Source organism: Myotis myotis, unplaced genomic scaffold (genome assembly GCF_014108235.1).
Source record: "Myotis myotis isolate mMyoMyo1 unplaced genomic scaffold, mMyoMyo1.p scaffold_m19_p_1, whole genome shotgun sequence".
NCBI lineage: Eukaryota > Metazoa > Chordata > Mammalia > Chiroptera > Vespertilionidae > Myotis > Myotis myotis.
This window is the reverse complement of record NW_023416313.1, coordinates 117,536,081-117,606,736: the sequence shown is the minus strand read 5'-3', so window position 1 is coordinate 117,606,736 and position 70,656 is coordinate 117,536,081. Positions and strand designations below refer to the sequence as shown.

The window sequence follows — 70,656 nt, the reverse complement described above, 5'->3', positions numbered from 1 at the left end:
CATTACACTTCTATTTATTTTTCCTGCTTGGGAAAACCATCAACAAGTATCTTTTATGGGGGAGGGAAGACAATTCTGGAAAAGTTCTCAGGATCGCTATGCTGAATTTTCAAGTAGGAACCTAGAAAGCCAGAGATCCAGGAGGTCAGGCCTCCAGGGTCCTGAAGAGAAGTTCGAGGGCAACAACTTCACTCGGGTAGGGCAGCTCCATGTGGGCCACCAACAATCTTCTCCTCAGCCCAGGGAGCTCATCAGGGTCTGGGCCTGCTTCAGTTCTGCCAGCGAAGAGGTAAGCAGTGGGCAGCTGTCAGGTGGGATCTGAGAGGGCCCTAACCTCTCCAGGTATAGCTGAGCCTTACCTGCCAGAAGGACCTGGAACTTGTCTGCTGAGAGGGATAGGGCAACAAGTTGGGCTGGGGCCTCTGGGGCAGCTGCCACCTCCAGCCGCAGGTGTACCATTGGCTCTTCCACGGACTGTAGCAGGCTGGAGCTCATGATGTAGTCTACCCGCCAGCCCGTGCCTGCCAGCCTATTTACTGAGAGACAGGGTAGGGCTCTCAGGCTCATGGCAGGTGAGCCACACAGTCCTCAGCCCTTCAGGCTGTATGGCTTTGGGGAAGCTCTTCTTCCTTTGACCTCTGACCCACAGCATGTGCTCAATAACTGGGAGCTCAGGTCACAGTGGCTTCTCAGATCCACAGATCTCAGAAGAAAGAAACCTGGCTAGAGTCAGAAGCCCTGGCTCTGTGATTGTGACATGTGACCATGAGTAAACCTTCTGAGAACAAGCACATCCCATGCTACATGTACCTTCTAGAATAGACCCCAAACCGCACCTTGACTGACTCCACACTCACCACGCAAACTGCAGGCCCGCAAGTACTCCTGCAGGGGGCTTTGCTTCTCCTCATAACAGCGACACAGGCTGGCTGCGTGCTCTGGAGGCAGAATGGAGGTCCCCTGAGGTAAGCAAGTGGCTGCTAGGGCTGCTCAGAGGGCAGTATCAGGCTCCTGGCCCAGAAAGGGCAGGGTGCATCTCATGGTCACATGGTCTGGCCAGGGTGCATCTCACGGCAGCCCTTGGCCTGCCCAGGTCCCCATACCTTTAGGCAACCCCAGCTGCTGCAATTCACTGGACAAGGACTCGCCATCCACGCTATGCTTGGCCGCACTGGAGAGGATGAAACTCAGTACTGCCACAGTGGCTTTCACATCGCCCAACTCTGGGGAGACCAATGGGGGGTAGGAGGTGTCACTATAGCCCCAGCTACCTCCTTGTTGCCCTAGTATCTTCAGCTCAGAGCCCCCAGGCCTCCTGGAGCCATGAGCATTGCTACTGCTGGCAGAGGACACTGGGGGTAGATTGTCAATGTCTTCTCCTCAGGTTCCTCTGCTGAGGCAGGTGGGTCAAGGTGAGCTGCTGGATAAAGGGGTCTCTGTACCAGGTCCCAGGCCGAGTAGCCAGAGTTGCCCAAAGTCCATGGACTCAGTGGGGTACTCACCAAACCTGGCATCAGCAGTGAGCTTCTGGACCTTCTCGTACTGTGGGGAAAGGAGGCCTGTAAGGGTGCCAGACCCCTGCTTGCCACCCCTTTACCCCCAATCGCCTGGATCCTGTGGTAACGATGGGCAGGAGGCTGATCACCCACTTCCCTGGGTTTGGTGCACTCTTAGGGTTGTGGGACAAGGGGTGCTGGACCAGGCACTCACATCCATCCCCTGCCCCAGAAGCTCCTGCAGCACCTGACCGCACAGCAGCCTCAGCTTCACGGAGGACTGGAGGGAAGGCCCAACATCAGCCCGATGGCCCTCATCCCTCCATGCTGGGGGCTGCTCACAAGGTTATCCATGTGAGCAGTCACACAGCATGCTAGGATGGGCTGAGAGCACTGAGGCCCAGACCCTCGACTCCCAGGGTCCCCATCCCCAATCCCTCTGTCCCCCAGGCCCCCAAGATGACCCTGTGCACTCAACAATCTTGGCAAGTGTGCTGATCTCCGCCAGGACCCAGTCAGGACAGTCCAGATCACCACAGAACCGGAACCTCTGCAAGGGAGTGAAACAAGTGGTCAGGCTGGAAGGAGGGGTGAGGTGTGGTCAGGTGTCTCCCACACTACTGTTTCTCAGGGAGCCACTTGATCTCCCTGATTATCAGGCTGTTGAGAGAAGCCCCTCCCTGACCCACCCTACCACCAAACTTTGTTCTGATGCCTGTCCCAGGCATTCATCTGTTCAGCAAACATTGACTGGGTGCCTCCTCTGTGGTAGATCCCACAGAACAAAATAAAGTCCCTGGCCTCACAGCCAGTGACCTCTCTCATTTCCTTTTCCTCCCTGGCTCCAGCCACACTGGCCTCCCTACTGTTCCTGTTACACCAGGCACTCTCCCACCTTTGTCCTTATGGTTTGCTTGCTCTCTTACTTCATTCAGATCTCTGCTCAAATGACACCTCTTCTGATGGCCCTTTTCTGATCATACTTTCTAAAATAGCCTCTAACAGAGGAGAACCAAGATGGCGGCATAAGGTATAAACCTGTGTGTGCTGCTCCCCACAACAACATCGAAACTACAACTATAAAACAAAACAGCTATCATCCAGAACCACGGGAAAGCTGGCCGAGTGGAAGTTCTACAACCAGAAGGAAAGAAAGAAGCGCACTGAGACAGGGTAGGAGGTGCAGAGGCGCCAAGAACAGAGGTACAGAAGCGCGCACGAGGCGGCTGCACCTGGGTGCGCGGTTTTTTTCAATTGGAAGGGGATACAAGCTCTCGAACGCACTGAGCTCCTTTAAGGCAAAGAGTCTGGGGTCCCAGACTCCTACGGGGAGAAACTGGACTGTCTTGCAGCGGTTTGGAAAGTGAGGGGGGCTTTCTCGCAGAGCTGCTTGCAGGGATCATTGTTGCTGTGGGGGTGCTGGACTGCAGAGACGCGAAGTCGCAAGGAGTTGCGGAGACGACAGCCATTGCTGCTTGCTCCGCCCTGGTGATTCTCTGAGACCCTGTCCCACTCAAATTACATCCCCTCCCAAGCTGTGCTCAGCGGCACAAAGGAATCACCTCGGCTTTTGCAGCCTAATCTAACTGCAGTTGGGTCAGAAAGCTCCAAAACTTCCAAATTCCAAACAAAGAGGAGAAATCTGCTGGTATTGCTGTAGCTCCTGCTGTGTGGACTCACACAGTGGTTAACTTGGAGATCCAGGAGCCAGGGTACCCCTGGTCAGATACCAGATTTCAACTCCTCACATCCATAAGGGACACACACAAGAGGCAGACTCAGTGAGCACCAAAGCCCCACTAAAGCAAGTCCTGCCCCATAAGGGTGTCTCCAGCACAGCAGTTCTTATAGACACAGTGGATCCTCGCAGTCAGCCAAAAATGCGAAGACAAAGAAACATGTCACAAATGAAAGAAAGGGAGGAAAGCAAACTAATGGAGGACATAGAGTTCAAAATCACAGTTATAAGATTACTCAAGAATCTTCCACGAACCTCCGAAGAACTTAGTGAGATGTTCAAGGATCTTAATGAGAATGCCAAAAAAATGGAAAAGGACCAGTCAGAAATTAAACATACACTGCCTGAAATAAAGAATAATATACAGAGATCCAACAGCAGACGAGAGGATCCCAAGAATCAAGTCAAAGATTTGAAGTATGAAGAAGCAAAAAACACCCAACTGGAAAAGCAAAACGAAAAAAGAATCCAAAAATATGAAGCTAGTGTAAGGAGCCTCTGGGACAACTTCAAACATACCAACATCGGAATTATCGGGGTGCCAGAAGAAGAGAGAGAGCAAGATACTGAAAGCCTATTAGAAGAAATCATGACAGAAAACTTCCCCTACCTGATGAAAGAAATAGACTTACAAGTCCAGGAAGCAAAGAGAACCCCAAACAAGAGGAATCCAAAGAGGACCACACCAAGACACATCATAATTAAAATGCCAAGAGCAAAAGACAAAGAGAGAATCTTAAAAGCAGCAAGAGAAAAACAGTCAGTTACCTACAAGGGAGTATCCATACAACTGTCAGCTGATTTCTCAACAGAAACCATGCAGGCCAGAAGGGAGTGGCAAGAAATATTCAAAGTGATGAATAGCAAGAACCTATAACCAAGATTACTCTACCCAGCAAAGCTATCATTTAGAATTGAAAGTCAGATAAAGAGCTTCACAGACAAGAAAAAGCTAAAGAAGTTCATCACCACCAAACCAGTATTATATGAAATGCTGGAGGATATTCTTTAAGAAGAGGAAGAAGAAGAAAAAGGTAAAGATAAAATCTATGAACAATAAAGTGACAACAAATAAATACCTATCAACAAATGAACCTAAAAATTAAGTCTGAATAAACTGGTGAATATAATAGAAGCAGGGGCATAGTAAGGGAGTGAACTGACAATTCTTGGGGGGAAGGGGGTGTGGGGGGTGCGGGAAGAGATTGGACAAAAATCTTACACCTATGGATGAGGACAGTGTTGGGGGGTAAGGGCATGGGGTGGGGTGGGAACCAGGTGGAGGGGAGCTATGGGGGGAAAAAAGAGGAACATCTGTAATAATCTGAACAATAAAGATTAATTAATTAAAAAAATAAAATAGCCCCTTACACAAGGAAATTTCAGGGGCCAGTGGGTGTGTTCATTAGCTTGATCCTGATAACATTTTCATGAGCCATACATGTCAAAATATATTGAACTGTATATTTACACATGTGTGGTTCTCAATAAAGCTGTTAAAAAATAAAAATCACTCTTTACTATACTGCTTATGTTTCTTGCTTAATCTCCACAGCACATATCATGTTTTGTTATTTACCCGTTCCTCTGTTAGAATGCAAATCCACTCTGTCAATCATGTCTTGCCAGTATCCTCCATTCCCCTGATCAGTTGTCCTTATTGCCTGGCAGAGTTCTAACCCACAGCAATACACATGTCCATCTTTCCACATCTCTACTGGGCTGGGAACAAACCCCACACTGTAATGCTCTTCCCACTGAAACCTGCTTCCCCTACTGAGTTTCCAACTCCACTGAGCACAACCACGTGGGAACCAAACCCAAACACCTCCCTCTCCTTTTTCCTCATGCACTTAATCCCTGAGCCCTGCTAACTCCCCGCCACTTCTATCTCCACTCTTTCCACCCTAATTCAGGTCACCACCATCTCCTGGGGGTCTTGCTGCCCCAGCCTGGGCTCTCTGCTCCCTTCCTGCTCCCTCCACAAACTGACCAAAAGGATCTTCCTAACTTGCCAGTGCCCTCTTCTTAAAGTCCAAATGTGGCTCTTAAGACCCAGCAAGCTCTCTGGTCTTTGCTTACCTGTCCAGCCTCATCTTTCACTAACCTCCGGTTTATACCCTTCCAGTTGGGGTCATGCATTCATTCCTAGGGAGCCCCGCTCTCTAACCCCTGAGGTCTGTGAGTGTGCTGGTCCCTGTCCCCCACCCCCCTGCCCCCTAAGCCCTAGTACACAAACTGCACTGCAAGGAGCCAGCTTTCTTCCCGGCCCCAGGCCTCAGATTGCTTTCCTATCACTCTGCTCAGGGTGCAGTTGGGTCTCTTCCCCTCGGTCCCAACCCAAACTCCTTGCTGGCTCTGGAAAGAGAGATGGAGCTTAACAGCGAAGAATCAGACTGAGCCTGATTTCTTTTGTTGTTGTTATTCCTCACCTAAGATATTTTCCATTCATTTTTAGAGAGAATGGAGGGGAGGGAGGGAGAGAGAAACATCCATGTGAGAGGGACACATCCCTGGTCGCCTGCCCAGACCAGGCCGATGGAGCCTGCAGCTCAGGTCCATTCCCTTGACCAGAACGGAACCTGGGATCCAGGCCCACACGCTCTGTCCACTGAGCCAAACCGGTCAGGGAGAGGCTGAGCGTGATTCTCGGCCAGTTCTTGCTCAAGCCCTGGGACAGGAAGGCTGCAGCGAGCAACGGTGGCACTACCACTCCGAACCGGCCCCAGCCCCGCCCGGCCCTCAGGCCTGCCTCCTTCTCGCCGAAGAAGCGCCCGGGACTCCCACCCGGCTGCGGAGTCGGCGGCCCGCACGACTGCACCCAAGGGTTTGCCGAGGTGCCAGCGCGGCTTCCCCATCTCCTCGCACCCGCGCCTCACCCTTCCGAAGGGGCAGCCACGAGATCTGGGGGACCCTGCCCTGCCCTGCCCGCCCAGCATCCGCGGCCTCGCACCCCCTTTCCCTCACCATAGCGCCAGGAAGCCCGGCCGGACTTTCTCCTTCCTGTAGCTCCGAGTCGGAGGATGTGGAGATCACGTGGCGCGGGCGGGGCGGGGCGGGGCGGGGCCTCCTCGGACGGGACGGGGCGGGGCGGGGTGGGGCGGGGCGGGGCCTCCTCGGACCGGACAGGGCAGGTCGCCCCACCGGGAGCTGCCGCCGGGCTGAAGGCCAGGGTCTTTCCAGAAACCCTCCCGGCAAATGGCCGGCACCTTCTCCGGTTAACCGAGGCACTCAAAACAGCAGAAAATAGGGAGCGGAAGCCATTTAATTTGTTCGAGTTAAGGGATCAGGCGCCCGGGAGCCGGGTCTGGAACTTAATGTAATTCCCTTGGGAGGGGCCTCAGGTCATTTCCACGATCTCCACGGCAAGCACAGCCCTAGGTGTGGGCTGTGGCGAAAGCCATATTTTAAAAACGTGATTACAATATGATACACATTCAGAAAATTGTACGTAAGTACAAAGCTTAATGAATTTTCATAAACTGTGCACCCCATGTCACTGGCACCCATATAAGAAAACATTATCAGTACCCTGGGCATCTCCTTAAATGCCTGCGTATTTTCTTTCATTTTGATGAACCCCCTAGTTGCCTAGGAAAGAGGGCGGTAACAAATAACAAGTTCAGTGTTAGGGTCACCGAAAGAGGAATGCTCGAGGCCAAAAGGGGTAAAGAATTATGAATTTATTAGGTCATCTGGAAACCCAGATGGGCTGAGCCCCCAAATGGCGCCAGCCCCGGAAGACAGAGAGTCAGAGGTTTTTAAAGGACTCTAGGTGGGCTTTCTCTGGGCAGAGAATTCTCTGGGCAGGTCCAGATTCTGGGAAACGCTGGAGGGGAGAGATAATGGTCTTAGCAAGTGGAATGTGGTCTAAGCAAGTGGACTGTCCATTGTGAAGTGGCCTAAAGGTCAGTTCCCAGGGGAGGGGGCATTGATTCAATTCTTTGATCAGACCTAACATTCAGGAGCGCTCTTTCCCTAGGGCTTCACTAATGTTAGATGTTTTATCTTAAATTTTCCCGATAAATGGGAGAAAAAAATGTTTGTTTTAAATTGCATTAGTTAGATGGTCTAGGAAAACAAGTTTCCAATATTCACTTGAAGAGTTAAAACAACACTACCTCCCCTCCCCCCAAAACAACAACAACAACAAAAACCCAGCAGCAACAACAAAAATACATAAGAGAATAGACCAAAGACTAGTCCTGAGAATAAGCCCAGGTGTGATATCTTCCCCCACCTCTTTTCCAGACATTTTAAGTGTTAACAAGGATAGGGAATAGTGTCCTTATATAAACTACAAAAGCTATAGGGAGGGTGGGGGACTTCTCCCCTTGTAAAAGAAAAAAGAAAAAGGAAGATGCTTTTAAACTAAAGCCTCTAAAATGCCCAAGTCAAGTATTTTATTTTATATAAAAATTCTTTTTTTAAAATATATACTTTTAGCCCTAGCAGGTTTTGCTCAGTGGATGTAGCATCGGCCTGTGGACTGAAGGGTCCTGGGTTCAATTCCTGTCAAGGGCACATGCCCAGGTTGTGGGCTTGATCCCCAGTTGAGGGCATGCAGGAAGCAGCTGATCAATGATTCTCTCTTATTGATCAGCTATCTCCCTCTCCCTTCCTTCTCTGAAATCAATAAAAATACATTTAAAAAAATATATATTTTTTATTGATTTCAGAGAGGAAAGGAGAGGGAAAGAGAGATAGAAACATCAATAATGAGAGAGAATCATTGATTGGCAACCTCCCCCCCCACCCCCACTGAGGATGGAGCCTGCAAACCAGGCATGTGCCCTTGACCAGAATTAAACTCAGGACCCTACAGTCCGCAGACCGACGCTGTGCCCACTGAGCCAAACCAGCTAGGGCCAAGTCAAGTTTAAAAAGAAACAAACCAAGAGGGGCTATGAAAGTTGCAAAGGATTTGTATGTCACAAAAAGTCCATATAAGTCACAGAAGGTCTGTACAAGTTAAAAAGGGGAACAAATAAAAAGGCCAAAAAGCTCTCTTTATTTTTTTTCAAAACCAATTGTTATTTTCCCACAAAAGCCCCAGATATTATGGCCCTTTACAAAGAAAAACTTGGTTGGATTTCTGAGTACTAGCAAATTCACACAGGGGTTTTAGTCACTTGACACTGACTTATAACTTAATTTAGAGTAATTTACAAATTGTTCTCTTCCACTACTACACTATAGATAAAGAACAACACATAATAAAAGTTTTAAGGATTTATACTAATAAATTAACAGGTCATCAGAGTCAACATCACATATACATACCAGGGGAAGATACAACCCCAAATCAGAACCCTAATTAGGTATATCAAACTAAAACAAATAAGGACAAAAGGAAAGGAACCGCTGGACACATATAGCTAAGGAAAAGGGATTCTACCCAACTTATGCCAAAAACCTCAAAGTCCTAGGTGTCTATGTTACCCATAGGTCTTATGACAATAAGAACTACACCTAAAGGAAAAGTTACAAGGGTACTTCTCTCAAATTAAACCTATCTCTATATATAAAAGCCTAAGTGACGAATGACCTGTCAACCAGTTGCTATGACACACACCGACCACCAGGGGGCAGATGCTCAATGCAGGAGCTGCTCCTTGGTGGTAGGTACGCTCCCACAGCCAACCTCCCACAGCTGGCCAACCTCCCATGGCCCCTCCCCCTGGCTGGGCAACCTCCCACAGCCCTCTACCCCTGCTGCTGGCCAACCTCCTGTGGCCCTGGTTGGTCCCAATCCAGGCCGAGGGACCCTACCCGTGCACGAATTTGTGCACCGGGCCTCTAGTTTCTTATAAATCCCCACAGAAGCCTCAACCCGATATCTACTCTTATGAACCCAACAAGGACCTCAAATTCCTCTTCAAGAAACAGAAACCTGTTATAGATAAGTAATGTAATGAGTGGGAATTAATATAATTGTCCTCCACTCCATTAACCTTCTTGTCAATTTTGTCACTTCTAGGAAACAACAACTCCATGTCAAAGTTATGAGGCTTCAGGGATTCCAGTCCATCCCTTCTTTAGAAGAATCAACCAAAGGCCTCTGTTCCAGTCTCAGATCCTATCCCCTTGTCTCCTTTAGATCAGACAGGAAGAGGCTTCCATACCCTAACAACAGCAGGTTTGACACCCCTTAAGAGCACAAAGTAATTACAGAAGATGGGCCTTTCTCTCTCATCAACCCTAAAAGATTTTAGGTATGGAAGTCTCTGACGGAGGATATATTATAGGATTCCAGGGCAGGAGGAATAGGGAAACTGAGACTGGAAAGTTAAAACAAGGCCAAACAGTGTGGGTCATTTACAGCCAGCTGGTTAATAACAAGCCATTATCTTCCACAGTCAAGGACACTTGAGAGAAATGGTTAAAAACCTCCCTAACGAGAGAATGCAGAAAGGGAGGGAGGAAAGGGAAAGGACAAAAGAGCAGTTTTATTCCCTAAGCCGAGAAGCCAGCAGTCTCAAAGCTTGGCAAGATAAAGTTGCCAGGTGCTTCTCATGAATTCTGGGAAGGCCATAACAAAGTAAAAAGGGAGCTTGAGAATTAATCTGTACCAAAATATTCAGCATAGGAATATTGAGACCTATAGACAGGAGGGTATATAATGCCTTGGACCCCCACCCAACTCCCCTTCAGATTAGCTGAGAACCCATCTGAGCTTCATAAGCAAGATGTATAGGTTTGCTTGCTTTGCTTCTTTAATAAAGATGCACGCTTTAATTGCTTTATGAAATTGGCTTTTCACAACGTAGTCAAGGTCTCTCATATAAATGCATTTATTTGAGAATTCAAAGATTGAGGTTGGGGATAGCCCTTTCCCAGGAACTCGGAGCTGTCTGATACTTCTCTGGTGTCTGTGAGAGCTGCCTCTACCAAGAGGCTTCAGTGTATAGGGAAGTAGAATTTTTCCTTTTAGCCACCATATATATATATAAATTTATAAAATGCTATCCTACACTATATTCTGTGTTAGAACCTAAATTTTTCACTCAGTAGCAACGAGGGGCAGACTGGAAATCGTGTGGGGTCTACCTTGGGTCCCAGCAGGGGTGAGAGCACTGGAAGAGGAGTCTAACCATGTTGCTGGGTTACCTCGGGCAGGTCTCTACCCTCCTCAGAGCCTCCATTTTCTTGGTCAAATTAAGGGCCAGAAGTGGTATGCGTAGGACTAGATCACCGTTTCTCCAGGAGGAGGGCTATTCTTGTCATAATCTGTGTGAATGGAGCCCCTAGAGCTGGGCAACCAGCAGGCCCTGCCCAGAATGTGGTGTGTGAACCTGGAAGTGCACACATGACTTTAGGTGATATGCAGATGCATTTATTTTCACTGTTACTGTCGTTTCTATGATTTTCCACCTTTGTTATGAGGGCATCATAACAAAGAATCCCCTGAAGGGCTTGTTAAACAGATTACTGAGCCCCACTCCCCAGAGTTTCTGATTCAGTAGGTCTGTAGTGAAGCCTGAAAATTTGGATTTCTGAAATTCATTAATCAAGTTGCCTTTTAAAATACATTTGTTTAGCCCTAGCCCCATCCAATGTACAGCCCCACCCAAGCTGTTTGCAGCAGCTTTTCCATATGAATGGCCTGTCCTGGTTCAGGCTTCAGATTTATTTTTTATTTTTTTAATTTTTAATTTTTTTCTTTATTGATTAAGGTATTACATATGTGTCCTTACCCCCACTCCCCCCCCCCACCCACTCATGCCCTCACCCCCCCTGGTGTCTGTGTCCATTGGTTAGGCTTATCTGCATGCATACAAGTCCTTTGGTTGATCTCTCCCCCTTACCCCCACCCTCCCCTACCTTCCCTCTGAGATTTGATGGTCTGATCATTGCTTCTCTGTCTGTTTTTTTTTTATTTAAATCTTTATTGTTCAGATTATTACAGTTGTTCCTCTTTTTTCCCCCATACCTCCCCTCCACCTGGTTCCCATCCCATCCTCCGCCCTCCCCCATACCCCCACTGTCCTCATTCATAGGTGCACGATTTTTGTTCAGTCTCTTTCCGCATGCCCCACACCCCTTTCCCCCCCAAGAATAGTCAGTCCACTCCCTTTTTATGCCCCTGATTCTATTATAATCACCAGTTTATTCTCTTCATCAGATTATTTATTCACTTGATTTTTAGATTCACTTGTTGATAGATGTGTATTTGTTGTTCATAATTTGTATCTTTACCTTTTTCTTCTTCTTCCTCTTCTTAAAGGATACCTTTCAGCATTTCATATAATACTGGTTTAGTGGTGATGAACCCCTTTAGCTTTTCCTTATCTGTGAAGCTCTTTATCTGACCTTCAATTCTGAATGATAGCTTTGCTGGATAAAGTAATCTTGGTTGTAGGTTCTTGGTATTCATCACTTTGAATATTTCTTGCCACTCCCTTCTGGCCTGCATAGTTTCTGTTGAGAAATCAGCTGACGGTCGTATGGGTACTCCCTTGTAGGTAATTGCCTGTCTTTCTCTTGCTGCTTTTAAGATTCTCTCTTTGTCTTTTGCTCTTGGCATTTTAATTATGATGTGCCTTGGTGTGGTCCTCTTTGGATTCCTTTTGTTTGGGGTTCTCTGCACTTCCAGGACTTGTAAGTCTATTTCTTTCACCAGGTAGGGGAAGTTTTCTGTCATTATTTCTTCAAATAGGTTTTCAATATCTTGCTCTCTCTCTTCTTCTGGCACCCCTATAATTCGGATGTTGGTACGCTTGAAGTTGTCCCAGAGGCTCCTTACACTATCTTCGTATTTTTTAATTCTTTTTCCATTTTGCTTTTCTGGTTGGGTGTTTTTTGCTTCTTCATATTTCAAATCTTTGACTTGATTCTTGTGATCCTCTGGTCTGCTATTGGAACTCTGCATAATATCCTTTATTTCAGTCAGTGTATGCTTAATTTCTAGTTGGTCCTTTATCACAACCTCGAGGGTCTCAGTAGATTTCTTGAGGGTCTCACTAAGTTTATTAGCGGTTTCTAGAAAATTCTTGAAAAACCTTTAAGTGTGGTTTTGAACTCTATATCTAATAGTTTGCTTTCCTCCATTTCTGTCATTTGTGTCCTGTTTCTTTGTCTCGGCATTTTTTATGCTTCACTGTGTCGATAGAGTGGCTTTCTGTGCTAAGTGTCCTATAGGGCCCAGTGGCTCAGCCTCCCCAATTACCTGAGGTAGACACTCTTAGTGCCCACCCCTTTGTGGACTTTGTGCAAAGTCTTGCTGTAGTTAAGCCTTGATTTTTGTTGGTAACACTGGGAGGGATTGACCTCCAGGCCAATTGGCTGTGAGAATCAGCTGTTTCTGCAGTGGGAGAACTTCTGTGCTAGAGACACCCCTCCGGGACAAGACTTGCTTCAGTGGGGCTTTGGTGCTCACTGAGTCTGCCCCCTGAGTGTGTCCTTTATGGATCCGAGGAGCTGCAATCTGGATGGTCCCACTCTGACCCCCGGGCTCCTGGATCTCTAAGGAGGTGCTAATCTGGCCTCTGCCTGAGGCTACCCAGCAGAAGCCAGCTGTGAAGCAATGCAAGTTGCCATGGGGCCTTGGGCCAGCTGCAGTTTTTTAAGTAATTTTCAGATTGCAAAGGGCTGGGACTTTCATATGCAAAAGCCTCTGTGCAAGGCTTGGGCGGGATGGGGTCCCAGGGGATCAACAGGGCAGAGTGAGCAGTTATGGCTGCTCTCAGTCCTGCCCTCAGAGGCCCCGCTTCTCAGTGTCCCGGCAATCGCTGCGAGCACCTCAGAGAGAAAGCTGCCCTTGTGTTCCAACGGATGCCAGACAGTCCCTTTTCTCCTGTATGAGTGTGGGTCCCCAGAGACTCACCTGGAACTGGAGCTCAGCGCTCGAGACTCCCTCCTGATTGAAAAAGACAACCATGTCCTCAGCCACCAGCCCTCTCCGCATGCGCCTCTGTGCCTCTGTATTTTACTTCCGCACCGCACCTCCTCTGAGTCTCGGTATGCTTTTCTCTTTCCTTCTAGTTGTAGAATTTCCACTCAGCCAGCCTTCCTGTGGTTCTAGATGATGTCCGTTCCGTCTTTTAGTTGTATTTTTGAAGTGGTTGTGTGAGGCAGCAATCTCCGGTGTTTACCTATGCCGCCATCTTGATTTTCCTCAGGCTTCAGATTTGCTAAAATCTCTCAAACAAGCTGCAGCTGGTGTCAGCATGCCCCAAACCTATCAATAAAAAGCCCCAAGACCTAGTACCAGAACTAGCCTGCCTTGCTCACAGCTAGGCCTCACCTAGGCACTTCCAAACCTAATACAAATAGGAGGAATCTGTAGATCTCTCTGTAGCTCCTGCCAGGTGGCCCCAGGCAGTGGCTGACTTTACATCTCTCTGGAGATCCAAGAGCCAGTGCACCTGGTGGACAGCTTCAGACCATACCAGATTACAACTCTACACATCCAAAAGCAACACACTCAATGGACAGACTCAGTGAGCACCAAAACCCTACTGAAGCAAGTCCTGCTCCACAGGGATCTCCTGCACAGCAGCTCTCCCACTGTAGCTGTAGCTGGTCCTCACAGCCAATTGGCCTGAAGGTAAATTCCTCCCAGAGACACCAACAGCAATCAAAGCTCAATTACATCAAGACTGTGCACACTGCCCACACAGGGGTGCACCTAGAGTGCCCACTCAGGTGACTGGGAGGCTGAGCCACTGAGACCTATTATAGGACACCTACTACACAAAGCCATTCTACCAACTCCAGAAGACATAGCAGCTCTATCCAATACATAGAAACAAACACAGGGAAGCAGCCAAAATGCAGAAACAAAGAAACATGTCACAAAATAAAGAAACAGAAGACAGAAAACTACTGGATACAGAGTTCAAAACCATGGTTATAAGGTTACTCAAGGATCTTCAAGAGACTTAGTGAGGCTTTCAAGTATCTTAGTGAGAATGTCTAAGACATGGAAAAGGACAAGAAAGAAATTAAGCATACACTAACTGAAATAAAGAATCATTTATAGGGATTCAACAGTACAGTAGAGGATTCTAAGAATCAAATAATTGATTTGGAATATGAAGAAGCAAGGAACACCCAATCAGAAGAGCAAAAAGAAAAAAGAATCTAAAAATATGAAGATAGAGAGAGCAAGATATTGAAAACCTATTTGAAGGAATAATGACAGAAAACTTCTATCTGGTAAAAGAAGTAGACTTACAAGTCCAGGAAGCACAGAGAGTCCCAAACAAGAGGAACCCAAAGAGGCCCACACCAAGACACATCATAATTAAAATGCCAAGGGCTAAAGACAAAGAGAGAATATTAAAAGCAGCAAGAGAAAAGCAGTTAGTTATATACAAGGGAGTGCTCATATGACTATCAGCTGATTTCTCCATAGAAACTATGCAGGCCAGAAGGGAGTGGCAAGAAATATTCAAAGTGATGAGTAAGGGTTGCGTTGGTGGTATAGTGGTGAGCATAGCTGTCTTCCAAAGTGATGAGTAACAAAGACCTACAACCAAGATTACTCTACCCATCAAAGCTATCATTTAGAATTGAAGGTCAGATAAAGAGCTTTCCAGACAAGGAAAAGCTAAAGGTGTTCATCACCACCAAACCAGTATTACAGGAAATGTTGAAGAGTTTTCTTTAAGAAGAGGGAGAAGAAAAAGAAAAAGATCACAAATATGAATAATAAAATGGCAATAAATAATAACTATCAACAATTGAGTCTAAAAATAAAAAAAATAATAAATGAATAAGAAATCTAATGGCCCTAACTGGTTTGGCTCAGTGGATAGAGTGTCAGCCTGCAGACTCAGGGGTCTCAGGTTCGATTCCGGTCAAGGGCATGTACCTTGGTTGCGGGCACATCCTCAGTGGGGAGTGTGCAGGAGGCAGCTGATCGATGTCTCTCTCTCTCTCATCGATGTTTCTAACTCTCTGTCCCTCTCCCTTCCTCTCTGTAAAAAATCAATAAAATATATTTTTTAAAAAAAGAAATCTAATGAACAAAATAAACTGTTGAATAAAATAGAATCAGAAGAATGGAAATGGAACAGATTGATGATTCTTAGAGGGAGGGGGGTTATGGGCAGGAAGAGATTAAACAAAGATCTTATATGCATATATGTATTACCTATGGACACAGACAATAAGGTGGTGAAGGCCTGGGGTAGGGTGGGAACCAAATGGAGGGGGCAATGGGGGAACATCTGTAATACTCTCAACAATAAAGATTAAAAGAAAAAAAAGTTGGTTTTGCAAAAAAAAGAATTTCATGTGAGTCCCTTCTCTCAGAGACTAACCTTGCACTGTATATTGCTCAGTGCCTAAAGACAGTTACTTCATACGTTTTGTTCAGTATTACCTCAAAACGCATCACTAGTTACTTTCCATTTTACTATTATACTAGTGGCCCAGTGCATGAAATTCATGCATGGAATGGGGTTTCCCTCAGCCCAGCCTGCACCCTCTCCAACTGGGGACCCCTTGGGGGATGTCAGATATCCCTCTTGCAATCTGGGATCACTGGCTCCTAACCACTCACCTGCCTGCCTGATTGCCCCCAACTGCCTCTGCCTGCCTGATTACCCCTAGCTGCCCTCCCCTGATGGCCTGGTTGCCCCCAACTGCCCCTGTTGACCTGCTCTCGCCCCCAACTACCCTTCCCTGCCGGCCTGATCTTGCCCCCAACTGCCCTCCCCTGCTGGCCTGATCTCGCCCCCAACAACCCTCCCTTGCCAACTTGATCTCGCTTCCAACTGCCCTCCCCTGCCGGCCTGATCTCGCCCCAAAGTGCCCTCCCCTGCCGGCTTGGTTGCCCCCAACTGCCCTCCCCTGCTGGCCTGATCTTGCCCCCATCTGCCCTCCCCTGCCAGCCTGATCTCGCCCCCACTGCTCTCCCCTGCCAACCTGATCTCCCCTCAAACTGCCCTTCCCTGCTGGCCAATTTGGTTCTGATTGGTCGGTTTCTATGCCAGTCAGCGTCAAAAGCTCTGCCTCCTAGGCAGCCATTGGCTCCTCACAGTTGACCCAGATTTGGTTCTGATTGGTTGGTTTCTATACCAGTCAGCGTCAAAAGCTCTGCCTCCTCCACCCTAACCGGTTTGGCTCAGTGGATAAAGCGTTGGCCTGCAGACTCAAGGGTTCTGGGTTCGATTCTGGTCAAGGGCAGGTACCTGGGTTGCAGGCACATACCCAGTAGGAGTGTGCAGAAGGCAGCTGATTGATGTTTTCTCTCATCGATGTTTCTAACTCTCTATCCCTCTCCCTTCCTCTCTGTAAAAAATCAATAAAATATATATATATATAAAAAAGAAGCTCCACCTCCAAGGCAGCCATTGGCTCCTCACAGTTGACCCAGATTTGGTTCTGATTGGTTGGTTTCTATGCCAGTCAGCATCTCTGGGCCTATCTCCGGGTCTGATCAGAGAGGCGGGGCTGATCAGCAGCCCCCGCAGAGGCCTGGAGAGAAACAGAGGCAGTAGCTGCTGGTGAAGCCCAGAGAGAAAGAGAGGCAATGGCTGATCAACAGCTGCCATGGAGGCTGCAGATAAGACCCTGCCTCTCTTTTCAGGCCTCTCTCCGGGTCTGATCTGCAGCCCCCTCGGCAGTCAGTGCTGGGTTGCTGAGCCTGTATTGGCGGCAGTCGGTGCTGGGTCACCACGACAACCCAGCATTGACTGCAGGACTGACTTCTGGTGTTCGGTCAAACCTTCGGTTGGTCATTATGGACCCTGGGTTTTTATATATTATGTTGTACTCATATCTGTCTATAAAATATTCTATATAGTGATATTCTATATAATGGCATGCTCTTCCCAACTATGCATTCACAGGAAATCAATAACCACCACAAATCTGAGCTTTCTGAAGAAGCCCTTTCAGTTAAATATTAACCAGCACACTTCTGATTATAATTATTAAAAATTACACAATAAATTCAGCTGTGAGCTCAATGAGATTGAATTACTATGCATGTAGAGATGTCTAACAATCTACTAGATACAAAGATATAGCCCATACATATTTAGGCAACGATCTATATATATAAAAGGCTAATATACTAAGTGTCCCTCCAACTGGTCGCTATGATGTGCACTGACCACCAGGGGACAGACGCTCAATGCAGGAGCTGCTGTGACGTGCACTGGCCATTTATAGAGAAATGGCACCATGGACCTGGCACCCACAAAGCAACACTCGGCTTCCCCCAAGTGGGACACAGGCCCCGCCAACGCCCTGGAGCAACAGCCCACCAAATTGCAGCCAATACTGCTGAGACCCCATGGTGCAAAATGCAGCCCACAGCCCACAGCCCAGCCCAGCCCAGCCCAGAAATAGTCGCTGTGGGCGCCCGGCTTCCTCTCCCTAACGACTAAAGATCTGGAAGTTCACCACAAATATCCTGCTATGATATTTGAAGTTAGGGGAAAGGAGTGGAATGATAGAAACATTCCTCTCCCTAGCGACTAGCATCCTTGCAGTTTCTTCAGCCCAGGAACACAACTTGCTTTATAGCCAGGTGCAAACATTTTGTACTTTAACCAAATGTCTGTGAAGTGTTTTCTCGTGCCTCATCTCATTTGATCCTCACAGAAGTCCTGGAGTAGGTTGATAGGAGACTCAGTGGAATTGCATTTTCTTTTCATTAGCCAGAAAACAGAGATTTAGAAAGCTTAGAAATTGAACCGACTGAAAAGAAGTAAGAAATGGTGGACCTTGAAAATGACTTCAGGTTTTCTCACTGCGTAGAATATAGTCAAACACTGCTGCAGTTAAATATTTCACCCTTTGTTCTCCCTGTGTGACCTACAATAATAATCTGCTTCATGTTGATATTTACTGCTGTGTTGCTGACAAGTACCTAAAAGAGAAGTTGGGGTGCTTCATTGAGCTGGAAACAGTTTAGCTACATCAGAAAGCAGTTCTAATTAAGCAAGATACACACACACACACACACACATATATATATGGCTAAGTTGACTCATGCATGTACAATACATATAAAGCTCTTGCTGGCACCAATTGCATGCGTTGTCATTGTCGATCGTGAATTTGGTTGACACTTCTATTATAGAGAAAGGGCGAATAGTGATGTTAAAATATTTCTTCTAATTAATTTCCTTTCAATGTGCACGAGTTTGAGCACTAGGCCACTAGTAGTATATAAATAGTATATATAAATAGTATATAAATAGTATATATAAATAGTTGATATAAAAAACACAGACAAAATTGAGCAAAAGCAGTCTTTAGAGAAGAGATCAGAAACTGAGCATATATGGAAAAAATTTATTTTTTGAACAAAATGTCAGAAGGACTTTGGAGTTTATAAATACAGCCAACCATTGCTGACAGCTCAGTTTAACTACTTCCACTTACCATTATCCTAATTCTCAGTTTTAACCCCTAGAATGCTTTTAGCAACAACAATTATATAAATAGATGCAGTGAGAGAATTACATTAGTCTGCAATTTAAATCCAGCACCAAATATTGATCAGCATGGGTAATGGTTTTTCAGGCCATCTATTTAAACAGAGCTAAGAAGTTGATTCAAACCTTGAACTTGCTACCTAAAGTACATATTACCCTTTGAATACTAAAGAAAAATGAGTCATATAGGGATAATAACATATTTAAGCCATCAATGACACTGAGTATATTTCAAACTTTACTTTCAAAGAATCATAGGACCAAAGTAGAGTTTAAACACTATTCTGATATCTTCATTTATTATTGCTTTACTCTCCATAAGAAAGTTATTTGCTAAGTTAAATGTCTAGGAAAATATTTTAAATTAATTTTTCCTTTTAGTTATCCAAACATTTGTTTATCTAAAATTAACATGGAGTTCCCAAAGGAATGGATTTTCCTTTTCCCATCCTCATGATGTTCATAAGTGGGTATTCAAAATTTAGGTAATTCTTACTGGTTGGGTTGCTCAGTGGTTAAGCATCGACCCATGAACCAAGAGGTCACAGGTTCAATTTCCAGTCAGGGCACATGCCTGGGTTGTGGGCTCAGTCCTCAGGAGGGGGTGTGCAGGAGGCAGCCAATCAAAGATTCTCTCTCATCATTGATGTTTCTATCTCTCCCTCTCCCTTCCTCTCTAAACTCAATAAAAATAGATATATTTTAAAAAAGAGCAAAATTAGAGGCATACATATAACTAGAGAAATTACAAATTCACAAAGACTAATACTAGTAAATAAAAAGGCATAAAACCAGGGATTTTATGCCCTATCTGTTTTGGCTCAGTGGATAGAGCATCGACCTGCGGACTGAAAAGTCCCAGGTTTGATTCTGGTCAAGGGCATGTACCTTGGTTGTGGGCACAATCCTAGTAGGAGGTGTGCAGGAGGCAGCTGATCGATGTTTCTCTCTCATTGATGTTTCTAAACTCTCTATCCCTCTCCCTTCCTCTCTGTAAAAAATCAATAAAATTTATTTAAAAAGAAAAGAAAAGAATCCTTTATGCCCTAGCCAGTTTGGCTCACTGGATAAAGTGTCAGCCTGCAGACTGAAGGGTCCCGGGTTCGATTCCATTCAAGGGCACATGCCCAGGTTGCAGGCTCAATCCCCAGTGTGGGGCGTGCAGAAGGCAGCTGATCCATGGTTTCTCTCACCATTGATGTTTCTGTCTCTCTCTCCCTCTCCCTTCCTCTCTGAAATCAATCATATATGTATATTCTTAAAAAAGAATATCCTTTATGCAAAATGCCATGTAAAATTATAAAACCACTAGAGGCCTGGTGCACAAAATTTGTACATGGGTAGGGTCCCTAGGCCTGCCCTGGCCAGCGATCAGGTACAATCTGCGGGGCGACCAGTGGGGCAATTGGGGGGGGGCCCCCACTGGCACCTGCCTTGGTTGGCCTGGGGCCTGTGGGCAGCTTCTGCATTCTGTAGATTTGCATATTAGGCTTTTATTATATAGGATTCCTAAAATTACTCTGAATGACAGGTATTGCAAAAATAAGTTACTGTACTAAGTCACAAAGATATGTCAAAGAAATGTGAGGCATTATGGTAAGTTTACAAATTATTCTCAGGTAAGAAAACAGCATGTGCCATTCCATGTAAAGTGCAACATTTAAAAAATCTTAAAGAAATCTATGCTAATTTATAGCTCCTTAAACAGGGCAAGGAGTATAGCATGACTATATACAGTAAACTCTATTTCCACTTACTCATTATCACTTTGCCTTGACAACTAACCTCCATATTTACCACACCTCCTAAAGCTGCTTTTAAAATATATCATTCCACTCCTTTCCCTTAACAATGGGGTTTTCCTCAAGATTCTTAACTTGGATAAATTTTCTTCCCTTTCTTTGTTGACTCATCCTCCCACCTAACTTCAAATATCATAGCAGGATATTTGTGGCGAAGTTCCAGATCTCTAGTTGGAATCCTCTCTACTAGTAGTTGTCTGTTAAATAATTATACCTAGTTTCAGTCAGTAAACAATTTTTACTGCATAGCTAATGTGTGCCAGGTGCGAGTGTTAGACATGTATTCAGAATCTAATGTGAAAGTCCCTGTCATCAAGGAACAGATAATCTAAATGGCAGACCAAAAAGTCCAACTCAAAAGATCCAAAATTGATTATTCATGTGTCCTTTTCCAATGGATTCAATATATATATCAATAGATTGCACATTCTCATTACTGCCAAGGCGATGTGACTCCTTTCTCAATCCCACATTGAATTAGTTACCACGTAAATCCTGTTCTTTATCTGCAATATTCTATTCCTATTGCTTGAGCCTCGTTCAGGCCATTAAATATTTCCACCCAAACTGCAACAACCACTTTCTGAAGTATTCTCTAATTTCTCATCTAATTCATCCTTCACTCAATTGACAGATTAATTTTCGTAAGGCACAGGTGTGACCCATCACCTCACTACATAAAAATGTTTAATAATCCCTCAAAAAACAAGTTAAACCCCAAAAGTTCATAAGCTTGGCATTTATGGTCCTCTATTAACTGATCTCTATCTATTAATACTTCTTCATCTTTGCCACCCACTATTTCCTTACCTTTTGCTCCAGCCAAACATGGCTATTTAATCATATCTGGAAAGTCCTTGAATATTCCCTATCTCTCTATTTTCATTTATGTTATATCTCTCTTCCCACTCCCAACCTGATTAACAATATCCATTCATTTGCACCTTTCAGGAGCTTACCCAACCTTTGTTTCAAATAACATAATTTTCCTAAAATCTTCCCTCCCCTGACTCTATAATATATGTAAAGGCGCCCTAATCGGTTTGGCTCAGTGGATAGAGCATCGGCCTGTGGACTCAAGGGTCCCAGGTTCGATTCCGGTCAAGGGCATGTACCTTGGTTGCAGGCACATCCCCAGTGGGATGTCTCTTTCTCATTGATGTTTCTAACTCTCTATCCCTCTCCCTTCCTGTCTGTAATAAGTCAATAAAATATATTTTAAAAATATATATGCAAAAGCTATTTTTATATCACTGATACTTTATTTGTACTATTGTTACCTATAAATGTAATATCCTTCTTGTTAAGATTGTAAACAACTTGAACTATGACTGTCTTATTCATCTTTGTCTTGCCACAGTGCATTGCACATGGCTGACATTCAATAAGTATTTTCTTCCCCCACTGGTTGTCAAATGATCTTTAATTGAAACATTTTCCTTTGTAGTTCTTTATATATATATATATATATATATATATATATATATATATATATATATATATATTTTATTGATTAAGATATTACATATGTGTCCTTATCCCCACGTTACCCCCCACACTCCCCTGCTCATGTCCTCACCACCCCCCGTTGTCCGTGTCCATTGGTTAGGCCTATATGCTTGCATATAAGTCCTTTGGTTGATCTTTCCCCCTTACCCCCACCCTCCCCTACCTTCCCTCCAAGGCCTGACAGTCCAATCAATGTCTCTCTGTCTCTGGATCAGTCCTTGTTCATCAGTTGATGTTGTTCATTATATTCCACAAATGAGTGAGATCATGTGGTGTTTATCCTTCTCTGACTGGCTTATTTCACTTAGCATAATGCTCTCCAGTTCCATCCATGCTGTGGTAAATGGTAAGAGTTCCTTTTTCTTCTTCCTCTTCTTAAAGAATACCTTTCAGCATTTCATATAATACTGGTTTGGTGGTGATGAACTCCTTTAGCTTTTTCTTATCTGTGAAGCTCTTTATCTGACCTTCAATTCTGAATGATAGCTTTGCTGGATAAAGAAATCTTGGTTGTAGGTTCTTGCTGTTCATCACTTTGAATATTTCTTGCCACTCTCTTCTGGCCTGCATGGTTTCTGTTGAGAAATCAGCTGACAGTTGTATGGGTACTCCCTTGTAGGTAACTGACTGTCTTTCTCTTGCTGCTTTTAAGATTCTCTCTTTATCTTTTACTCTTGGCATTTTAATTATGATGTGTCTTGGTGTGGTCTTCTTTGGATTCCTTTTGTTTGGGGTTCTCTGCACTTCCAGGACTTGTAAGTCTATTTCTTTCACCAGGTAGGGGAAGTTTTCTGTCATTATTTCTTCAAAGAGGTTTTCAATACCTTGCCCTCTCTCTTCTTCTGGTACCCCTATAATTCTGATGTTGGTACGCTTGAAGTTGTCCCAGAGGCTCCTTACACTATCTTCATATTTTTGGATTTTTTCTTTTTTCTTTTTCGGTTGGGTATTTTTTGTTTCTTCATATTTCAAATCTTTGACTTGATTCTTGGGATCCTCTTGTCTGCTGTTGGATCTCTGTATATTATTCTTTATTTCAGTCAGTGTGTGCTTAATTTCTAGTTGGTCTTTTTTCATATCCTCCAGGGTCTCACTAAATTTATCGGCAGTTTCCATAAAATTCTTGAAAAACCTTAAAAATGTGGTCTTGAACTCTATATCCAGTCATTTGCTTTCCTCCATTTCTGTCATTTGTGACCTGTTTCTTTGTCTCCACATTTTTTATGCTTCCCTGTGTTGGTAGAGTGGTTTTGTGTGCTGGGTGTCCTGTAGGGCCCAGTGGCTCAGCCTCCCCAGTTACCTGAGGTGGACACTCTTGGTGCACCCCCTTGGGGGCTTTGTGCACAGTCTTGTTGTAGTTATGCCTTGATTGTTGTAGGATCACTGGGAGGAATTGACCTCCAGGCCAACTGGCAGTGAGAATCAGCTGTGTCTGCAGTGGGAGAACTTCTGTGCTGAAGACACCCTTCTGGGGCAAGACTTGCTTCAGTGGGGCTTTGGTGCTCACTGAGTCTGCACCCTGAGTGTGTCCCTTATGGATCTAAGGAGGTGTAATCTGGATGGTCCCCCTCTGACCACTGGGTACACTGCTCTTGGATCTAAGGAGGTGCTAATTTAGCCTCTGCCTGAGGTTACCCAGCAGGAGCTACGAAGAGAACTGCAGATTCCCCTTCCTTTTTTGGAGTTTGGAGGTGCCCAGATGAGGCCCAGCTGTGAAGCAATGCAAGCTGCTGTGGGGCCTTGGGCCTTCTCTTGAAAGTTCTGGGTCTGTCTGGCCCAGCTGCAATTTGTTAGGTAATTTTCAGGTTGCAAAGGGCCAGGGCATTCATATGCAAAAGCCTCTGCCGCAGCCTGGGTGGGGCGGGGTCTCAGGGAACCAAAGGGCGGAGCAAGCAGCTATGGCGGATCCTCAGCCCTGCCCTATGGGGCCCCGAGTCTCAGTGTCCCGGTAATTGCTGCAAGCACCTCTGAGGGAAAGCCGCCCTCAAGTTCCGAGTTCTGCCCGATGCCAGACAGTCCAGTTTCTCCCTGTATGTGTACTGGGTCCCCAGAGACTTCCCGGAACCAGAGTTCAGAGCAGTCAGGAACTTGTCACTCCCTCCCGATTCAAAAAGACAGCCGCATCCTCAGGTGCCAGCCCCTTTCCGCGCGCGCTCAAGCCTCCGTACGTCTGCACTTTACTTCCGCACCTCCTCTGAGTCTCCGTGTGCTTTTCTTTTTCCTTCTAGTTGTAGAATTTCCACTCAGCCAGCCTTCCTGTAGTTCTGGATGATGCCTGTTTTGTCTGTTTGTTGTATTTTTGAAGTTGTTGTGGGAGGCAGCAATTTCCGGTGTTTACCTATGCCACCATCTTGGTTTCTCCTACTTTGTAGATCTTAACTAGCCAGGCATTCCACTGCAACACTGTTGATGTTATCTATGATGTCATGAGGGTGGTGGCCATCAACATTGAAGCCCACAGACTGGGCAGTCCCCAGGATCTCTTTAATGATTCCAGAGAGTTCTCTAGCTAAAGATCAGTGCTGCATCTGTTGGGCAATGTTGATTATCTCATTAAAAGTGATATTTCCACTGTGCTTAATTTTTTTTTGCTTCTTTCTAACTCTCCATAGTTCTTTGAGAGCTTTGATGAGCAGGGCAGAAGCAGGAGGCACTAACTCAATCTGGGCCTGTCTGTTCTGATGTCAGTTTCACTGTAATTCTCAGACTCTTCCAATCGCTGGTTGCTTTGGCCATGCCATCACCAGCCCTTTCTGGAGACAGGCCCAGGGGGCCGATCTTGGGGCCCAAGGCAAACGTGGCACTCACTCCCCCACGAGTGCACCTGGTGTCAGATGAACCCACATTCGGGAGGACCAAAGAAAGTTGCACCTGAGCCTTCTCCAAGCTGAAAGCCAAAATCTCAATAAGTATTAAATACATGTTGAATTTATAATAGAATATATACGTAAAATAATAACATGGTCCATAAAATCATACAGGATTTTCCTTCACTTTCTTATGGAGAAAAATTACTGCAATGAGAATATCTTTTTTAAAAGTCACCTTCCTACCCTAGCTGGTTTTGCTCAGTGGATAGAGCATCAGCCCATGGACTGAAGGGTCCTGGGTTCAATTCCGGTCAAGGGCACGTACCTCAGTTGCAGACCCCATCCCCGGTCCAGGCATGTGTGTGAGGCAAACAAATATTTTTCTGTCTTGCCCTAGCCAGTTTGGCACAGTGGATAGAGCGTTGGCCTGCGGACTGAAAGGTCCCAGGTTCGATTCCGGCCAAGGGCACATGCCCAGGCTACGGGCTTGGTCCCCAATGGGGGCCGTGCAGAAGTCAGCCAATCAATGACTCTCTCATCATTGATGTTTCTATCTCTTCCTCCTTCTCCCTTCCTCTCTTAAATCAATAAAGAAATATATTTTAAGAAAAAAATAAAAAATAAATATTTTTCTGTCTTTTCCCTTCCCTTCCACTCTCTCTAAAAAAAAAAAATCAATGGAAAAATGTCCTCAGGTGAGGATTAACAACAACAAAAAGTCACCTTCATTATTTTTTGTAAAGATAGATTAAAACGTGATTTTCGCCCTAACATTAATCAATATGCCTTCCACCTCTTAAGTGTACATGAATAGTTATAAAACTTCCTTGGCTCAGAATATAAAATTGCTTTCCACGGTTTCACATTATTATAGGTATCTACTGATCATACACTCAATCACCTTACCATTGAAAACAGTAGTGTAGAAAGAAACCCATACTGCTGAGATAATACAACTATTTTTAGAGAGGAGCAGTCATAGTATAATTATACTTCTCTGTTTCACTTCCTCCATATCTCCATAACATCTATCAACCAAAATGTTTGTTTAGAGCCCATACTTCCTGGTTCACAAGTTAAAAATAATAGATAGGTTTTAAGTTAAATAATTCACCAAAGATTTACAGAATACCTATTATGTAGAAAGCACTGTTGGGGACACAAAAATTAAGACATAATTTTCATTTTCTGGAACTCATGATTAAATGCACAACACATACCTAAACAGCTCCATTACAAGGCTGATTGTGTGAGTGCTAAAAAACTTCCAGCAAGGTTTAAGCAGAGCTCTATAGAGAGAGAGAGATGAATTTAATCAAAGAGTTATCTAAGAAGCTTCAAACGAGAGATGGGTTTCTATTTGGTCTTTTTAAAATCAAGCAATAACATTCAAGATTTTCAATAATAATTATTTTTGAGTAAATAATTTAATTTGTCTTAAATATTTTATTCAGTAGTATTGCAACAGAATTGGATTTTTCCCATTGAAAAGGTATTGTTCAACATGGGAGGATGGGAAGAGATCAACCAAAGAATATATATGCATATATGCATAGCCCATGGACATAGATAATAATGTCTAGGAGGGCCGTAGCCGGTTTTGCTCAGTGGATAGAGCGTCGGCCTGCAGACTGAAGGGTCCCAGGTTCAATTCCTGTCAAAGGCACATGCCCAGGTTATGGACTCGATCCCCAGTAGGGGGCGTGCAGGAGGCAGCTGATCAATGATTCTCATCATTTCTATCTCTCTCTCCCTCTCCCTTCCTCTCTGAAATCAATAAAATATATATTTTAAAAAGTATAACAGTTACAAAGAAAGTGAAGGCTTTATATGAAGAAAACCACAAAATTTTATCAAGAGATATAAATGATCTTAAAAAAAGATGTAGAAAAAGACCACGGTCCTGGATGAAACACCTCAACACTGTAAAAATGTCAATGCTTTACAAAATCATTTATAGATTTAACAAGTTCCAATCAAAATCTCAATTTTTTTAAAAATGTTTTTATTGATTTCAGACAGGAAGGGAGAGGGAGAGATAGAAATATCAATAATGAGAGAGAATCATTGATCGGCTGCCTCCTGCATGCTCTAGCCCTCTACCATGGCATGTGCCCTGACCGGGAATTGAACCATGACCTTCTGGTTTATGCGTCGATGCTCAATCACTGAGCCATGCCAGTCGGACATCAATAAGTTATATTGGAACTTGGAAAACAATTCTAAAGCTCATCTGAAAAAAAAATCTACTAATGGGAATAGTCAAGATATTTGTTTGCAGTAATTTCTCATAAGTATTAAGATATTTTTAAAAACAAAAAAATCTTTTTAGTTAAATGGATTTTTTTTTAACTCACCTTGAAACACAGGGAAATGTGTTTTCCAGACAAAACTTGTGGCCTATAATTGAGAAGAAAAATTTTGTATGTTCAAGGGAAAGATACAATATGTCCAATAATCTATATTTACTTACAATTATACTCCCAGAGAAAGGCTAGGTACATATAAATGGGTTACCCAATTTTTACAGAAATTTGTTTAGCATACTTATAGTACATTAAAAGGGAAAATACTGAACCAAAAATAAAATTCAGGGCCCTAGATGAATTTTTCTTCCATACCACCTCCTCTTGCAATACTGGCTTCTTCCAGGTATATGGTGAAAGGTCTAAATCAGATCTTGAAACATTTGCTTTTCAAGTAAACTCTATCAACATTTCTATATTTAGATACTTCTGTTACTGTCTTAACTAGTTAATATTAAAATAGGGAAAAAGCAAAGGGAAGGCCAGGCATTATAAGCATGGTCATCTGGGCAGCTTCACTAGAAAGCTGCAGTTTCACGCTCCCCACTGGTCCATTCCCTGCAAATCACTGGGGAAGGGTTCCAACAAAGGGGAAATGGACGCATGTGCAGTGAAGTTGGAATGATCTAGGGAAGGTGCTTGCCTGCCAGTCTAACCTGGAAACAAAGATCACTGACTAGGAGGGTGGTCCCTATGCAAGCCCCTGAAAATATGGGAATACATAATCCCCAGACAGAGGATCCTCTCTCTTGTTCCTCTTGCTTCGCTCCTGCTTCCTTGCACTTGTTTGTGCCCTCTCCATAGCTGTGTGGTCTAGAAGTCACACCCCACATGCAATGGACTGCAGCTGGGAACACAAGGTAAGCTAGCTGGGCTGGACTGTGCTTTCATATGGAATGGAGGCTCTGGCCAGTGGCTTTAATCCTAGATCTACTGGAGAAGAAATGGGACTTTTTCCTTGGTGGGATGGAAATAGTACCTTGGAAACTCAGGGGTTTAATTCAATAGAAATAAAACTTTCCACAATACCTTATCCTCCCGCGGGGGCATCCGGAAATTCTTATTCCAGCGGCATCCCAAGAAGCACACTTCCACAGGTAACCAGTGGGGACATGGAGGACCCCCTACTGGTGACACTTCCTTGAAGATTCTGGGCTGCCATGACCTAACACTGGATATGCTGAACACTGTAGGACAGATGAAAGGACCACATTCATTTCAGCTTAAAATAACTTGCATAGAGGGGTGGGAAAAGTCTGAAATGACAGATGCCAATGAAGTACATTTTAAAAAGAGAAAATTATGATAAGACAGGAGTGAAAGCAAATGGGGAACATGCAGAAAGAAGTATGGCATTACAAACTGCTACTATTTAAAAAAAACTTCCTCTTTTAATGTATTACAGAAATCATCAGTTTTGTAATTACTGAACTTAACAGTTAAGCAACAAATTATGGGGGAAAATTAAATAATATTTTTATTTAATTAATTGATTAATTGATTTAATTAATTAATTGATTTAATCAATTTAATTAATTGATTTCAGAGAGGAAGGGAGAGGGAGAGGAAGAGATAGAAACATCAATGATGAGAATCATTAATCAGCTGCCTTCTGCATGCTCCACACTGGGGATCGAGCTCGCAACCTGGGCATCTGTCCTGACCAGGAATCGAGCCATGACCTCTTGGTTCATAGGTCAACACTCCACCATTGAGCCATGCTGGCTGGGCTATATGTACTTTTACAAAACATATTTGTATTTAAATATTTCATGGGAAACCCACTTGGGTACACTCACTGCTGAACTTTGCTTTTGCTTAAAAAATTTTTTTTTCATTAAAACCAACCTCTTGAGCCTGGCTGGTGTGGCTCAGTGGTTGAGTGTCAAACTAAGAACCAATATGTCATTGGTTCATTCCCAGTTTGGGCACATTGCCTGGGTTGAGGGCGTGATCCTCAGTTGAGGGTGTGCAGGAGACAGCCAATCGATGTTTCTATCTCTCTATCCCTCTTTCTTCCTCACTCTCTAAAATAAAAAAAAAAATATGGAGAAACCAAGATGGCAGCATAGATAAACACCGGAAATTGCTGCCTTGCACAGCCATTTCAAAAATACAACGAAAAGACAAAACAGACATCATCCAGAAACACAGGAAGGCTGGCTGAGTGGAAATTCTACAATTAGAAGGAAAAAGAAAAGCACACTGAGACTCAGAGGAGGCGCGGAAGTAAAGTGCAGAGGTATGGAGGCGCACAGGGAAAGGGCTGGCAGCTGAGGACACAGTTGTCTTTTTCAGTCCGGAGGGAGTCTCAAGCTCCCGACTGCTCTGAACTCCAGTTCCGGGTGAGTCTCTGGGGACCCAGACTCATACGGGAGAAACTGGACTGTCTGGCATCGGTCAGAACTCGAGGGCGGCTTTCTCTCAGAGGTGCTTGCAGCGATTACCGGGACACTGAGAAGCAGGGCCTCTTAGGGCAGGACTGAGGAGCAGCCATAGCTGCTTGCTCCACCCTGTCGATCCCCTGAGACCCCGCCCCACCCAAGCTGTGCACAGAGGCTTTTGCACATGAAAGGCCTGGCCCCTTGGCAATCTGAAAATTACCTAACAAACTGCAGCTGGGTCAGAGAAAGCCAGAACATCCAAAAGAAGGCCCAAGACCCCACAACAGCTTGCATTGCTTCACAGCTGGGCTCCTGCTGGGTAGCCTCAGGCAGAGGCTAAATTAGCACTTCCTTAGAGATCCAAGAGCCAGTGTACCCAGTGGTCAGAGTGGGACCATCCAGATTACAACTCCTCAGATCCATTAGGGACACACTCAGGGGGCAGACTCAGTGAGCACCAAAGCCCCACTGTAGCAAGTCTTGCCTCAGAAGGGTGTCTCCAGCACAGAAGTTCTCCCACTGCAGACACAGCTGATTCTCACAGCCAATTGGCCTGGAGGTCAATTCCTCCCAGTGATACCTACAACAATCAAGGCTTAACTACAACAAGACTGTGCACAAAGCCCACAAAGGGGTGCACCAAGAGTGTCCACCTCTGGTAATTGGGGAGGCTGAACCACTGAGCCCTATAGGACACCTAGCACAGAAAGCCACTCAATCAACACAGGGAAGCATAAAAAATGTGGACACAAAGAAACAGGTCACAGATGACAGAAATGGAGGAAAGCAAACTACTGGATATAGAGTTCAAAATCACACTTATAAGATTTTTCAAGAATTTAGTAAGACCCTCAATAAGTCTGGTGAAACCACCAATAAACTTAGTGAGACCCTCAAGAAATCTAGTGAGACCCTCGAGGTTATGAAAAAGGACCAACTAGAAATTAAGCATACACTGACTGAAATAAAGGATATTATGCAGAGTTCCAACAGCAGACTAGATGATTGCAAGAATTAAGTCAAAGATTTGAAATACGAAGAAGCAAAAAACACCCAACCGGAAAAGCAAAAAGAAAAAAGATTCCAAAAATATGAAGATAGTGTAAGGAGCCTCTGGGACAACTTCAAGCGTACCAACATCCGAATTATAGGGGTGCCAGAAGAAGAGAGAGAGCAAGATATTGAAAACCTACTTGAAGAAATAATGACAGAAAACTTCCCCTACCTGGTGAAAGAAATAGACTTACAAGTCCTGGAAGTGCAGAGAACCCCAAACAAAAGGAATCCAAAGAAGACCACACCAAGACACATCATAATTAAAATGCCAAGAGCAAAAGACAAAGAAAGAATCTTAAAAGCAGCAAGAGAAAAACAGTCAGTTACCTACAGGGGCGTACCCATACAACGGTCAGCTGATTTCTCAACAGAAACTTTGCAGGCCAGAAGGGAGTGGCAAGAAATATTCAAAGTGGCCCAAACCGGTTTGGCTCAGTGGATAGAGCGTCGGCCTGCGGACTCAAGGGTCCCAGGTTCGATTCCGGTCGGGGGCATGTACCTTGGTTCCAGGCATATCCCCAGCAGGGAGTGTGCAGGAGGCAGCTGATCGATGTTTCTCTCTCATCAATGTTTCTAACTCTCTCTCTTCCTTCCTCTCTGTAAAAAAATCAATAAAATATATTTAAAAAAAAACAAAGAAATATTCAAAGTGATGAATAGCAAGAACCTATAACCAAGATTACTTTACCCAGCAAAGCTATCATTCAGAATTGAAGGTCAGATAAAGAGCTTCACAGATAAGGAAAAGCTAAAGGAGTTCATCACCACCAAACCGGTATTATATGAAATGTTGAAGTGTATCCTTTAAGAAGAGGAAGAAGAAGAAAAAGGTAAAGATAGAAATTATGAACAATAAATACACATCTATCAACAAGTGAATCTAAAAGTCAAGTGAATAAATAATCTGATGAACAGAATAAACTGGTGAATATAATAGAATCAGAGGCATAGAAAGGGAGTGGACTGAGTATTCTCGGGGGGGAAAGGGGTGTGGGGGATGCTGGAAGAGACTGGACAAAAATCGTACACCTATGGATGAGGACAGTGGGGAGGGGGGTAAGGGCAGAGGGTGGGATGGGAACCGGGTGGAGGGGAGCTACGGGGGGAAAAAAGAGGAACAACTGTAATAATCTGAACAATAAAGATTTAATTAAAAAATAAAAATAAAAGAAAATAAAAAATATATTAAAAATAATAAAAAATGACCAGTCTCTTGAGATTATACAAAGGAACTAAAATCAGATTATGCAGATTTAGGCAGGGGAAGCTGGGAATGAATAACTAATGTAAGTTTGGTAACATGCTACACGGTGCAGTTTCCTGCTACAGTAGAGAGGCCAAGAAACCCAATAAATGGGTTGAGCACTGGAATATTTGCACATGGTAGTCATCCAACATTAATTCAACAGCTAATGGCTCTATGCAACCTTCCTCACATTCCTCCAGGCCTCTGACAAGTCATCCTTTCAACCTATGAGACCCTCCGCTCTCCCCCAAATAAATTGTGTGGGTGGTAAAATCACCCTCACAAAGTACATGGCTCACACTTCCGCACCTTGGAATGAGCTGTTCCCAAGATGGGGAAAGGTGCCCTGCCAGGGAAGTCACATGAAGTGGTCTTTCTTGAGGCCCAACTTGAGCTTGCAGCTCCGATGACAAAGATGCAGTGGATAGGACACAGGCAGCCTCTGGAGAACAGCTGATGAGGCAGAGGATGGAGCCCTTGAAGCAAGCTTCGCTGTGCCCTGCCCCCTGAGGGAGGCCTGGTAATCATAAGAGCGGCTACTTAAGGTTTTTCCAAGGGACTCAAGGGCTCAACACCCCCTTCCCAGGAGCTTACCTATCCCCGTCTCACTGCCCAGAGATTTTGGGGCTTGAGAACTGAGTCCCTCTAGGATAGAGGCAGGGGTCCTGCAGGCACAGTGACCAGACTAGGCTAACGCTGGGGTGTCAGATGGGGTGGATACCTCCACTGAGGCAGGAGCCTTCGAGGGAACAGTAGTCAGAATACTCAGGGCTGGTGTCCCTACAGAGATGGCAGTGTACCCGTTGAGCTCCCCATCTGCCAGCCGCCCTAATCCAGTCCAGGACTGCTTCCAGACAAGGAGAAAACAGGAGGAGCTCTGCAACGACTTTCTCTGCTCTGGGGCCCGAGGTTGGGCTGGATGCTCCCCTTTAGGGTGGGGACTGAGGGAACTGCTACAGACATGGCCTGGAGAATAAAGGGCAGAAGCAGGGCGCAGGCCACAGGCTGTAGTGTGCCCACAGCTTCCCTCATACCCACACTTACTGAAGAAGTACCCAGTTGAGGAAGCCCAGGCCTCAGGGGCATTAGACTAGGCTGGAAGGCTGCCCCATGGGCTAGAGGCACCACTTGTCTTATCAGGGGGCTGTGGGGTCAGAAGAGGCACACTCAGTGAGGTCAGAGTTGGGCCTTGCTCGATTCCTGAGGGAGTTGAGGGACACCCAGCCCATTCACCTCAACCCCTCAATGAGAACAAGGCAGGACAGGAAGCACCCGGAGGTTATCAAAGGTGCTGATAATCACCCGCAGACATAGCCCTGCTCTCCTCTTCCTTCTAGAGCTGTCTTCTCACTTACCTTTCAGGCCTAACTCCTGGCACAAAGCTAGCTGGTTGGGCCCCTCAACCTTTTTACTGAGCCATGGTGCCAAGTGGGACAGCCAGGAGGCAGAGCCTCACTCAAGCTGGAGCCTTGAGCACCACCCTCCTGATTAAATCAGGGCAAGAGACTCATGAGTTGCTTAGCAAGGTCACCTGAGGCAGAGAGCAAGCCCAGCCAGGGCAGGTCTGGGTGAGGCAATAGAGGTAGAGCTGAGCCAGGTGCAGACATTTCAGGTCCTGGCCTCCCACTGGCACAGGGCCCTCAGGACTGGCTCAGGTCTTGACACAGCCCCTTACTTGATGTGACCATCAGCAAGTTCCTGGGCCTCTGCTTCCCCATCTGTAACCTAGTGGGGATGGTCCGTGTTGCTCAAAATATGGTCCCTAAACATCTCAGGATCACTTAAGCAGTTTGATTACAACCCAGACTCCTGGGCTCTGCCTAAGCTAGTTCTCGATGGGGCCCTGGAAACCATTTCCCAGGTTATTTTGTTTGAGAAATCCTGCTTGGGTGCAACCCTGCCCTGAAGCTTTGGACGATTACAGGGGGAACTATGGGGCCAGAAAGCCACAGTCAACCAAGGCTGAGTGGGCCCTATTCCTTTACTTGAGGGGTGGGGTTACCAGCACACCTCGCTCCCTACACACACACCTTCCTTGCCATCAACACTCTTACCGAAGAATGGAACAGGCTTGGTGAAAACTGTGCGGGCTGGTAGCACCGCCTCCCTCACACAGAAGTCTTAGGCAGCTCTGTTCCTGCCCGACCTCGCGCTGGGGCTCCTCGGACACTGTCATCTCTCCTGCAGACTGGGGCTCCCAGGACAGTTTGCCATGGGGAGCAGCCACCTCTCCCCACCATATGCAGCTCTACACGACTCTCACCCAGGTTCTGCACCATTATGGTTCTCTAGGGCACAGTGAACAGATGGGTGTGGGTGCTGAGCAGCCCTGCTATGTAGAGGCCTCAGACCCTGCCTGTAACCACGGCAATATTAGCATTAAGTATGCCTGTCATGGAGCAGGGGCACAATAGGTGTGCAAAGGAGTGTGAGGGAGAAAGGGAGGGAAAAGGAAGGAAAAGAGCTAGGAAATAGCCAAGTCCAGCAAGGCCCTGGCAGTGAGTGAGGTGGGTGAGGCTGTCCTTAGCCTGGGGATTCAGAGCAATTCCACGTGTCACAATCCCTTTTCCTCCTATGTAAGTAGCCACAATTCTCTCTACACTTGAGTTTTCTGTAGACATGGTCTCCTCCGCCCCCACCCCACTCTCCACGTTCCAGGAGTGAATGAGTTGATGTGCAACAAGCTGGAACCATGTTTTCTGGCCCCAACCCTCCTGTTGAGTTTCCTGTACCCGACTTACAATATTTTCCTTTCCCAAACACTCCTCTAAGCCTTTGTACATGCTGTTCAACTCACACTGCACTTTACACGTTTTACCCACCTTGTCCTGCTGGTCTTCAAGGCCCAATTTAGGGAGCAACTCTTCTGGGGCCCATGATAACTTCTCATCCCCAGACTAGCACACGGCCCTCCTGCGCTTCCACAGCATCCTTCCCCCAGGTTGTCACTGTGGTGACCAGTGTTGGAGTTGCCTATTTCCAGCCCGTCCATTACTGCTGGTGAGTGCTGCCACTCCAAACCTCGTCCAGTACAAGACCAGCCTCTAGCTGTAGGAGCCACAATATAGTTTGTGTACAGGAAGGATGGTATAACAGCTCAGTGAAACCCACAAAATGAGGGTCAATCCTGGGCAGGTCTGACCTGCCCTAGTGGCCTGGTCCTGGAGCAGCTAGAGTGGAAACCACACCCAGGAAGCCACCTCAGCAACTCTGAGAACCTCTGTGGAAATAGAGCCCGCTAGGGTGAGAGGGGCCCTGGCTGGTGTGCTCAGTGGTTAGACCATCAACCTGCACACTGGAGGGTAGAGGGTTCAATTACCAGTCAAGGCCACATGGCTGGGTTGCAGGTTCGATCCCCACCCCCCACCAGGCCCATGCGGGAAGCAACCAATGGACGTGCCTCTCATGTGGACGTTCTCTTCCCCTTCTGCTCTAAAAAATCAATGGAAAAAATATCCTCTGTGAGGAAAGAAAAGCGTGGGAGGGGCTGTCCCTCAACAGGCTAAATCACCAGCATGGAGAGTGGAGAACAGTTCTGTTCTTAGACCTTGGTGGGTACATCCTTGGTCCTGAGGGATGTGTGCTGGGGTCTGGTGACCATTTCTCACAGGACAGTGGACTATAGACCAGCAACCACCAGAACCCAGAAGGGTCTCAGGGGCCTTTCCTGAGCAGGGAAGTGGCTGCCCAGTGAGTTTGTGACAAGGGCCCCCACGGCCAGAGCTAGCTGGGACAAGGTTACTGGAGAGCCTTCTGGGCTGGGAGCAGGGACAGCTGCAGCCCTTCAGTGAAGGGCTAAGCACCTGGTGATGACATACTAAACCTACAACCCCCAAACACACAGCCAGCCAGGTCCCAGATCCAAAACCCAAATGCTTTAATGTTTATGGCCTGCCTCCAGGGACCACAGCCTTATTACAAACCCTAACTAGGCCAAGGGTCCAGCTTGCCAGCCTCTGGGCTCAAGGCAGTAACCCACAGTAGGCCTGGCTGATGGGGCTCCAGGTCGTTGGTCCACATCTTCAGAGATCTTCCAGGACTGAGCTGTCTGTCATCCAGCCTGCCCTTTCTAGTCCCTGCAGCTGCCTGGCTTCTAGCAAACACACAATTTCCTTGGGATAATGCACTGGGAGAGGCTGGTAGCTCAGGGAAGTCACTGGTGTCAATTTAGGACAGGCTTGGGACCTCCCAGGGGTAAGAGCAGCAGGCCCAGAACAAAGATGCCAGCCCCAGGCTCCCTCAGGGAGCTACAGGCTGTGTTTTAGGGCCACACCCCAAATACTGGGGCCAAGTGTTCCTGGGGGATGACTCTAGAAACTCTGGGCGTATTGTACACTGTTTCACTCCAAGATAACCAAGTTCTGTGACACAGTAAGACTTTCTGGAGGAAGGCTCTGTTTGCCTCAGCCTCAAACTCCAGGCACTGGCTGGGATCTGGGCCCCTGTCCTGTGGAGGGAGCAGAGCAAACCGTAAATGGTGTGTCAGGCATCCCCCCACACCTGTGAGGTAGGCTGCATTGTCCTGTTTTACAAATGGGTAAATAAGGGCTCCTGAGAGGAAGTGACTTGCTCAGTTACACAGCAAGAAACAGAGGAGCCAGATCCGAGCCCAAGCTGGTGGAGCTCCCAAGCCCACATGTCCTTTCTAATAAAGGACCTCACGCCAAGAGCTCAGGGACTCTCAGCCCAGCTTAGGGAGGAGGGCAGGGTAAGAACTAGAGAAGCTCCAAGGGCATGTCCACTCCTGGTGATTACCAGACAGTAGCTATCCAAACAGAACCAGCCACCAGAGCTACAGGTGATGGCTCTGGCCACCCAACAGCTGTGGGCAGGGTGAGGGCCGGGCTGCTCCTGAGGCCTTGTGGCCCCAAGTGGGAAGTGCCAGGCCAGTAAGCCAGGCAGTTTCCAGCAGGCTTCGGCAGTGAGCCCTCACTGTGGGGCTGGTGCTGGCATGGGGGGCAGGTGAGGCGCAGGACCCTCCCCCAGCAGTTGCCTCTGCTTTCTCCCAGCCAGGAGTTGGTAGCTTCCTTCCCGGCTTCCTGGCCTTGGGGATGGGTGATTTCTGAGCCAGGAATAGGCTCTCTGGCTCATCTCTGGCCATGATGGCTTCTGAGGAGGGCACAAATCCAGCCTCAGTATCAAAGTCACCTGGAAAATAAACACAGAGTCATGCTACAGACACCAACACCCTCATGTCCTATCTTCTGTCCTCCAAAGCCATCTAGACTAGTGATCCCACTGTGTCCCAGGCTAGGACAGCCCCAGCAGGGCCAAAGAAATCATGACCCTTCTTCCCTGCATGTGCCTGCTGGCCAGACCATTAAGCCAAGGGTGTGCTTCTCCCTAGGTAACGCCAGAGCTCTACCTCATGAGTGAGAGCACTACTCAGAAGAAGCTCTTTGGGTGCAAGGACAAGAGGAAAGGGGCCTGACAGAGGGCTGGGCTGCACAGAGTGCCATCATTTTTCTGCCACCAGAGCAGGAGCCCAAGCTCAGGCAGGGACTGCCCTGAAAGCAATGCCCAGAGGGAAGGGGGTGAAGGGAGCAGCAGAGGGCATGGGAGGGGGCTCCTGACCAACAGCACACCTGCTTGAAGAGAGGCTGCTAGGGGAGCATTGTCTTAAGGACACCACAGAAGGCTGGCACCACAAAGATGGGGGGTAAGGACCCAAAGTTCAGGGAAGGCATGGGGACAGGGGTACTAAAAGCTGGCTAACCACAGGAAACTGGGCCACAGTCATTCTCTCACCAGGTTCCAGACTCTTGCACACCAGTCAGAACAGGAGGGGACTGTGAAGTGGCTGAGCCCAACCCTCCAGCAGGCAGCCCAGGAAAAATAAACCCGTCTCTGGGCCCCAGATAGTCCAGCTGCACAGGGAGAAGGTGGTGTTGGGGTAGCCTTGCGTGATGCTGACACCCTCCCAAACTCTCTCTGAATAGAAAGCTCCCACTAACATTCTTTGTGCTCCATTAGGTCCAATGCCCCAGTTTCTTAAGTGCTGAGGGGCCAACAATGCTTATCACCCAGGCACCAAGCTCCACATAGGCCCCTTATGGCCTCAGCCCCTTCTCCACCCGACCTGGAGCCTGGACCAGGTAGGAGCCCAGGGCAAGGCTGCCAGGACAGGGAGGGGGCAAGAAAACAGTTCTAAGGAGACACAGCTCACATAGTGGCTTGGCAGTGAGAAGGCAGGGGAGCAAGGAGAGAGAGCAGGCCTCAATGTCAGAACTCCTGGGGTAGGAGAGGTAGCAATAGACACCACTGGGCACCATCACCAAAGTCATGGCAGAAGTGAGTAGGTACACACCATGCGACATGCAGAAGTCCCCAAGGGTGAGGTCTTAGCTACCTGAACTGATCAGATAACGCTCCAGAATGAAGAGAGCACGCTGGTGGGCAGTGTGCATAAGTTAGTTGGGAAAAGCAAACTGTAAAACAAGGTTCCAACTTATTGGGACACTTCCATGAATGCACACACCTGGAAAGACTGAAAACTGTACATTCAGAAGACCACAGTATTGGGGGGGAGGTGAGTCCCTGTTGGGTTTCAGGAATGAGGCACAGGATGAGTGAAATGAGTGAAAGTGCTATTCCCTGTGTGAAATGAGCTTAGGAGGAAGCTCATGAGTGTGGCTGGGGAGGAGTTAAGGGTCAGAGAGTCACCAAGTACAGAAGTCCAGCATGCAGTGGGTTATTTAGAGAAGGAGCTCAGAAGGCTCAGAGGCTGGGCAGGACAGACATGGGGAAATGACTTCAGATAACAAACAGGGCCTGGGCAGAGCTCCAGAGAAGCCTGCAGCAAAGGCAGAGAAGGCACAGCAGAGGAGGGTGGATCCAGAGGGGCACAGTACGAGGATGGCCAAGAAAGCATTTCCATGCAGAGTAACTGGTGTGTCCAGAGGCTTATAGAGGAGCCTATGAAGGCTCTCATTGATGCTGGGGATGAAGAATGGGGGCAGGGGTCATAGAGCCCACCCTGGAAGACTAGCCACTCCCCTCTGGCCCAGGTTCTAGGCCTCCCCAGCCTTTCCAGAGGCCCAGGAACCCCTAAACCCCTGGCTGTGAGCGCCTACACACCTGTCACTCGCGCACACAGCTCCGGTGGCAATTGCAGCTGCCCCATGCTCACCCAACTGGCGGCGTACACAGTTGCGCCACTGCAGACCCAGCAGGTCGGGGTATATTTCAGGCAGCTGGCGCAGTGCCAGCAACTTCAGCATGCGTGAGGTGCAGCCGCGCAAGGCTCGCTCCCGCAGCGCCCTCTCCTCCGACAGTGTGGTGGGCCGGAGCTCCACGCGGTGCTCCTGTAGCACGTGGTCCACAGAGGCGGGCGGCAGCCCCGGGAAGAGCCGCTCCTTCACCAGGTGGATGGGCACGAAGATGGCGCCGGCCCGCACCACGTGGGGGAAGGGGCACTGCTGCGTGCACACAAAGCGCTGCAACTGGGAGAGCAGCTTGCCCAACAGCCCCTGCACAGCCTGCCCATCCTGCCATGCTGCCCGGCCCCAAGGCCCAGCCGTCTCAAGCCATTCACGCAGCTTCTCGGGTGGGGAGTCAGCCACTGAGCCTGAGATGGCATCACACAGGGACTCATGCAGTCCTGCAAAGTGTTGCTCTGGGGAATCCACTGTGACAGGGGAAGTAGCTGGAGTTGGGGCCCGAGCTGGAGCAGGTGATGGAGACAGAGTAGGTGCTGGGCCGACCACAGATATACCTGGAAGACTGGACAGTGCCAGGTCAAAGCAAGCCACGGGCAAGGGCTGTCTGAGAATCTGTAGTCCAGTGGGCACAGATGTAGAGGTGGGTACAGGCTGGTCAGAGGCAGGGACCGAGGTGGGCACAGATGGGACCATGGTTGCAGACAAGGGTGCTGGCCGGAGGATCTTGAATTTTCGGAACATGAAGGCCACGGAACTGTGGAAGTTGGTTTTTGGGGTGGTCTCTGTAGTTGCTGACACCCCAGGGAGCTTGGAGACTGTGTTCCCCACACCTGACACACCCACAGCTACAGGGAGCTTGAAGTGCACCCTAGGACTAGGGACCTTGATAGGAAGAGGCTCTGTCATGGGCTTCTTCACACTCAAGTCCAGTGCTACTTCTTCCCTAAGTGGGCAATGCACCCCCAAAGGGGCCTCCTGGGTAGACAAGGTTCCCCTGGAGTCTTTGTCATGGATGCCCTTGGGGGCTGGGTCAGGCTCAGGTGTAGCCTCAGGTGTCTGCACATCCAGATAGTCACTGTAGGGGGCCAGGCTGAAGACATTGTCAATAATGGGCATGGGTGGAGAGCCAGGGGGAAGTGTGTCCTGGTTCTGTGGAAGAGATGGGTGCTCTTGGCCACAGGGGGGCAGTGCTGGTGGGGTGCGGGGATCTGGACTATCTCCAATAACAATGGGTGCCCCAGGGTGCTCATTGAGCTGTTCTTTCCTGCAGCTGGGCAGCCATATGGTCTCCTCACTTTCCTGCACTGGCTTCTCTACAGGCCTCACAGGCTCTGGGCACGGCTGACTGGCAGGCAAGGGCTGGCATGTTCGCTGGAAGGCACTGGGCTGTGGCATAGCCTGAACACTGTTCTGGGAAGGCACGGCCCCTCTGAGCCCCGGGGATGCTCCATAGAAAGAGAGGTCATCCCGTGCATAAGGAAAGCCCGGTGTCTGGGAGGCAAAGTCTAGTGGGCACCGTGGAGTGATAGGTGGCTCCAGCTTGAGGCCTGGTGAGGGAACTGGGAGGGGGATAGAGGGGTAGGAATAAATGTCCGGCCCCACTGGGGGCATACAAGGTGTCTGGGCTGTCTGCTGCCTCAGGTAGGGGCTATTCAGCCCACCAGTTAGGTACCCAACTCCCTTGTGCGCTCCCAGAGGCTGCGGTGGGGGCACTGAGCTGTAGCTGCTCTGCTTCTCTGGATAGTGACATGCTGGAGGGCAAGACAGAGCCTGTGGAGGGTGGGGCAGTGGGTAGGGGGAGGGCACTGTATCCTGATAGGCTGGGCCGAGGGGTTGAGCCAACTGGGTCCAAGGATTGGGGAGTCCCTCGGACAATCCCTGCTTGGGGTCCCCAGAGTAAGAACCTGCATACGTGGAGGCTAGGAAGCCTGTGCTGTGACTGGTCTGATACTTGTCCAGGAATGCCTGGCGAGGGGAAAAACTCCCTGAGGAGTCTTTGCCAGATCCCCCAACTGGCACCCCATGTAAGAAGGTACAATCCAGGGACTGGCCCTTGCCAGAAGCCAGAGTCAGAGAACAATGGGTGTTGGCTGGGGGTAATAGGGCCCCAGTCACCAGTGTCCAATCAACATCCAGTGACCTCTTTGCTGCTCCTTCCCCCAGGCAAGTTGAGAGTCCATAACACAGAGGGCTGCGATAGACAGGTTTGGGTGCTGCCAGTGGTGGGCTTGAGTAGGAATGAGTCTGGGGACTAAAGGGCAGGAGCTCAACAGGGCCAGAGTCCTGCACCTTCTCAGAGCTTCCTGCTGGTGGGCGATAGAGCAGGCAACTGGTCAACAGGCTGTCTTCCCGAAGTGGGGGTCCTGCTACGCTGGTAGGATACAAGGTTGGGTACGGGGTCCAGGAGGCCAACTGTCCAGACCCTGTTTGGGGAACACCCCCCATGGAGCAGGAGAAGTAGGCACCCTTGTAATTACAGGGGTCCTGGTTAGCAGCAGAGGGGCCCAAGCTGTGCCTGGGTCCTGAGTCGACCTCTAGACGGGGCAGCTTGCTGTACATCATAGGCCCCAGGGTGCCCCGTGGACGCTTCTCCGCCATCACTGTGAAAAGGCTTCAAGCCCTCCGGGGCCCCAGCTACTCAACTTCTGACCTGGGAGAAAGAGGGAGAGAGGCATGGATTATCAGAAGAACAGGCTACAGGCAAGTAATAGAGGGCAGTTGCTCTGACTGGCTCACTGCCACACCTAAGAACTTGGCACTTAGTAGATGTGCAGTAAAGACTCTACGCATTGAATGAATGCATGAGCCATCTAATGCAAAGGTTCGCAACTTTGGATTTTAAGCTGCAGAACCTTTTGTTAATGAATTCTTGTGCAGCAACTCCCACCTCCACTCCAGGAGCCCCTCTGTTTCACTTTCCTCCACATGATCCCCAAGACCCTTTCCTTAGGCTTTCAGACTTTACAGGGCAGTCTAAGGATCACTTTGTTGGCTAACCCCCTCCCTCATATACAGATAAGGAGACCCATTCAACCCCACCTAACTGGTGAGAGGCAGGCTTCTGACCTCCCATGACAAGCTTTTATTCCAAGATCCCACAGTGATCTCAAGATGCCCACTGCAGCCAAGATATGGAATTGGGCACTGTCTACAAATTCAGATTTCCTGTGACACTCTTTAGATCTGTTTCAGGAGAGGGCTATATATGCAAGCAGCCCGCATACACCGAAGCAGCCAGGAACAAAACACGAGGCAGACGTGTCCAGTTTGTCAGTTAATGAATTTAACAGGGAGCTTATGTACAGAAACACAGTCCTGTATGGCATCAAGAAAACACATGCCCACACCTTCCACCCACCCCAGACCATGTGCTTGTACATTCTTAGCAGTGAGAATGTGTGGGTAATCAAAGGGATCAGATGCCGAGATAATATTGAGAGAGAGAACTACTAAAGATCCTGTGATCAGCCCAGAGCTGTGTGTACATATTCCAGAGCTAACCCGGGGAGAGTGGAGGGGGTCAAGGGTCCAGGTTCACCCAGATATCAAGATGGCAGATTACCTTTAAGATGGAGTTCCACACAAGATCTGATCTGCCGATCTTATAAAAAAATAGCAAAGCCAGGCCTGGAACCCAGGTCCCTAGGCTCACAGCAACACATACTGCGCTTTGTTCTGGAGGGTGGTCCCTAAGGAGGTGACCAGGTGCATTACTACAAGCCACACCCTCCCACACTAACCCCACCAAGCCTGTCCTGCAGATGGTGCTGTGGCACCGGCAGGAAGGTCCCAAAATTGTAGGGGAGGAGAGCCAGTGTCCATCCCAGTCTTTAAGCTACATGGTGGCAGCACAGCACCAGGACAAGAAGGTGGGGAGGTGGGAGGATATGAATGTCCAGGCAGGGAGCCTCCAGAGGCCACACAGTGCTAGTTGGCAGCTACCCGCATTGTACTGATACTAAAACTGTGTGCCACTTTTGAATGTTGACCTGTGATCTGTGGAGGTCACGGCTCGATTCCAGTCAGGCACGTGTCTGGGTTGCCAATTAATGATTTTCTCTCATTGCTGATGTTTCTCTCTCTCCCTTCCTCTCTGAAATTAATAAAAATATATTTAAAAAGCAAACAAACAAACAGTGTGCCAGAGAAAGACTAAGGCCCTGAAGTAAAGCCAAGTAAAGGCTGGGATCCAGACTCAGAGAGGTCAAGCATGGGTTTCCAAAGGCAGTAGGTACCAGTAACCCATGAGAAGTCATGAGGTCAGTCTGCAAGGGCCACCTTGACCTGTCTCTACCCCCTCCCCGCTCCCCCCCACCCCCCCGGCACCCTGTTCTCCAAAACCCTCAGGTGGCTTAGAAAAAATGAATCAGCTCAATCTCGCTATGATTTAGGCCAGTGATGGCGAACCTTTTGAGCTCGGCGTGTCAGCACTTTGAAAAACCCTAACTTAACTCTGGTGCCGTGTCACATACAGAAATTTTTTGATATTTGCAACCATAGTAAAACAAAGATGTATATTTTTGATATTTATTTTATATATTTAAATGCCATTTAACAAAGAAAAATCAACCAAAAAAATAAGTTCGTGTGTCACCTCTGACACGCGCGTCATAGGTTCGCCATCACTGATTTAGGCCATGCATCGGGTATCACAGGTTTTTATCGCCAACAAGCAAAGAACAGAATCCTCTCCTCCTTTCTGACTGGTAGCCAATGGCAGCCACAGGCTGAGTTAGACCAGCATATTTTGGGGACAGGAAAAGTCAAAAGTAGTATGGGGACAAGTGTCCACTCCCATCCCAGAGTAACTGCACCAAAGAAGCCAGGTGGGACTCTCAGAAAGTTGGTTCATCTCTTGGCCAGAAACTGACACCTCAGTCAGCCTAGGGAAGGGATGCTCCAGAGAAGACAGGATGGGGCAGCAGGACCACAGTACCAATAGCAGTGCCCTATACTAGGGACCTGCATCCTAGGGCAGTGGTCGGCAAACTGCGGCTCGTGAGCCACAGGCAACTCTTTGGCCCCTGAGTGTGGCTCTTCCACAAAATACCGACTTCTGCGCATGGGCCACGAAGTTTCAATCGCACTGTACGTGCACGCCCTCACGTGGTATTTTGTGGAAGAGCCACACTCAAGGGGCCAAAGAGCCGCATGTGGCTCGTGAGCCGCAGTTTGCCAACCACGGTCCTAGGGGAATGCAGCTTTGCAAGAAAGAGTTGTATGGTTGTGGGTACTGAGCCTTGCCTCTGCCCTCGGGAGCTCTGGAGTTAATTAAGTGCTGGCTCCGTCTCACCTTCCCCACATGCTCCTTGGGGCCGCCTCCATATCCACTCCCAGGAGTCCTTCTTTCCTGGGCTCTGCCCACTGTGTGCCCTTTGCCTGGAGACTTCCTGAGAGACCCCCTAGGGACTCAGCCAAGAGATGTGAGGCCACCCCTGTTTAGGAAAGAGGGGTCTCCAGGGAGCCATCCGCGGGTTATGAAGGGTGTGGAGGTGACCTTACCTCCTGCCAGCAGGAGATGGAGAGCCCAGTATAGCGAAATCACTCTCCACTCAAGACAGTCGTCTCCTTCCCTGACACACATACTGAGGAAGCAAGCAATTGCCTGGAGGAAGGTGGGGACCCCAGGGGCAGGGTCACATTACCCTTTGGGCCACCACACTGTTTGGTAGTTCAAGGTGAAGCTGGGCTGGGAGGACCAACCTCAGCAAAGGCTCAGGGAAGAGTCTAGAAGAGCCCACCAGGGCCATTTCGGCCCTGCCCAGCGGGGTAGGCTAACCGCTCTGTTGCCCAATTCCCTCTTCCATCTATAGGGGTTGCCTGGATGGACGCTGGAAAAGATCAGGAAGGAAAGAGTGATCCTGCCCAGGTGTGGCCAATGTCTGGACATTCTCACAGGACTGAATAGGGCCTCATCCCCTGTTCTCATACTTCCCCCACCTGAGGCTCTGGGACCCTGCTATCTCTAAAACCGAACCTGGGCAGCCCAGGCTACAGTGGAGGAAGAAGGGTCACGGGATTGGCCTCCACCCGCTTTCTTCTACCTGCCCTGCCCAGAACTCTGGTGCCCGGGGCCCTCAGCCGACCTGGCTTTGCGGCTTCCGGAGGCACTGGGGCGCACGTGTACTCCAGCAGGCTGCCGTCACACATGCAAACCCGTGCCTGCAAGTACGTGCATGGCCCACATCTGCACACTCGCCTCTACAGAAGTGCGTTCTCTCTTGCTCAGGTCCTAGCACACGTGTGCACGCAGGCAGGCCCGCGCATCCAGCCCCACAGACAGACACCCAAAGACCAGCGGGAGATCCGCAGCAGGGGCGGCCCGGCCACAGAATCCGGGCGGCCACCGCCTCGGGATGAACCCGCCAGCCTGGGCTGCGGCCAGTGGGTGAGTCAATCCTGGCGAGGAAACCACAGGGCCATCCTGTCCCAGCAGGGTGCGTCCTTGGCCCCGCGGCGCCTCAGCGCCCGACGCCCACCAGGCCCAAGCCCTCCTACCCCCCCAGCTCCTCTCGGTCAGTTCACGAGCCAGGCCCCGCGGGAGGCCCGAGGGCTCGGCCCGCGCTCCTTCTCGCCAGCCCCGCGCCGGGGCCCCGCCAGAGCTCCAGGCGCTACCAAGTCCGGGGAGAGTCGGAGCAGCGGCGCGGCCAGCCCGTCCGCTGGGGGCCGGCGGCAGCCGGGAGCCATAGCACCTTCGCTCCGGCCCGCGCCCTCCGTTCCCCGGGCGGGCCGGTAGGGGCGCCCTGGGGCAGCGCCGCCCACCACTTCTCCACGCGCTTCCCGCAAACTCGGCCCAAGTTTCCGCGCCGGCCGAGCGGGTGAGCTCCTACCTGCAGGGCGTCAGGCGGGCCGCTGCTGCCGTCCCGGGCCGCGGCCACATCCTCCAGCGCCGCCGAGGCCGTGGGTTCTTGTCCGGCTGCGCCCTGCGCGGGAACTCGCGGTGAGCTCCGAGCCGGAGCCAACTTCCCCGCGGCCGCTTGCGTCGCTGCCGGGCGCCGTCTGCGGTCCCGAGCGGGGCGGGCTGGAGGCGGAGCGGGGGCGGGACGGCTAGCGGAGTTAGGGCAGAGCTTCTAGGAGCCTGCGCTCCCCTGGGCCCAGGGTGTGGAGGACCTGCGTGGTACAGCCCTCCTAGGCCCCGGCCGCTAGCGCTGTGCAGTGTCTGTACCCACCGCACTACGTCAACCAGTGCCGGTCGCGCCGATCACACGCCTCCATTCAGCCACTTCATTAGATCATTCATTCATTGTCACTTTCTAGCCAAGTGGCCTTGTGCATGCCACTTGACCTTGTTGAGCTTCAGTTTCCGTATTTTAGTACAACTGAAATTATATCATCGTGGTGTTGTTGTAAGGCTTAGAAGAGGTTGTATTAAACTATCTGGCACACAGTAGGTCCTCTGGCTCCCTTGACCAGTACTAGTGACATTAAGGAGCTGGAGAAGGGCTCCTGAGTCTCAGTGCAGCCAGTGAGGACAAATTCCAGACAGTTGTATCTCAGCTCCTGTTAGGGCACCACACCTGTTTGAGGAATGGGTGATTTCCCTATCCTTGTAGTGAGCCAGCAATGAGGGTACTGGGCAGGGGTGGGGGGTGTTTCTTAGTGGCCTGAATGGGTACCTCTGAACATTTTTGGCAAATCTCCCTCAATAAGACTGGCCTAAGCTGAGCATGTATGGCCTGGGAGGTAGGATGGGGTGAGCATTCCCAGCCAGGAATGGTATGTTGCTGAGAGAGGGGCTAGAGGGGTGGAAGGGCTGTTCCCATTTGCCCAACTCTCTGAGCCACCTGATTTGGGATGAGAAGCCCCGTGGTGCTGCTACCTTCTCTGAAGAAATCTGGTTAGTTCCTGGGCTGCCCAAGAACTGGGCACAGGCTTGTGAAGTGGAGGAGGTTGGGTACCAGTGGACATGCCAAAGGTCAAAGCAAGTTCGTGAGGTAAAACCATCCAGGCCACCTGCTCAGATCCCAAAGGTCACGGCTGCCTGAGTCAGAAGGCAGCGCAGGCCTGTGGCCCCAGGTTCCAAGAGTCCAGAAACTGCTGGAGCTAAGGTGGAGGCACTGGACACCACAGGTAGGAATAGGAAGAGGGAGTGGAGGTCATCTGGAAGGAAGGGAAAGTGTATCACTTAGTTGAGAGCTAGAGGGTCCTTAGAAATAGTCTGGAGGGATCTGGGGAGCAGAGACTCAGAGATAGTTGGGGCTTTACTAAGGTCACACAACAGACTAAGGGTCTTTCTGCAGTCACACCTTAGCATCAGGAAAGCACATCTGTGTGCTGACAACTAGGGGTCATGGCCAAGCCTCAGGTCACAGGCTGTTTGTTCTTTCCTACTCTTGCTCCTCACCAATTCTGCCTCCCCCACCTCCTCCAGCATACCACTCCTTGCCCCACTTTGCCTTGCTATTTGGGGCCTGGGAAGAGGGTAGTGTTCTCAACTCTTAGGTCTAGGACTCTCAGGTTTTGTGCTCAGTGGCCTGGTGTCCTCTCCAATCTCTCTGAGCCTGAGTGAGACCCATAAAGGCCAGATAAGCCTGATAAGACTCACCCCTACTGAGTCTTGTCTTAATTCAGGAATACTCACAAAGGTAGCTCACTTAATCAGTGCCTTGTCCATTCCATTCCTTTTCAGCATTGCTTAAACATGTTGGAATATAAAAGAAAGATACAGGGTAGGGGACTTGGCAGCCGCTCTGAAAGCAGAGGGAGAGAGATAGAAACATCAATGATGAGAGAGAATCATTGATCAGCTGCCTCCTGTATGCCCTACACTGGGGATCGGGCCCACAATCCCGGCATGTGCCTTGTCCAGGAATTGAACCATGACCTCCTGATTCATAGGTCAATGCTCAACCACTGAGCCATGCTAGCCGGGCAGCAGCCACTTTATAACTGTAAGCCTCAATTTTCTAATCTGCAAAATGGGAACCATGATATCTGCCTCATAGAGCAAGGTGAGTGTCAAACTAAATCAGTGTGGGAAATTGCTCATAAACTGTAAAAAGCTCTGTAGAGTGTCAGCTGGCTGTCAGATCCTGAAGACCCTGACCTTGCCCTTTTCTTCTCTCCCCCAAGGGTCATGTATAGAACCTATGGAGAGAGGTGGCTATGAAGCCTTTGTTGGATGAAGGGAAGTAATCAATACAATGTGGCTGTCCTGGGAGCCCCTATGTGTTTATTAGTCTGTGATCTTGGAGAGGAGAAATGGTATTGGGGTTGGAAGGAACAGTCTGTCCTTATGTGGGCTTCCTGGGCAGAGTTAAAAAAGAAAAGTACCATAGAAGAGTCTGGAAAGGAGGTTTCACACTCACACTCACCCTCCTACACACACATGCACACACACACACAGCACAGCAACCAGGCATGCGTAGTCTCCACAGGCACACACTCCTTGACCACCCCAGCCCAGGCACAGATTACTGCTGGCTCCCTCGGAAGGCAAGGTAACAGGTCAGTTCCCCAAACCTCAGCTTGTTAATGTGGCCACATCTGCTATTTATAAAACCCTTTCCTTCCTTGGAGGAGCTCCTTCTCACCCCAGAGGAAGGAGATATGTCACTGGCAAGCACCCTATGGGCAGAGAAACAGAGAAGTGTGGCACCTTTCCCCAAGACACAAAGCAATGCTCTCCCCAGGCCTTTCAGGCCTGGCTGCAGACATTGCCTCCTCCATGAAGGCCTCCTGGACTGCTATTACAGCACTCTCTGCCCTCTACTTCTGAATCCCTTCTCTACTCCACCCAACAGAGGACTACTTCAGTGTTGGTGGGTGGGCCAGGCAAAGAGCTCCTACTTGGAACATGGTCCTGTGCCAGTCACTTGATAAACATTGGGTTCAATTAATTCTTTAGCAACCATATGAGGCAGAAGTTTGAAAACATGCAGACTGAAGTGTGACCTATTGATCTGTGTGACCTTAGGCAAGCCCCTTGACTTCACCTCTCAGTTTGCTGCTCAAATGGGCATGATTAGAATATGTCCCAGGACTTGCATGGATCCAACGAGTTCATAACTTTCTTAATAGTAAGCCCTCTAGAGGAGCAGGAGTGAAGCAGCTAGCCTCATAACCAAGAAATAGAGGAGCTTGGATTTTCCCCAAACCCTTCTAAGAAAAGGTTCAGGCACGGCTGGTGGTTAGGGACCCTCTGCTATCCAAGCTTGCAGAACCTGAGTGTTGAGCTGTAGCAGTAGTCAGTAGCCTGGGCTCAGAACACCTGGGTTGAACAGGATCTGGGGGTGACTCGAGGGCCACAATGGGTTCTTAAACTGGACCGGAGGGCCAGAACAAAAGCATGGATGGAGTGTTTGTGTGAACTAATATAAATTCAAAGTAAACATCATTACATAAAAGGGTACGGTCTTTTTTTTTTTTTTAGTTTTATTCATTTCAAACGGATCCGGCCCACGGGCCGTAGTTTGCCCACGGCTGGGTTAGAGGGTGGGAGAGAATCTAAAACTATGTGAGTTCCCAGGGTCTGTTTTCTATCATTGTTCTCGTAATGATTAGCCCCCAGACTTTTGTCTCCTTTCAGGTGTGTCCTGTCCTTGATCTGCTCTCAAAATGTATCTTCTTTCTGAGTGATGGAGCCACCTGGACTTCAAGGTCGATTTATCTTTACAACTCTGTTTTTCTTCTTACAGCATGTCCTCCACAGTTTCCCAGGATCTGTAAGAAAAATCTCTTATCTATAGTTAGTATAGTGAATAGCTATTAATCAACCATAATTCTGTTCTTATAGCGTGCCCTTCCCCTATCAGAGCAGTGGGAAACATTCCCTCCCTACCTCCAGAGAGGTCTTTCCAATGCCCATATCTGGCTCTGTTGGCTCCCCAGTGCCCCACTCTGGCTTCTGCTAGCCTCCCTGTTGTAATCCCAGAGCCAACCAAACTTCCTTCCTGGGTCACAGCTCCATGCTTTGGAATATGCTCTCCTTCAGCCTTGGCTGCTTGTCCTACTCTTTGCTAATTTCTGTTGGCCTTCAAGACTCGGTTAGGTCCCTTCCTCCAGAAAGCCTTCCAGAGCTCCAGGCTGTGTTTAGTCATCTCTTCTGAGGCCTCAAGGCATTCTGAACTCATCTCCTTGCTAAAATTGCCTAAGTACAAGCCTGCTCCCTGCTAGACTGTGGAGGGATCTCCTCCAGCGCAGGGCCTGGAGTGCAGGGTACATGTGAAGTAGCACTCTGTACTTCTGGAAGGAAAGAAAGGCAGAAAACCCTCCCTAGACCCAGTGATGAGGACCTGAAAGGAGCCTTTGTTTCCTAAAGCTCCCCTGTAGCCCCTGCACTCACCCTCTCAGGACCTACAGCACCCAAACTCAAACTAACAGCCTGCTGCCAGTCCCCATTTCAACATGGAAAAACTGAGGCCTAGACAGGGACAGCCATTGTTGTAATGTACCCCGCGAATTACAGAAGGACGCCTCAAGAAGTCGAATTAAAGAGTCACATTTATTGCAATCCGGGATTATGAGGGGGCATCTTGCTTTCCCAAATCTCATAGTGATAAGATGGCCGCAAGACCAGATTTATATAGGCTAGGCTAGGATCACAAAGGTATTGATTACATCCCAAGGTTTGCAATGAGGAACCTGATTTGCAAAAAGCAGTTTACAGAAGCAGAAGCAGCATGTTATCTAAATTACAGTTTTTGGGTCTCCGGATCACTGAGTCAACAGGGACACGTTAACTGGAGCCCTCTGACCTTGGGATAACTGTGTTGTCCTTCCCAGGTAAAGGAAAATGTGCTTTCTGAGACCAGTATGACCACAACCCATGGGATATTCACATTACAATCAATAGGGTATTTAATTGAATGGGATAATTTATATGATTCAGAATATCAAAATAACTTTTCTATTATTTTAGCAAACAAGTACAGAAACCAAACAGCAGGGTTAAAGTTAAACTATAGTTTCTACCTCAAGGCCTGTCCAGCCTGTATACCGGCTTCATTTTTTTTTTTCCTCAGCTGGGGATATTTTTTCCATTGATTTTTAGAGGAAGGGAGAGGGAGAGACAGAGAGAAATATCGCTGTGAGAGAGACACATCGATTGGATTGGTTGCCTCCCACATGTGCTCCTCCACCTCCCAACCCCCGCCAGCCCCAACCAGGCGGGGATCCTGAAACCGAGGTATGTGCCCTTGACCAGAATTGAACCTGGGACCCTTCAGTCTGCAGGCCGACGCTCTATCCATCGAGCCAAACTGACTAGTGTCCAGCTTCCATTAAAAAAATTTTTTTACAGAGAAAAAGATCAATTTGTTGTTCTACTTATTTATACAATCATTGGTTGCTTCTTGTATGTGCCCTGACTGGGGATCAAACCCACAACCTTGACATATCAGTACAACACTCTAACCCAGTGGTCGGCAAACTCTTTAGTCAACAGAGCCAAATATCAACAGTACAACGACTGAAATTTTTTTTGAGAGCCAAATTTTTTAAACTTAAACTATATAGGTAGGTACATTGTTATTAACTTAATTAGGGTACTCCTAAACTGGCCTTTGCTAAAAACGTCCTCAATCTGATTGAGGTACGTTCGCTGAGGTCGACCCCTTCCAACTCTCCCATCCACACTTGTCTTGTATACTTGTTTCAGATAGACGAGTGTGGATGGGAGAGTTGGAAGGGGTCAACCTCAGTGAACATACCTCAAAACAGTGTACCTCCCTCGGGCTGCATATACCGCGGCCCGCCTGCGCCCCTGCGCCCCCGCCGTGTCGCCCGCCCCACCAACTGACACATCGATGGGATTGGTTGCCTCCCGCATGTGCCCTCTCAGCCTCTCAGGACCTACAGCACCCAAACTCAAACTAACACCCCACTTTTTCTGCGAAAATCGACTTCTGCACATGGGCCACGAAGTTTCAATCGCACTGTACGTGCGCACTCGCACGTGGTATTTTGTGGAAGAGCCACACTCAAGGAGCCAAACAGCCGCATGTGGCTCGCAAGTCTCGATTTGCCGACCACTGCTCTAACCGATTGAGCTACCTGGCCAGGGCCAGCTTTCTTCTTGTTCTGAAACTGCCTCTCCCTCCCCACCCCAACCCCCAGACCTAGGATGGAAAAACACCTGGCTGAGCTCCATCTGCATGCCTCATACTGCCTGCAAACCCATCCTTGGGGGTCCCCAGCAGGCTGCTCGCCCCTACTCCGGGCCTGGACTTCTGCCAGCCTTCCTAATCACCTCCTTTCCTTTTCCCATCCAGGGCCTCTCTCTGGGGATCTCCTCCGCCAGCCTCTGTGCCCTGGGCCAGCAGCACAGCTGTTCTCAGGATGGTGGTTTAGGCCTGGGCAGCCTGTACCCACAACCCTGACTCCTGCTCAGTGCCCACCTTGCTTCAGTTGGCCTTTGGTCTCTATTAGGAATTACCTTCCCCTAGATCCCCAGTTCAAAGGTGTTGGGGGAGGGGGGCTGCTAATCCAGCTCTTCCTTTCCAAACCTCTTCCCCCAATACTAGAGCACCCTCTCCTCCTATCATGGGTAGATGAGGTAGACTGTCCATAGGAGCTTCCTAAGGCCTGTTGGGCAGTGGTTTCTGGGCCAGGTGGTTGGTGCTGGCCCCTGTTAGCAGCCCACTTGGGTCTCCACATTTAGGGCTGATTACCAGGCAATAGTATCAGAGGGCTCAGCTCCGGCTTGGGGCTGACACAGCAGCTGCTGATGAGGGGGGAGGCATGCAGCCAGGCCAGCTGAGGCCAGGGCCATGGTAGCAAGGTGTCATGCTCCCAGGAGGAATGGGGGTGGGGACTGCCTCAGCTCTGCGGCTTTAGATATTCCTTGTCATTATCTCAGCTTAGACTTACAGCCCTGCCCTAGGAAAGGGGTCTCCAGGATCCTCCACACAAACATCCACACTCAGAGCCCTCAGGTTTCTGGGAGGCTGAGTGGAAGCAGAGAGGGACACTTTTTCCTCTTTAGGGGTTGGGGCTGTGGCTCTGATGCCTTACTGACCACCACCCTATGGCCTGAGATGCAGACCATGAGGAGTCAGATTCCCAGTGGGCAGGGCTTAGGCTTAGGCTTTGGGTCTAAATCCTGCTCTGCCCCTCAATGGCTGTGTGGCCTAGACGTGCTCGCTGGCCGTCTGAGCCTGGGCTGCCTCACCTGTGGAATGGGATGTGATCCCTGTCCTATAAAGGAGTGCACAGTATACAGAGGGCTTGGTAAATCGAAAAGCAAGTTACAAGAAAAATAAAAATACAGAAATTACAAAATGAGAGGGGCGGAGGAGAGAGGAAGGAAGGAAAAGAAAGTGCTTGGTGCAGCACCTGGCACAGGTCTCCTCTCCATACCTGTCATTCACTTCCTCCATGTCCTGCTGTTTACTCAACCCCAAGCTTCTCACATTGCAAGGGTCCTGACTGCATACTCTATTACAGTGCTGACAGCCCACACATGAGCCATCCAGCATTGCCAGGTGACCCAGGAACCTGCCATCTTCATATCCAAGAAAGCCTTGTGCCCCAACCCTGCACCTTGTTCCCCATCCCTGCTGACTTGAAGTTTTTTAAAAAAAGTTAACACTCATAGTCTTTACCATGTACCAGGCACTGTTTTCAATACTTTATGAATATTAATGTGTTTAATTTATTCAATCCATTTAATGGATTAAGCCACTTAATCTATTTATTTTATTAATCCATTTAATGGGTTAAATAAGGTAATGCTAAGGTGGACCCAGGGAGCTGTGGTGGGACAGGGCCCAGGCACACCTCTCTCCCATGCTGGGGTGGCTTCAGCTGTGCCTGTGCTGGAGGCCAGTCCTGCCTCCTGCCACAAAGCTAGCCTGGGCTTGTGTAGCCTGGCAGGTCAGAGTTTTGGGAAGAGCAGTGATGGCTAATTAAAACTTCAACTCAGGAGTCCCTCTTGGACCGGGGATTGCTTCAGTCAGTTCTCTTGGGGAGAGCCCCTAATTGGACCTTTGGGCCGTAGTAATGATGCAAGCTCACCAAGCAGAGGATAACAGAGGCAAGGAGGGAGGGAAAAGGGGGAAGGAAACAGGTCGGCAAAAAATAATAACTCCCCTCCCATTGTGAGAGTAGTGACTTGGGAGTCCCTAGATTGTCACTTAATTGCTGTGTAACTTTGGATTAGTTCCTTGGCTTCTCTGAGCCTCCATTTCCTCATTGAAAAGTGGAGATAATAAAAACTCCAGCCCTGGAGGGTTGCTGTGAAAAGGTATGCATGAGCCTGGATAGTGTGTTTAGTGGTTGAGTGTCGACCCAGGAACCAAGAGGTCATGGTTTGATTCCTGGTCAAGGCACATGCCCAGGTTGTAGGCTCGATCCCCAATAAGGGGCATGCAGGAGGCAACTGATCAGTGATTCTCATCACTGATGTTTCTATCTCTCTCTCCCTCTCCTTTCCTCTCTCTCGAAAAATCAATAAAAATACACACACACACACACATATATATATTTATTTTTTAAAATATATTTTATTGATTTTTTACAGAGAGGAAGGGAGAGAGAGATAGAGAGTTAGAAACATCGATGAGAGAGAAACATCGATCAGCTGCCTCCTGCACATCTCCCACTGGGGATGTGCCCGCAACCCAGGTACATGCCCTTGACCGGAATCGAACCTGGGACCCTTCAGTCCGCAAGCCGACGCTCTATCCACTGAGCCAAACCGGTTTCGGCTATATATATATATTTTTTTAAGTATGCACAAAAAGTACCTAGCACAATGCCTGGCTCAGAAGTAGGGATTCATGCCTGGCTAGTGTGGCTCAGTGGTTGAGCATTGACCCAGGAACCAAGAGGTCATGGTTTGATTCCTGGTCAGGGCACTTGCCTGTGTTGTGGGCTGGATCCCCAGTAGGGAACGTGCAGGAGGCAGCTGATCAATGATTCTCTCTCATCATTGATGTTTCTATCTCTCCCTCTCTGAAATAAATAAAAACATATTTAAAAAAGAAGTAGGGATTCATTAAACTGGAGCAATTATTATCATGTTTTTAAGCCAGTGTTACTACCAACGTTTTTTCATGCTATAAGCTCATGTAGTTCTGAGAGTGTCTTAGGAGGGAGGAGAGTGGGGACAAGCATTCAGTTGAGGGAAATGTTTAGCCTCCCAGCTTTCTTTCCTGATGACCTGGGTCTGGGTCCTGGGCCCCATGAGCCTTGTGAAGGAGCAGAAATAGGGGCTGTGGGTGCTATAGGAAGTCGTCAGGCAGAGGTCACAGAGCAGTCCAGGATGCAGATAGAACCAGAGTCTGCAGGGTAGAGGAGACCTAGCTAGTCAGAAAGGGGCAGGGGAAAAAAATACAAAAAAGAGAAAGGAGCAGATGCTTGGTGGGGGAAACAGCCTAAGTAAAGTCCTGGAGACAGAGAGAGTGCAGAGTGCATTCAGAAGCCACAGGCAACCAATAGGGCTAGAGTTGGAGTGGGCCAATGTAAGTGACTGCCACCCTCTACATTGCTGAGGCCTGGAGTCTGGACTTAGGTGGCTGAAGTCCCTCCTTAGCTACAGAGTGGGCTGTGAAGAGGGGAATAGGATAAGGGAAGAGGGTGCTACCTATTTCTGGTTTCGGCAAAGTGGAACTCACTAACTCTCCTGTCCTCTGTCTGGGGGTTAGTCTCATCTCCCTCTATCATCACAGAGCACAAGCCTATCTCCAGCTCCTTTGGGAGGTCACACGGGCCTGTTTCCAGAGGCACAGGGTCTAGGACAAGGTCCTGACTATGGCTGGAATGGGGTGAGCCCCAGGCCCCTCCAAGATCACCCAGCTTAGTGATATCACCTCTGTTATCACAGGCTGCCTCCAGTGGCACCCAACCCATGTTTGTCTGGGCTGCAGCAGGCCTGGAGGCCCCAGGACAGGTCAGTGGGCCTCCTTCCTCCTTGATACTCTTTCAGAGCAGAGCACTCTGCCTCCCTAGCACTCAATGAGCACTTCCAACAAATGTGGCCTCAGAACACAAGTCCTTTAGGGCCAGGACAAAGATCAAGGTGTGGAGGAGACCAGGATGCCTTTTTTTTTTAAGTTAAGATTGCTTCCTTATTTACATAAAACCAATACAGCTACTTCTAAGTTTGACAATCTCTATATTGTTCATAGTATTATGCCTCTGACGTTAAAGACAATCATTTCCAAGTGTCATCAGGTAGTAGTTTTCTGTGGATGTCATCATTTGTCATATCTGCTCCCCATTTCACATATAGTGGGCAAATAGCTCTAGGAAATTAAGAATTTCTCCCAAGCCCCAGAATAAACATACACCTAACGTTCTTCAACACCTGATTGTACCAGAAGTAACAAAGTTCTGAATGAGGAACAATTCAATATATCACAGATGTCCCAGCTTATCAATATACTTTTTATCATTTTCATTAACAAAGTGTATTACAATGGAGCCCTAATTTGCATTATAATTGGTTGTTACAAGATATTGCACATTTTCCTGAGGACACATATGAATTCTCAAGATGCAAGGTCACTCTCAGAACAGCCTCCCATCTAGTTGGTAGAGAGCTCACCACAGGTTCAAGGAGTTGCTTCCTGTACTCCCCACTACATGCTTGAAATAGTGCTTTGCAAGATCAGAGCTGATTATAAACGTACACAATTCTGAGACAGTCTTTATTACACTTCTGGTAGAATTAAAAGACTGCCTGACTTAATCTTACTGTAGTTAGTTTATTAATGTTATTACATGTTTTGAGAATTATTTTTCATTGTTTAGTTTAGCTCAAGAGAATAAAGAATTTTATAACCAGATTATGACCAATTCTCTAAGCTAAAGAAACAGAGTAATTGCTGAGGTTAACAAAGATACAATAATTCTCTTCATATGACCTTGTTTTGTATTGTTTTGTGAACTGCATTATTAAAAATCATGAGCTTTGCCCTGGCTAGTCTGGCTCTGAAAGGGCGAGGACTACGCCCTCCACCTTGCCCCAGGATAAGGGCTACGCCCTCCACCTTGACCCAGGGTAAGGGCTATGCCCTCCATCTTAACTTGGCCATGTGCTCAGCAAGCTTCTTCCCGGAAGATAGTCAAGGGAAGTGCACGCAATCACTATGACCCCATCCTGTGTAATGAGACACCGACTCGAACCTGGCCAATCGGCAGGGCCCACAGTCTTTTCTCCTCCCCTTACCCCAACCCCCTATAAAAGCTCTCTCTACACAGAGTTTTCTCTCTCTCGGCCACTGGAGCTTACCGTAGCATCGGTGAGTGTGGCAGGGGAGCCAAACCTAGGTTTGAAATGAATGACTCTTTGCTTTTGCATCGGACTCGCTGGCTCCCTATGGGTTCTTGGGAATCATGAAATCTGGGCACAACAGCTCAGTGGATAGAGCATTGGTCTGCAGACTAAATGGTCCTGGGTTCGATTCCAGTCAAGGGCACATCGAGTTATGGGCTCGATCCCCAGTGGGGGGTGTGCAGGAGGCAGCAAAACAATGATTCTCTGTCGTCATTGATGTTTCTATCATTGATGTTTCTATCTCTCTCTTCCTCTCTGAAATCAATTAAAAATATATTTTAAAAAATCATGAGCTTAGTAAAAATCTTTATAAACCAACTTATCAAAACAGGCATTTGGTCAATAAGAATTTAATTTCACACCAATAAAACTTTAGATTTTCTATTTATTTAGGGCTATTTGCACATGTGTATAGAATATTTAGTTTACTCTAATAGATGACAAGATAGCTCCCCTTCAGTGAGACTCTAAACATATTTGCTTTACTTATATAGCAAGAGGATAACATTAAACATGGAAGCTTTTGATTTGTGATACTGAACAATGATCTGTTACGTGGAGTTGAGGTGCAGCATGGAGGTCCTTGTGGGTCCTTGCCAGACAAAGTTTGAAGAATAAACGCTCAGACTAAAAGATTTTAAATAAAAATGTGGAAGTTTATTAGAAGCATATACAAACTCCTTCCTGGGCAAGGGTCCCAAAGGGAACCCCCAGGGGGAGGGGTCCCTAAATGGGAAAAGTCTTTGAGCTCTCTCTCTCTGATGGGAAAAATCAATCTGAGTCTCTTTGTCTCCAGGTTTTAAAGGCTGTAGATCTTTGTCTGAACATGACCCTTTCTAATTGGACCCTTCCTGCCGGAGGCCAGTCCATCCTTGTTGCTTGACACAGTTGCTACAGGGAAGAAACATCTGCATAGCATATGTTTCAAGGGACCTGGTATACTGTTCTTTATATGTTTGCTCCCCTTCTTAGCGCTATGAGGTCCACCTCCCGGAAAAAGGTTGTTTCCCCAGGTGGGGATTTTTTCCCTGGAGTTAGGGATTAACAGGACCAAGGAAGGGAATAAATAAGTAAAACCCCCTAGTGTTACAGAAATACCATGTACTACTTATGAAGAACTTGATTAAAACTGTTGGCAATAAATTTGGGACTTGTTGGGCCCACATCCCCAGGGGTCTGCCACCAGGGAAAGCACCAAAGCCTATACCCCTAGAGACCCCCCGACACAGGGCAGTCCCAGGGAAGGCAAGAAGCGAGGCTGGGAGGACATAACCTTTACTGGGTAGGATAATCTCCTTCAGTCACTTCCTTGTAGCTTATCAGTAGAGCAGTGTGACCTTGGAATAGCCCTTATAATGGAACACAGAGATTAACCTAGACAAGGTTAAAATCAACAGAACTAGATAGAGACAGGATTTTTGGCAAAGATCAGATAAGAAACTATGGAAATAAAACAAGGAACTGTAGAAGATTACCCAAAACATACCATGATGTGATTATAGAGGCATGCTTATAGGATCAAATGGTATAAATACAGATGTAACAAGACAATAAAGAGAGAACCTGGCTATGCTGATCAACTGAACGCTGTCTCCGTGTCATTCCTTCTTCACCGACTCCGTCCACACCTTTGGGAACCCCTGGACCCGCTGGGGCTGGACCCCAACACCTTCCTTAATTTAGGGCCCCTGTGCTTTCCTCATTGGTCACTCTGCTACAGAGTATCAGTTTCAAAGTCCAAAGCCCACGTGGTATCCCCTTCTTTCTCTCCCCTTATCTTGTGACTTTTCTCTATCCTCTGTGAAAGTAAGGTAAGCATTGGAGCCCATCACATATGTGCATTCATCTCCCATGAACTCCCTTTTCCCTAAAACTGCCTGTCCTGTCTCTAAAATTCCTTTCAGATCTATTCAGGGCATCCTTCTAAAGCTACAATCAAGGATCCACCTAACTTTTCTGCAATACAAGCCTGATTGAGGTGTTCTGGCCCATTTGCATGACGTGCATGTTTTATGCTTGGAATTTATTTTCTTTCCTTTTTTAAAAAAGATTTTTAGAGAGAGGAGAAGGGAGAGGGAGAGAGAAAGAGAAACATTAATGTGAGATCCAAACATCCATTGGCTGGCTCCCACACACCTCCTACCAGGGATCAAGCCCCAGAATCCACTGGCAACCTTTCAGTGCATGTGACACACTCAACCAACTGGGCCATACTGGCCAGGGCTGAAATTTCTTTTTGATTACATCCTTGGACCTCAAATATGTAAAGAATTTTTGTGAGCTTATTTGAGTCAAACTGTCAACAATTGCTGAGAAGCAGAATCTCAATGTATTGAGATAATGCTCCGAGAATGGCAGTTTTTCACCTTGTTTTATACATTACAATCAAAGGAGGAGACGTAAGTGGGTTACATGAAATCCACTGGTGATAGATTAAGGAGGTGGGAGAAAGCAAATCAGGGAAACCTCTGGGATTGGATAAAAAGTAAAATGATAGACACATACTTCTTTTACACAGGTGGGTTCAAGATAGTTAACAGTCAACAATTAACATCCTATATAATAAAGAGGTAATATGCACATTGACCATCACTCCACCACAAAGATGGTGGTGCCCACAGTGGAGGCAGGGTTTTCATAACACAAGATGGCTGCACCTACAGCGGAGGCCGAGTTCCTGTAACAAGCCTTAACGAGCAATCAGCAGGGTCCTGAGGTTGCGTCCCCCCGCTTGGGGCTTGACAGGGCACCTCAAGCCATGCCCCCCACCCTGGCACCAGGCCAGGGACCTCAGGCTGCAGCCCCCACCCAGAAGGGCTTGACAGGGGACCTCAGGCCACACCCCACACCCTGGCGCCAGGCCGGGGACCTCAGGCCATGCCCCCCACCTGGAAGGGCTTGACGGGGGACCTCAGGCCATGCCCCCTGCTCTGGCACCAGGCCAGGGTGCCTTAGGCCATGCCTTGACGCCATGCTAGGGGACCTCAGGCCACACCCCTGTTCCAGGATCAGGCCGGGGGACCTCAGGCCATGCCCCCGACCCAGCGGGTGCACCCCCTACCCCGGCACCAGGCCAGGGGACCTGAGGCTGTGCCCCCCGCCCAGTGGGGCTTGACGGGAGACCTCAAGGTGTGCCTCCCACCCTGGTGCTGGGCCGGGGGACCTCAGACTGCTCCCTCCGCCCCAGCGCCAGGCCGAGGGACCTCAGGCTGCGCCCCCTGCCTGGTGGGGATTGACAGGGGACCTCAGGCCATGCCCTCCACATGGCGGGGCTTGACAGAGGACCTCAAGGTGCACCCTGCTGCCCCAGTGCTGGGCTGGGGGACCTGAGGCTGCGTCCCCCACCTGGTGGGGCTTGACAGGGTATCTCAGGCCACATCCCCCACCTAGTGGGACTTGACGGGGGACCTCAAGGCGCGCCCCCCAACCCCGGCACCGGGCCAGGGAACCTGAGGCTGTGTCCCCCGCCTGGCGGGCCTTGACAAAGGTGGGACCTGCTGGATCTGGATCTAGCCCAATGGGGGGATGCTGGCCGGGTCTGGGTCTCACGCGATTTTGAGGCCCACGTGGGTGGGCAGGGACTTGACTCTGGGTCCCATGGTGCAGCCTAGACTCTGACAGGAGGAAGAGCTTCATATACATTTTACTAATTTTCTTTCATCTCTGACACTTCTATTATAGAGAAAGGATAAATAGCAATATTAAAATATTTCCTCAAATTAATCCCCTTTTAATGTGCACAAATTTCGTGCATCGGGCCAGTAGTTATAACAATAACAATGAAGGAATTTGTGGTCTCCTGTCCTGGCACCCTGGCACATTGGTTGTGCCCTGAGGGGTCCAGAAAAATGGAAGTTACAAGTTACTCCGACATTCCAATGATATGTTATCATAGATGCAAAAGACAACAGACAGGCTTAATGAAGGTAAAGATTGACTTTTTTAAAAAATATATTTTATTGATTTTTTACAGAGAGGAAGGGAGAGGGATAGAGAAGTTAGAAACATCGATGAGAGAGAAACATCGATCAGCTGCCTCCTGCACACTGGGGATGTGCCCGCAACCAAGGCACATACCCTTGACTGGAATCGAACCTGGGACCCTTGAGTCCACAGGCTGATGCTCTATCCACTGAGCCAAACCAGTTAGGGCAAGATTGACTTTTGTCAGGGAAGAATCTAGCCTAGGAAATGACTACCTGCCATAAACTGCTTTCAGTTAAAAAAGTTTTAATTTCAGACCATCCTTTGTGGTTACTTTGGGCCTTTTTGAGTTTGTAAGACTGCCATTCAGGCCTTCCCTGAGCTTGTCAGGTTAGCATGTGACCCCTTTTTCGTCCACACACAGTTCATTTTACTTTTCAGAGGTGCTAGCTCTGGTGCCCACAAAGAAAACATCAACTCCTCTTTTCTGGATTCTTTAGTTTCAAAGCTTGCATCAATCAAAGATAGTGACAGTCTTTCTTAGGAAGCATTTCCACAAAAGCTTACAAGGATTGCTTACAGTTATACCAACATCTCCAGCCAAAATCTCTTTGATTTCTTCTACAATGGTGCACTGAGACAAAAAACAAGTCTTTTTTCCCCCCTTGATTTCTTCTTGTGTGGAACACTTCCTAACTTAAATGTCATAAAAAATGAGACATATTTCATTAGCAACTTACACTCCTGAGGCCATCTTTGTTGTGGGGGTGGCAAGGACCTGGGGGAGGGAGTTGGCTGGCCTGGCCTCCTTACAGCAGCAGGACCCAGCCACTGAGCGAGGAGGCACTCCTGCTGCAAGACTACTGGGGGCAGGAGGCTGGCGAGCATCTCAGGGCTCAAACAGGACTTCGCATGTCACGCACTGCTCACCTCTCCTTTGCATTTTAAGGCAGATGGTCAGCCCTAGTAAATCAACCATTCATGGACAAACACTGCCTGCGCTGGACCTCCCTTCTTACCCTCTGCCAGCAGCCCCCTCCCCTCATGCATTCCCTACCTCCTGTCAACCAGGCTCCCTGTAGCTTATGTGGCTCCAGTTAGCTCAGTAATTAGTACCTCATCAAGCCTATCTGCCTTTCAGCTCCCCTGGGAAGAGATTTCAGGAGGTCTCCATGACCTCATGGCCTAGGGTTGGGGCAAGTGCAGGAAGGCCAAGGTCAGGCTGCAAGGCCCCTGTACCCACAGGTGTCCCCTAGCATTCACTGATATGGATCTCTCAGCATAGGGCAGTGGTGTCAAGAAAGAACCCCTCAGGGACTGGGAGGCAAAGGAGCCCCACTCAGGACAGGGCTTCTCCCAGCAATCCCTAGGACCCTGTATCAGCACCCACACACATCTCCTTAGCAACTCTGGCTGGCTGGGATATCAGGGACATGGGCAGGGCAGGGGGAAGGATAAGAGGACAGTATGGATAAAAATGGGCCACATGCTAACCTGACTAACTCAGGGAAGGCCTTTCAAACTCAGACCTAAAGTAACCAAGGATAGTCTGAAATTACATTTTTTAAATTTATTTACTTACTAGAGACCTGGTGCACGAAATTTGTGCATTGGTAGGGTCCCTAGGCCTGGCTGGCGATCAGGGCTGATCTGTGGGGTGACTGGTAGGATGATCAGGGGCCTCCACTGGCACCTGCCTTGGCCGGCCTGGTGCTGCCTGCTAGTGGGCCCCGCGCCCTGCTCTGCTGGTAGCCTCCCTCTGCGGGAGGCAACAGGTGGGGCTATTGAGGGAGGGGAAGCCCTACTGGCACCTGCCTTGGCTGGCCTGGGGCCTGCGGGCAGCTCCTGTGTTGAGCATCTGTGTTGACCCCTGGTGGTCAGTGCATGTCATAGCAACCAGTCATTCCACCGGTCATTCTCCTGTTTGGTTGATTTGCATATTAGGTTTTTATTATATAGGACTAGTGGCCTGGTGCATGAAATTTGTGCACGGGGGGGGGGGGTGTCCCTCAGCTTGGCCTGCACCCTCTCCAATATGGGATCCCTGGGGGGATGTCTGACTGCCGGTTTAGGCATGATCCCTGTGGGACATCCCTCTCGCAATCTGGGGCCATTGGGTCCTAACCACTTACCTGCCTGCCTGCCTGATTGCCCCTAACCACTCTGCTTGCCGGCCTGCTCGCCCCCAACTACTCCCCCACCAGCCTGCTCACCCCCAACCCAATTGCCCCTCCTGCCAGTCTGCACACCCCCAACTGCCCCCCCCGCCAGGCTGCCCACCCTCAATTGGCCCCCCTGCCTGCCTGCTCACCCCCAACTGCCCCCCCCCACACTGGCTTGATCACCCCCAACTGCCCTCCCCTCCTGGCCTAACCACCTCTGCTTTGGCCCTGCCACCATGGCTTTGTCTGGAAGGATGGCCAGAAGGTCTCCAGGTCTAATTAGCATATTACCCTTTTATTAGTATAGATAGAGGCCTGGTGCACAAGTGGGGGGCTGGCTGGTCTGCCCTGAAGGGGCTGTGGGTGCTATTGAGGGGTGGGGCTGGCCTGGGCAAGGGACCTGAGGTGGTTTGCAGGCTGGCCATGCCTCCATCAGGATGGGGGTCCCCACTGGGGACAGTGCCAGCCTGGGCAAGGGGCTGATGGCCATTTTCAGGCTGGCCATGCCCCCTTCAGGGTGGGGGTCCCTGCTGGGGTGCAGGGCCAGCGTGGGCGAGGGGCCTGAGGTGGTTTGCAGGCTGGCCACACCCCCATCAGGATGGGGATCCCCACTGGGGGGCATGACCAGCCTGGGTGAGGGTGTGGTTTGGGTGTGGTTTGCAGGCCAGCCAAGCCCCTGGCTTTGTCCGGAAGGATATCCGGAAGGTCTCCAGGTCTAATTAGCATATTACTCTTTTATTAGTATAGATTTTTGTTAAACCTCACCCGAGGATATTTTTCCATTGATTTTTTTTTTTTTTTTTTTAGGAAGAGTAGAAGAGAGAGGGAAAAACAGAGAGAAATATTGATGTGAGAGAAACACATCGATTGGTTGCCTCATGCATGCTTCCCTGACCAGGCCTGGGCCAGGGAGGAGCCTACAACCAAGGTACACTGAGTGGCCAGATTATTTTGACCACCTGACATTTGTAGGCAAATTAGCTATAATTTGGTGCTGAAGTTGCTAGAGGGCCAGATTATCATAAACATCAGAATAGCACAACATACCTAAGTATCGTTGCTGATCAAGTTCATCCTATCATGTTGACGGCGTATCCCCATGGAGATGGCTTCTTCCAACAAGACAATGCATCATGCCACGGTGCTTGTACTGTGCAGGAGTACTTTCAAGAACATGAGGAAGACTTTACCTTGCTTAGGTGGCTCCCACAATCACCAGATCTCAATCCAATTGAGCATTTGTGGGACGAAGTTAAAAGAGCCATCAGGCAGCTGGTTCCACAACCATCAAATCTCATAGAACTGGACAGGGCTATTCATCAGGCATGGTGTCAGATTCCTCGCATCACCTTTCAACATCTCGTGGAGTCAATGCCAAGAAGAATCACCGCAGTATTGAAGGCAAAAGGTGGCCCAACGAAGTACTGATAGGGTGGTCATAATAATCTGGCCACTCAGTGTATGTCCCCTTGACCAGAATTGAACCCAGGACCCTTTGGTCTGCAGGCCAATGCTCTATCCACTGAGCCAAACCGGCTAGGGCTAAACCTTTTTAATTAAAAAGCAGTCTATTAAAAAATATATATAAAAAGCAGTCTATGGTGGGTAGTCATGTCCCAGGCCAGTATCTTCCCTGACAAAGATCAATTTGATGTTATCTGAGCCTATTGTCTTTTTGCATCTATGATAACATACCTTTGGAATGTCAGGGTAACTTCCCTTTTTCCGGACCCCTCCGGGCACAAATTCCCTCATTGTTATTATTACCATGTTAATTGTTGACTATCCTGTACTCACCTATGTAAAAGAAGCATGTGTCTATCATTTTACTTTTTATCTAATCCTAGTTCTCCCCCTCCCCCCACTTTGTTTTCTCCCATCTCCCTAATCTATCACCAATGGATTTCATATAACCCACTTATGTCTCCTCCTTTGATTGAAATTTATAAAACAAGGTGAAAAATTGTCATTCTCGCCCTGGCCGGTTTGGCTCGGTGGATAGAGCGTCCGCCTGCGGACTGAAGGGTCCCAGGTTCGATTCCGGTCAAGGGCATGTACCTTGGTTGCAGGCACATCCCCAGTAGGGGGTGTGCAGGAAGCAGCTGATTGATGTTTCTCTCTCATCGATGTTTCTAACTCTCTATCCCTCCCCTTCCTCTCTGTAAAAAATCAATAAAATATATTAAAAAAAAAAATTGTCATTCTCTGGAGCATTTTCTGAGAAGGAAGATAGGATGGTTGGGTGGGTGGGAAGAGATCAACCAAAGGACTTGTATGCATATATGCATAACCCATGGACACAGACAATAAGGTGGTGAATGTCTGGGGGGAAGGGAGGGGCGGGCGGGGGCAGACTAGAAGAGAGCAATGGTGGGGAAAGGGGACATATGTAATAGTTTCAATAATAAAGATTAAAACAAAACAAAACAAATCTCAATTCGTTGAGATTCTGCTTCCTGGCAATTGTTGACGGTTTGGCTCAAATAAACTCACAAAAATTCTTTACCAGTTTAAATGTTTCTTACGTTAACCCTGGTAATCAAACTGGCAACCTTTTGGTGTACAGGATGATGTTCAACCAACTGAGCCACTCCAGCCAGGCAGTTTCCCCACCTTTAACATCAGGACAATTATAGTAACAGCCCCAGGTTCCAGAGAGGATTACAGGATGTGGGTTGTGGCGCGAGCAATAGTGCTGCGGGGTGGGAGACAGGCGCCAGTGGCACCCAGGCCATGTAGCTGGAGGTGAGCATCAAGGGAAGCCACCTTTTGTCAACTCCCCCACCCTCAACTCAGAGCTACATTGACCCAGGGAGAGAGGTCTTGATGGGAGTGGAGGTCCCACCAAGGCCTGCTCAGGCTTGGGGAAGAGAGCACGTCAGGCCTGGGTAAACCAGTGCGAAGGCGCAGGGGACACAGACAGACAGAAAGTCTCGCCCCTCTCCACTAGGCAGAGTCACTAAGACACCCCAACTGGGTGCAGAACAAGGGTGTTGAAGAGGCATGGACTTAAAAATGTATGGATATTGCCAAGACAGGCAGCTTGCAGATAACCAATCACAAGGTAGTACGGCATACAAACCAATCCCAAGGATGCTGCTAAGGCAAAATTCTTTGAAAGGACCAATCAGGAACTAACAAGTATGTATACAGAAAAAGCACTCATGCTTCCTCTTCTCTCTCCCCGAGTGCAGGGCACAATGGACACTCTGATGTTCCTGTTGTGGGGGAGCACAGCCCCTGTGCCCACGTGGCTTATGGCCATATGGGATTCTCCACATGGACTAATAGACTTGAACACCCCATTGTGACATGGAAAGGAAGCTCTGGACACTGACCTGCTCCTGGAACCCCAGCTGCACCTTTTCCAGACTGACTTCTCCCAATAAACTTGTGTTCCACTAACTGTTTTTGTCTGCGACTTCTTTGATTTCATGAGACAACAAACTTGGACTCAACACCCCACATTTTGGTTTCAATGAGACTCATGCCCCTGCTTCAGGAGAAGCAAATAGCCTGCAGCTGGGAGAGGCTTGCTGGGTGAGTCTCCAGTTCAGTACAGAACAGCCCCACTGCTGCTGCCTCACTTTCCTGACACCAACCCGCCCCCCTCCCCACCTCAGTGCCTCCTTTCTTGAGATCAACACTGCCTTCTCTTTTTTTTTTTCTTTCTTTTTTTTAGAAAAATATTTTTTAGTGATTTTATAGAGGAAGGGAGAGGGAGAGATAGAAACATTAATGATGAGAGAGAATCATTGATTGGCTGCTCCTGCATGTCCCACATCCCGGATGGGGCCTGCAACCTGGGCATGTGCTTTGACCAGGAATTGAACTGTGACCTCCTGGTTCACACTCAACCACTGAGCTATGCTGGCCAGCTAAACACTGCCTTTTTAGGGAATTTCTGGTGAAAAAGGCACCAGCCACTTAATCCAGCTCCAAACCCCAACTTTCCACTCATGGCTGCTGGACCTTGGGCAAGGCCCTTCACCCCTCTGAGCTCCAGGGTCCTTGACTGTGAGATGATGATCCTTGCCCAAGTTCATGGTGAACATCAAGTGCCCATTATTCCCAGGCACTTAAATGGGCCTGACAGGCAGTAAGCACTCACAGAGCCTGTGTTCCTCCTCTTTCCTCAGAAGCTCTTGGGACCCTGAGAAAGTGTGGGTCTGAAGTCTGCTTTTCCTACTTTGGAAGAGAAGTTTTGTGAATCAAGGTGGGAATGCCAGAAAGCCACAACTACCCGGTCAGTCTCTCCTCATTCCAAAGGCTCAATGCTGGAGGGCAGAGGCAGGCAAATCCTTCCAACGAAATCTGCTTTTAAGCCTCTTCTGGCTTCCAGCCCTCCCTTAGGTGCTCCTGGCCCGGCCCACCTCCCAGGCCCTTTCTTTCCCCATTCCTATCCTATCTAATAAAAGAGAAACATGGTAATTAGCATACGACCGCTACCCTTCCCATTGGCTAATCAGGGCAATATGCAAATTAACTGCCAGCCAAGATGGCGGCTGGTAGCCAGGCAGCTTGAAACTAACATGAGGCTTGCTTGCTTCAGTGACAGAGGGCTCCAACGTTCCCCGCCTGCCGCTGCAGGCCTCTGAGCTGCAACTATAAGCAACTATGTAACAAATATAGAAGCTAAACAAAACCCCAGAAACCTGCTTTAGTCGCCGGGCTTCAGCCAGCAGGATCGCAACATTGTAAGCAAAGGCCAGAAACCTGCTTTCAGCAGCGGAAGCCTAAGAGCTGGAGCCAAGCCTCAAAGCTAAAGCTGGCCCAGAATAAAAAAAGAAAAAGAAAATAAGGAGCGGTTGGGAGCTTCAGTCACCCCCAGCCTGAAAACAGCCCTCAGCCCCTCACCCAGACTGGCCAGGCACCCCAGTGGGGACCCCCACCCTGAAGGGTGTGTGACCAGCTGCAAACAGCCATCATCCCCTCATCCAGGCTGGCCAGGCACCCCAGTGGGGACCCCCATCCTGATCCAGGACACCCTACAGGGCAAACCAGCTGGCCCCACCCATGCACCAGGTCTCTATCCTATATAGTAAAAGGGTAATATGCCTCCCAACACCAGGATCAGCGGAGCCGCGAGGCCTCCCGGCACTGGGATCAGCGTGACAGGGGGCAGTGCCCAAACCCCCTGATCTCCCTGTGGCTCTGTGTGTGACAGGGGGCGGGGCCACAACCTCCCTATCTGCCCTGCTCTGTTCCTGACAGGGGAAGGCGCCCCAACCCCCTGATCGGCCCTGCTCTGTGCCTGATAGGGAGGAGCTCCCCAACCCCCTGATTGCCCTGCGGCTCTGTGTGACAGGGTGCGGCGCCCCAACCCCCCCACCCCACAGGCCCTGCTCTGTGTGTGACGGGGTAGAGCCATAACCTCCCCATCGGCCCTGCCCTGAGTGTGAGAGTGGCGGTGCCCCAACCCCCTGATCGGCTCTGCTCTGTGGGTGATAGAGGGCGGCGCCCCAACCCCCTGGTCCGCCCTGCTCTGTGTGTGACAGGGGGCGGTGCCCCAACTCCCCTATTGGCCCTACTCTGTGAGTGACAGGGGGGAGCTCCTCAACCCCCTGATGGGCCCTGCTCTGTGCATGACAGGGGGGAGCTCCCCAACCCCCTGATGGGCCCTGCTCTGTGCGTGACAGGGGGTGGCACCGCAACCTCCCCATCGACCCTGCCTTGAGTGTGACAGGGGGCGGTGCCCCAACCCCCCAATCGGCCCTACCCTGAGCGTGACTGAGGGGCATCGCAACCTCCCAATCCGCCCTGCTCTGTGCATGACAGGAGGCGGTGCCCCAACTCCCCAATCAGCCCTGCTCTGAGCCCAACCAGGGGCTGCACCTAGGGATTGGGCCTGCCCTCTGCCACCCAGGAGCAGGCCTAAGCCAGCAAGGCATTATCTCCTGAGGGGTCCCAGACTTGGAGAGGGCACAGGCCAGGCTGAGGGACCTCCCCTTTCCCCCCGAGTGCACAAATTTTTGTGCACCGGGCCTCTAGTACTAATTATAAGACACAACCAGGAAATGCACCAGGACAACCCTAATATTAGGGACAAAGGCCTTGTTATGGGTTTGTTCAATTAAGGGGAAGAGATGCCGAAATCCCATCGCTCCTTGTCTCCAGTGAGCAATCAGAGGGCCTCCCACTCCCCTGGCATGGTCTTCTTTGCCCACGATGATCTCCTGAGTGGAACTCTCCAGAAGTCCAAAGGGGCTTCCTGTGACCCACACTGAGGGTGCTGAGTGCTGACCACAGCCTGAGCCGTGCCTATGGCCATGGACCCCGTTTGTTCCAGGTAGCAGCATGAAGCCCTTGAGGACAAAGGGTTTACAAAAGTATTTTAGGGCAACTGGGGAGACTGTGCCCACTGCTCAGCCATATATGGGGCTGTGGGAGGTGGTAGGGAATGCTGGCGAACTCAAGAAGTGTATCTGGGCTTGGACATAAAAGGCCTACCCAGCTCCCTGGGGCCCACTAGACCATAGCTGGTGTCTCCCATTCATGAACAACACCTCCGTATTTCTCAGCAAAGAGTGGACTGTTTGCACTTTCCAGTCTGGATGAAAAAGGAGTTCTAAGTAAAGAAACCTCACAGGTGATCTGATCATAAATTCCTAACTGAGCAGGTCATGGTGGATTGTCACAACCTAGGCCTATAAATGGTTTATCTTCGTCAGGCCAATGTGGCTCAGCAGTTGAGCATCGACCCAGGAACCAAGAAATCACCAGTTGGATTCTGTCAAGGCACATGCCCGGGTTGTGGGCTCAATCCCCAGTAGGAATGCCTGCAGGAGGCAGCCAATCGATGATGTTCCTCTTTCTTTCTTTCTTTCTTTCTTTCTTTCTTTCTTTCTTTCTTTCTTTCTTTCTTTCTTTCTTTCTTTCTTTTTTAATTAAACATTTATTGTTCAGATTATTACAGTTGTTCCTCTTTTTTCCCCCATACCTCCCCTCCACCCGGTTCCTACACCACCCTCTGCCCTTACCCCCACCACCCACTGTTTTCATCCATAGGTGCACCATTTTTCTTCAGTCTCTTCCCACACCCCACACACCCATTTCCCCCCCAAGAATAGTCAGTCCACTCCCTTTCTATGCCCCTGATTCTATTATATTCACCAGTTTATTCTGTTCATCAGATTATTTATTCACTTGATTTTTAGATTCACTTGTTGATAGGTGTGTATTTGTTGTTCATAATTTGTATCTTTACCTTTTTCTTCTTCTTCCTCTTCTTTTTTTTAATTTTAATTTTATTTATTTATTTATTTTATTAAATCTTTATTGTTCAGATTATTACAGTTGTTCCTCTTTTTTCCCCCCATAACTCCACTCCACCCAGTTCCCACCCCACCCTCCTCCCTCACTCCCCACCCACTGTCCTCATCCATAGGTGCACGATTTTTGTCCAGTCTCTTCCTGCATGCCCCACACCCCTTTCTCCCCCA

General features: G+C 48.6%; 2 protein-coding genes and 1 pseudogene across 7 annotated transcripts in view; all 3 read right to left on the bottom strand.

The window, feature by feature from the left end:
- COMMD4 (COMM domain containing 4) overlaps positions 1-6,275 on the bottom strand; it is a 6,278-nt gene extending 3 nt beyond the window's left edge. Inside the window, exons 1-8 of one of the 3 annotated variants that reach the window (XM_036349399.1) lie at positions 6,202-6,275; positions 1,975-2,046; positions 1,711-1,776; positions 1,503-1,542; positions 1,104-1,223; positions 858-938; positions 360-536; positions 1-275 (exon numbers count right to left, since the gene is read on the bottom strand). The exon at positions 1-275 is cut by the window's left edge and continues 3 nt beyond it. In XM_036349399.1, coding sequence (XP_036205292.1) covers positions 235-275; positions 360-536; positions 858-938; positions 1,104-1,223; positions 1,503-1,542; positions 1,711-1,776; positions 1,975-2,046; positions 6,202-6,204 — 600 coding nt within the window. In that variant the 5' untranslated portion in view covers positions 6,205-6,275 and the 3' untranslated portion in view covers positions 1-234. Of the gene's footprint in view, positions 276-359; positions 537-857; positions 939-1,103; positions 1,224-1,502; positions 1,543-1,710; positions 1,777-1,960; positions 2,047-6,201 lie in introns of all 3 variants that reach the window. The other 2 variants (XM_036349416.1, XM_036349409.1) reach the window with 2 other exon arrangements.
- Positions 6,276-24,184: 17,909 nt separating this feature from the next.
- LOC118669037 lies at positions 24,185-25,771 on the bottom strand (annotated as a pseudogene).
- On the bottom strand, positions 24,500-45,931 carry CUNH15orf39 (chromosome unknown C15orf39 homolog). Of its 4 annotated transcripts, XM_036349372.1 has the most exons (6): positions 45,739-45,931; positions 38,878-41,558; positions 28,092-28,249; positions 27,114-27,156; positions 25,977-26,045; positions 24,500-24,833 (listed from the first exon to the last, which is right to left on the bottom strand). In XM_036349372.1, exons 2-5 carry the CDS (start codon positions 41,504-41,506, stop codon positions 25,990-25,992), a joined length of 2,886 nt encoding a protein of 961 aa, XP_036205265.1. In that variant the 5' UTR covers positions 41,507-41,558; positions 45,739-45,931; the 3' UTR covers positions 24,500-24,833; positions 25,977-25,989. The 4 variants fall into 4 exon arrangements, with proteins under 4 accessions (XP_036205265.1, XP_036205272.1, XP_036205256.1 ...); XM_036349379.1 differs by lacking the exons at positions 24,500-24,833; positions 25,977-26,045; positions 27,114-27,156 and having other exon boundaries at positions 28,093-28,249; positions 38,826-41,558; positions 45,739-45,930; XM_036349363.1 differs by lacking the exons at positions 24,500-24,833; positions 25,977-26,045; positions 27,114-27,156; positions 28,092-28,249 and adding an exon at positions 35,604-36,896.
- Between the last annotated feature and the right edge of the window lie 24,725 nt (positions 45,932-70,656).

Bases quoted from the DNA above. Each gene is read 5' to 3' on its own strand.
- CUNH15orf39 (XM_036349363.1), bottom strand. From the start codon at position 41,506: ATGGCGGAGAAGCGTCCACGGGGCACCCTGGGGCCTATGATGTACAGC. The intron at 36,897-38,877 runs GTGAGCATGGGG...TTTATTTTCCAG, and splicing joins CTGTGTACGCCGCCAGTTGG to GTGACTTTGATACTGAGGCT.